A 72,089-nucleotide genomic window follows, 5' to 3' on the forward strand; every position below is an offset into this window, starting at 1 on the left:
AAACCGGTTTCATTAAAGGCACACACTCATCCAACAACACACGTAGACTTCTTAACCTTATAGACTGCTCAATATCACGACAATCCAAAACCATTATAGTCACACTAGACACAGAAAAGACATTCGATAGAATTAACTGGTCATTTCTCATTTCCACATTGTAAACATTTGGCTTTGTGGAATAATTTATTAACCAGTCAGGCTTTATGTCCAGAAGACACATGATAAACAATATCAGGCTTGTGCTGAACGTTCTTGATCCAGAAATAGTAAATGATATTGGTTTTATGTTATTTCTAGACTTTTGATACGGTGGAGCATCAATTCATTTTACAATCTTTAAAAACTTTTGTTTTGGGGATGACTTCTATTCAGCTATCGTCACTCTATAAAAACAGTAACAGCTTTATTAAATTAAAAGCTGGTAAATCCCCAAGATTCAGTCTATCTAGAGGTATTAGACAAGGCTGTCCTGCCTCTCCACATCTTTTCTGTTAGTTGTTCAACCCAATCTGGAATAAAATACCTCTTCATTTTAAAAATCTGTGGCATTGATTCCTTTTTAATGTGTAATTATCATGTTGGTAAAATCCACTCAAACTGTCGGCTTTTCATCACCAGGCCTTCTTATCATGGCCACTTATCTATAAACACAACTTTCCACCACACACACACTATATCTGGAATAACAAGGACATCTTATATAAACACAAACCACTTTATAGAAAACTGGTTTCATACCAGTATTATACTGGTAGATCAGCTGTTTAACAACGAGGGCTTCTTTTAACTTATGAAGAATTTCTGTATAAATACAACATCCCTGTAACGCCTGTGGAGGACGCCAAGGTGTTTGCAGCTATCGCCTCTGGAGTGTGTATGCTTTGTAAACACCAACAGAGGATTGATACCAGTACACACCCCTGCTGTCTCCTCTTCATCCTCCTGTAGGGAAGGTCTGTCTGTCCAGTTATTCCAGAAATAATAATAGATCAGGAAGAACATTATTTCTAAAGAATATTCTATCATTATCTTGCGCTGTTTGTCAGTGGAACATGTTTGTGGATGATGTGCCATGGAAGCAGGTTTGGCTAATTCCTAATAAATCTCTGATCACTAATAAAAGGAAAGAAATCTCCTTCAGGCTCGTCCATAGCATTTACCAGCTAAAGTCTAGATTCAGAACAGATTTACATGAAATATTCATATACTTTGCAGTTTTAGTAAAAACTCTCCTGAAACGATGGTCCATTTATTTTGGTCTTGTCCAGCTATAAAAGTGTTTTAGCAAAAGATCTGCAGTCTGATTCAGGATGAAATTGATGATGTTTTTGCTTTATGTGGAAGGATGTAGTGCTTGGTCTTGTAGCGAAGGATCTGCACAACAGTCCTAGTGTGAACTTAATTAATCTCCTTATTATTATGGCCAGATTTCATGTTCATAAGTGTAAATTTACAGGTAGGAAACCAGGCTTCATTTCTTTGTTTGATTAATTCAAACATTACATCCTCTCTATACATTATTCTAAAAACCAAAAACAATTAAAACTGTATGTGTGTGCAGGATGTTTAATATGTAGACGTAGTCTTTAACCTCCAGTATGTCTTTTTTCTTTTTCTTTCTCACTTCTCTCTGTTCTCATGTTGAACTAATGTTTCTACATTTCGATACAATAAGTTTTCTTTACTATTTACATATTTAAGTTGTTTATTTCCTGTATTCAGAAGCTTTATTTTATTATATAGACAACCGTATTTATTGTCTTTGTAAATGCTTCACGTGTAATAAAGTAGAAATAAATAAAAAGTAAGCCGGTGTCCTGCTTCTGGTTCCTCTGGTCCGGGCTCTGGCCGCCATCACAACCGACTCATACACCAAAAAACAACCTGCACAGAGCAGCAGTTTTCACTCATTATTAACCTCTTTATCTCTTTTTATTCATCTATCTACATCAACTGTACACTATTCATTCTCTGTTTAGTGAATAAATATGAATTAAATCACCCTCCAAACATGTTTAAAATGATTAAATAAATGACCGTCTCTCAATAACGCAATAGCACACTCTTATATACCGCCGGTTAGTTTTAAACATTGTTTTAGAAGCATAATGACACACATAACAATAATATATCCACAAAATGAGCAATTAGCCGTGGTCGGCAGCAGCTAACATGCTATGCTAGGCGCTAACTGTTATCACTCACCGGAGTTTTCTCTCCACAAAAACACAATACCACGGTGATGTCCGACCACTCAGAAACCTCCTCGTGGGTGTGGATACCTTCCGGAATCAATAACTCCACATGAAATTAAGTTTTAACCACTCATCATCCAGTTATTAGCATTAGCATGCTCTCTCTCGGCTGAAGCCTGTTCTCATTGGCATCAGTGCAGAAGAACTAAAAGCGCCCTCTGCTGGTGAAAATAGAAACTACAAACTAATTTAGTCTATAAATTAACATGTTAAGTGGAAAATTTAGGGATTGTGCTGTGTGTGTAACTAATGGGTGTTACATCGTTCTCTCCCAACACCTCAACTGGTGGGTCTAAGAGCATCCCAGTACACAGCTGGTCTGTAGTGGATGGTAAATGGTCTGTATTTATATAGTGCTTTTATCCAAAGCGCTTTACAGTATACACCACATTCACCCATGCACACACACATTCACGCACTGATGACAGAAGCTGTGCTCAACCACAACCCATCATGACCAATTAGGGGTTCGGTGTCTTGCTCAAGGACACCTCGACTTGAACTTATTTTGCTCGAGGATTGAACCGTCAACCCTCAGGCTACAAGACCACTCTACCACGCTGAGTCACACCGCCTCAGTTCAGCAAAGAACACAAGCTGACGTCACATTAAGGAACATCCATCACTGATCAATGCTTCCGATTTTACTCGTATCAAGTCTGACAAAAGGTTGAAATTGCAACGTGTCCGACTATTAAGTTTTACCAGTCACTCAATCACAGAATTACACATATATACACCTGGACTGTAGCTCCTCTCCATCTGTCCTGGGGTCTGTTTTGATCAAAGTAGCTCCAACACTTACTTTTGAGCCCACCTTAATCATCTTGTTATCTCGCAAAAACAAACTTTGTTTTGTTGAGATAACAAGATAAATGATCCTGTTATCATGAGAAAATGATCCTCTTCATCTTGAAATAATAATTTTAAAAAGAATTGATAATCGATTATGTCTTCTCTGGGCCTCCGTATAGATCAAATAAAAAGGCTTAATTCCTCAAATGAATGCAGTTCAAGTAAAGAAACGCCTGCTTTTAACAATGCCCAGAGATCTCAGCAATGAAATTTGCGCCAATATAAGATGAATTCAGTGACAGTGCCTTAATAAGAAACAAGGCCTCACGGCAAATTTCCACCAGGTCCGTGTGCGCCGCAGCCTCCGGAGATAATTGCGGCCGTTTTAGTCAGTGGTTTGGCCCACATGGCGGTGCGTGTCATAAGCATGCTACAAGCTATTGTCACGGCTCTTAGCAAAACGTACTTCGGGTCTATTTTGCTTCCAGATCATGTGAAGCTCAGCAGGTCAGGCTCCAATGATCTAGAAACACATAATCACAAACAGACCAATCACAAGGGAGTACCTCTGTGTAACCGCACTGCAAGCAGGGATGCACGTCGGGTCTGGAAGAGGTCCGCATCAAGCCTCCGCAGACCTACGCGGAGCATACGGCGGTGACGCCATAACTGACCTTCAGCAGACGCCGCATGAGTATAAATACAGCTTGAGAAGTCAGTCAGGCCTCCATGTTTTTTTCATGATGGATGCTGAGACATTTATCCTTGAAGTGGAGAATCAAAAGATTTTATATGACACCACAGATTCATTTTACAAGGACAACAGCAGAAAGGAGAAGGTCTGGACCGAGATATAACAGTTTTAGGAGCAGATGGTGAGTTTAACATGCTTATTAACATAAATACATTTTTTTACAGCATGCTACCCATTCAGTCAGGTGAGCTGTCTGTAATACTTGTTAAAAGACGAGTTAAAAGGTCGGTGAACCAAAAGACCAGAAAATGAACGTCAGACAGGCAGAGTGATCTTCTGTTTACATGCAGCCATCTTTATCCATGGTTGTAATGATGTATGTAGTGATCTCGCAACTCTCCTGTGACTTCATAATCTTGTAGAAGCAGATATGTGAACTGCACTCGCGAGCACTTCGTGTCTGACACGTTCCTGGTGACTTGATGCGCCACAGAAAACCAGAACGCAGCGCACACAGACCCGATGGAAATCGGTTGTGACTCTTCCGCTCTGCAGAAGCAGGTTATCATACCCTGAACTAAGTCCAGGAATAAACTGAAGATTAAATCCAGAATTACAATGACTGGGCTGGTGTTCTCTGCAGAGCTGTGGTCCCTCATCGAGGTGTGTTAACAAGCTGGAGGTTGGAAGCATTTTTTTCTTCCATTTTCACTGTGAAATTTGGGGAGAAGTCTTCAAATAAACTAGTAGCAAGAAAGCCAGAAAGCCTTTGCTTCAAGGGATTATAGTGGGGGCGACTGCTTGGAAAGATTGGTTGAGTCCTGAAGTGTGAGGGACCATTAAAAGATTAGATGACCTCAGACTGCGACAGCATGTGTACGGCTGCAGCAGTTCATATATAGAGGAGACTGACCATGTAATGCTCTGAAGGCTGAGAGCAAAGTCTTAAATTTTAACATTAAATGGTACCAGTGAAGTTTCTATAAAACATAGAAATCTCCTGTTTGGATGAGGCAGAGGTCTCATGGCAGAGTTCTGCAGCTCTTCTTTAAATCAGCATACTGTGACGTAGTCTCATCATGAAGAGATAAAAGCATCTTTTATCATCTCTGATTCATTTCTTGACCCTGTTATCTGAGTATTCTGATAATTCTCCACATCCTGCTATATATGTACTTACAGAGCTTTGCTGGAGGCTTTGACCACTGGCAGCAGCCTCAGAAGAACCTCCTCTGAAGGAAAGTATTTCTGCAGGTCAAACACCTCCAGATCTTCTTCTGATGACAGTAAGATGAAGACCAGAGCTGACCACTGAGCAGAAGACAGTTTATCTGTGGAGAGACGTCCTGATCTCAGGAACTGATGGATCTCCTCCTCTAGAGAACGATCATTCAGTTCATTCAGACAGTGAAACAGATTGATGTTTCTCTCTGCAGACACATTCTCACTGATCTTCTTCTTGATGTACTGGACTGTTTCCTGATTGGTCTGTGAGCTACTTCCTGTCTGTGTCATCAGGCCTCGTAGGAGACTCTGATTGGTCTGCAGTGAAAGACCCAGGAGGAAGCGGAGGAACAAGTCCAGGTGTCCTTTTGGACTCTGTAAGGCCTCGTCCACAGCTCTCTGATGGAGACGTATTGAATCTGGTTTCTTGAAAAATGTGAACAACCACCAGAAATATGACTGTTCTTTCATCAGGTTGATTCCAGACTTGATGAAGGTCAGACGGACATGAAGAGCAGCCAGAAACTCCTGAACACTCAGATGGACGAAGCTGAACACCTTCTCCTGGTACAGTCCTCTCTCCTCTTTAAAGATCTGTGTGAACACTCCTGAGTAAACTGAGGCTGCTGTGATATCGATGCCACACTCTGTCAGGTCTGATTCATAGAAGATCAGGTTTCCTTTCTGCAGCTGCTCAAAAGCCAGTTTTCCCAGAGACTCAATCATCTTCCTGCTCTCTGGACTCCAGTGTGGATCTGTCTCAGCTCCTCTATCATACTTGACCTTCTTGACTTTGGTCTGGACCACCAGGAAGTGGATGTACATCTCAGTCAGGGTCTTGGGCAGCTCTCCTCCCTCTCTGGTTTCCAGCACATCCTCCAGAACTGTAGCAGTGATCCAGCAGAAGACTGGGATGTGGCACATGATGTGGAGGCTTCGTGATGTCTTCATGTGGGAGATGATCCTGCTGGCCTGCTCCTCATCTCTGAACCTCTTCCTGAAGTACTCCTCCTTCTGTGGGTCAGTGAACCCTCTGACCTCTGTCACCATGCCAACACAGTCAGGAGGGATCTGATTGGCTGCTGCAGGTCGTGTGGTTATCCAGAGGGGGAGGAGAGGGGAAGCAGTTTCCCCCTGATGAGGTTAGTCAGCAGCACATCCACTGAGGTGGACTCTGTAACATCAGTCAGGGTCTCATTGTTGTGGAAGTCCAGAGGAAGTCGACTCTCATCCAGACCGTCCAAGATGAAGACAACCTGGAACTCTTCAAAGCTACAGATTCCTGCTTCTTTGGTTTCAGTAAAGAAGTGATGAACAAGGTCCACCAAGCTGAACTTTTTCTCTTTCAGCACATTCAGCTCTCTGAAAGTCAGTGGAAATATCAACTGGATGTCCTGGTTGGCTTTGTCTTCAGCCCAGTCCAGAGTGAACTTCTGTGTTAAGACAGTTTTCCCAATGCCAGCCACTCCCTTTGTCATCACTGTTCTGATTGGTTCATCTCTTCCAGGTGGGAGTTTAAAGATGTCTTCTTGTCTGATGGTTGTTTCTGGTCTGTGTGGTTTCCTGGATGCTGTTTCAATCTGTCTGACCTCATGTTCATCATTGGCCTCTGCAGTCCCTCCCTCTGTGATGTAGAGCTCTGTGTAGATCTGGTTCAGAAGGGTTGGGTTTCCTGCTTTAGCAATCCCCTCAAACACACACTGGAACTTCTTCTTCAGACCACATTTTAGTTTACGTTGACAAGCTGGAGTAAAATATTCTGAAAGAAAAGAAGAAATAAGAAGAGTCAGTAAAGAGTTGAAGCCTCTGAGGAATGAGGATGTGAACATGTGATGTTCATGTGTTGAGACATCAGTAAATGTGTCATTTATCCAGCAGCTTCAATCTTTAGAGAAATCCTCTTACTGCTCTGCAGACGCTCAGCCAGCTCCTCCTGCTTCATCCTCCTCAGGAAGTCCACTGTGATCTTCACTAACGCCTCTCTGCTGCTCTTCCTCTGCTCCTCATCCTCACCCTCCAACACTGAGCATTCTGGGTAATCTGGACTCAGAAGCTTCTGGAACTTCTTCAGCTCCTTCTTCATGAAAGTGATCATGTTGTCCTCCAGCAGCTGGAAGAGAAACGATATGAAGGACACAATCAGACTGAAATCATGGAGCCAAACATCAGATCCATGTTGGACACACTGACAATCCACTGGTCTACAAAGGTCAGCATGGAGATGATGTGGACAGAAGAGATGGAAAAGTAGTTGTTGTACATGTACAGACCATAAATATGGAGTCCAGCTGTGTTTGATGCTGCTGGGCAGACTGACCACTGGGAAGCTCTGAGCTCTGCTGGTCCACTCTGTGGAGGAATCAGGAAGAATCACATCACATTCTGTCACATGGAGAAGCTGCTTCCAGCTTTTAGGAAGCTCTCACCAACACCTTCATGAAGCTCTGTGCTGAGGTGCCCTGGAGCAAGGCAGCCACAGCCAGTGTATGCTTGGATATGACTGGTTAGACTGGGCAGCTCCCAGTATAAATGTGTTTGATGTTGGAGTTTTCCACTAAGAAAAAGTTTGGTGTGTTTGTGAGGAGCCAAACTGACTGCAGGTCACTTAGTAAATGAGGTTCAGAGAATCTCCTGAACTTCTGGAAAACGTCCAGAATCTGTTTCCTTTTTCCAGAGGAGGAAAAACTCTCGTCTGCTTCTACGTTCCACAGATGAGAAAGTTGAATTATGGAGATTCTATGTTTCCTGCACTGAGACAGAATCCTCCTGATTATTCTCAGCTCACAAGAAACATTTAATAAAACTCACATGTTTATTATTAGAGCTTCACCTGGATATTTCACCTTAAATACTGAAGATATCCTTTATTATTATTATTATTAATTATTATTGTTATTATTATTATTATTATTATTATTATTATTATTGAGTTGAAACACAAGATAAAATAAAACTAAACTGATACAACAATGTCACACAGCTCACCTCCGTGGCTCTGATTTAAAATGAAGAGGCTCAGCCATCGACCCGTCGCTCTTAAAGGACAAACAGCTGGGATCAGGTCCAGGTCCAGGTCCAGGTCCAGGTTGATTCCTGTGAATAAAGATGGTTTAATGATTTTACAGCTGAATTCTGAAATTTTTCAACATTTAGTTTGCAGAAGAATCTGGAAGACAAATCAAATCTATCACATGACAATCATGATGCTGCAGATTTGTCTCAGCAGAGACGTCCAGAAATGATGAACCTGAAACTGGTTTTCATCTGAAACCTGATCCAACCTCCACTGGACTCTGATACTCACTGCTGGTCTGATCTTAGATCAGGAGGTTTATTCATCAACCAGTCGCTCTTCATGGAGAGACAGCTGGGTCCAGGTCCAGGTCCAGGTCCAGGTCCAGGCTGGTTCCTGTGAATCCAGATGTTTGGTGATGTGAGTTGTGATCTCTGACATGGAGAAGAGTCACGGACAGTTAGAGATGGACATCTCACCTCTGAGTGGTTTTAGAGGGAGGGACTCCCTCCTCTCTGTCCTGATCCATGATGCTGGATTCACATCAGCTCACACACACTTTCTACCTTCACCTGCAGAGGAAACACACATCATTCATCTGAACATCAACTGAAATCCTCCTTTCCATCATCTGCTGCTCCTCCTCTGATTGGCTCTGAGTTTCTGCTTCATATCAGAGTCAGATGGATGCAGTCAGACAGCAGTGAGGAAGAGGAAGCTGCCTTCAGCTGCTGGACTTCTATCAGGACACCAGATGGAGGGATGGAGCTGCAGACCAGCCTCAAAAGAGGAAACATTTCTCCTCCTTTTATTACCATGAACAGAAAGTGAAACTAAATCAGATGAAGATTTAAAACAGGAAGCAGAAGCAGAAAAAAAAGTTTGACATTTTCTGTCAGAATCAGAAACTAAAGGATGAAGTTAAACAAGGAAAAATGAAGTGATTCCAGTTTGGATGGAAAGTCTGACTGAAGGAGCTGCAGAATCACACACTGTAGGTTCTGATCCGTTAACCTGCTTCCTGTCAGCCACTCCTCATCTTCATCATCTTCACCTCTACAGGTGGATTATCTGCTCCATCACAGCTGCTCACACTGAAGCTTTTTTCCACATTTAGGATCAATTTTCATTTCAGCTGTTTCACTGAAAATCTTCCTGCAGCAGTTTGACTCAAAGAAGGTGAAAGTGTTCAGATCAGAGCGGAGACCAGTTCTACAGAGAAGCTTTACTGGTAATCTCCTGGAAACTGGAATAAAGACAGAAATAAAATGAGGGTTTAGTGTCAAACAGCAGATGAATGTGGTTCAATCAGCGGTTCCAGTATTAAACTGAAGGTGTGACGAAGTTCAGCAGGAAAAAGTCAAATATTTCCATGGTTGAAATTATGGGGAGTTATGGGGAGCTCGGCTCCCCTGGAAAGCAGAAGACCTCTGAAAACCTCACCTGGGACACTGAGGGGGCTTTAACCCCTTGTTGTCTGTTGCATCAAACCTCTTCTGGTCTTTATATATTTTATTTCTTTTCATCTGATCAGTTTACGCTGGCCACACAGTTGAACGGGTTACTCTGACCAAGAGGCTACGACCTTCACCTGAGAACCGTTCAGCCATCAAGACATTTTACACAGAAAGAAGCATTTCCACCTGCCACACTGCCACCAAGGAGGCAGAATATGAAATCAAATCATTAACTAATGCTGTATTTGATTATTTTTTTTCTTTAACGTGTTTTAGCATAAAATCTAGTTGTTCCTGTCTTTCAATGCTTTAGTTATTTTATGTTCAGCACTTTGTTCAGTAGCTGCTGGTAAGTTCTTTATGAAACTGGCCGGACTTCATTCTAATGGTGTGTTTTTTGTGTGTATTGTGTGTTTTTTGTCCTCTATGAAAGCTGGACACAGTTTGGCAAGCTTACTGGTGGAAAGACTGACTTCTTTCTGAGAAGATGGGAGGCCAGCATCATCCCCAAACTCAACTCAGTGGCAGCCATGGATTCAGGTGCTTCCTCTCTTTCGAAGGGAAGACAGAAGGTATTTTCATGTGACCATAAACCCGTCATTTCACAATTAAAAGAGACTGAATGTCAGAGATAACGGTGTAGAATGGCATCTGAGGAAATAGATTAAGATATCACTTGTTGTGGGCCTGGGTAACAGTCTTTTTAGTTTATATACAAGTTTTAATCATCTTTAAAAAGTCAATTTTTCTCTAGAGGCCAAATCGGGCAGCTAACATCCAACAGCTCTGAACACAGAAACTATGGACAAAGAGTCGTCCTAAACAGACAGACCATAATTTGCACACTTCTGCATTTTGATGAATGTTTCATGTTGTTTTTTGTCATCAGATGAGATTTGTTACGCCGCCCTTGTGCCGTTGGTGCATCTGCTCCCGCCAGCTGGTGCCAGTCGGTGCAGGTGAGCTCTGCAATCACACACCTTGTTGATGTTGTACTCAGTCCAGTTTGAATTTCATGAAAGAGTTCGTCTCAGCGCTGCTCATCACTTTAAAGTCCATTTTTTTTGGTGTCCTGTCTTTAAGGTTGGAGCAAGTACTTTTTCTCTTTGCTGTAACCCTGCATTTTCATCCAGGACTCACCAACCCCGGCTGATGTGTACTGGTGATCTGAGGAGTTCATCCAAACAGTTTGTCATCATTGCCAAGAACGACAAAGTCACCGTTCCTATGGATGGTGGCCTGGCATGTGCTGTGGACAAGCTTTCCAAACTGTTTTGGGTTTTTAACTTGTCCTACCCAACTCCACTCAGCTGTCTTTACCTTGTTTGTGTACATGTATGACCTGCTTTTCTCCACACGAAGGAAAAGCAAAGTACTGGAGCTGATTCCACAACTGAAGGCAGGTAGAACGTTCACCTGTCCAAAATGTGGTCAGTCTGTGTTCACTGAGGGGAAAACCTCATTTGGCATCTTTAATTTAATTTACATTTAGCTTTTTTGATTGACCTGTATTATTTAAACATGTTGAGAATATTCAGGTTAACTGTTTTTAGGAGTATTAGGAATCTACAGCACAAAATAATGAAATAAGTAACTTATCAGAAGTGAGAAAGATAGCGCTGTGTAAAGGTGGTTATAATCTATTGTGTTTCATGTAAAATTAGTATGTCATAGAAATGTTTGCTGCAGTCTGCAGATGTGTTGATGGAGGCTTTCATATTAATGTTTTTATATCTGTCTTTTTGTTAAAGACATGAAATGTTGTTAATAAATTTACAATAATGCACATTTGTCTCTGCTTTCCTTATCTGGAAGTTTAAATACACATTTTTAAACATCTTTGTGTCAAAATAACACATTTTTGTTTTATCTCAAATGACACAAAAGATGTGTTTAAAGACCAGACACCTAAGTTGTCAAATTAGAGACAATATGTGTTGTCCCTAATCTGATGCAGCACATGTTAAAATTAAACACATGTGTTATTTTAACTCCTCTGTTCTAAGAGTGTATTACATACGTAACGGAGCATAAATGGGCTTTAATGCACGTCAGTTTTAATTTCAAACCAACACACAGCACGGTGTAAAAAGCACAAAATAAATAAACTGAAAATTACATGGAAAAGTAAATAAATAGAAATATTAATGCAAAGTTAAATTAAAACTCATTTTATAGGTTTCTTAATGGAAAAATTATTAAAATGAAAATTTCCATATAGATTTGTTTATTGAGCTCTTTTACTGTATTCATGTTTTATTTTGGCAGTTTCGGGGCTCCATATTTCCTGAGCTGCATGTAGAAAGAAAGTATAACAAACATTAAAATAAACATCATCTTTTCCACATAATCAAACATAAATATGTTGACATGACTTTCCAGGTTTCACACGTTTAGTTGCTCATTTTCGGTCACTTTGCTGCTCTTAATAAGTTTTATATTTTTTAAACTACTGCTTTGAGTCTCCTCGTTCACAGCTTCCTGGTCTCAGATTGTTCTGGTCTTTGTTCCCTCATGTCCTCCTCTGTGGTTCTGTTGGACCACTTCTCCTCCGCCCTGGTTCTGGATTGTTCTGGACCCTCAGTCTGATTAATCAAACCAAATAAAAACGGGTTCAGTTTTACCTTCAGATGGAGGATTTCACGGAGAAATTCAGCTGCGCCACAAGGACCTGAGAGACCTAAGTGAAAGAAAACCGTTAGAGATGCGTTTACTGACCCAGTTAGAAATCCGACACATGACAGTCAGCTGGAGGTTTCCACACGAAAGACAGAAACTTAATCCTGGACCTGAATCTGAAGCTCTGAAAACCTTTAGTTCTGCTTCTAGTCTCTTGGCCGGAATTCAGAAACAATTTGTTAATGATTCAGTCACAACAAGGATGAAATATTTCAACGTACGATCAGAACATAAAGTTTATGTAGCAGCTGCTTTCAATAAGAAGACACCAGCAAAGGTTTTCACTGGAAAGAAAATAATACCAGTAAAAATCTGAAAGAAGAGCTCCATTATTTCTATTTTAATAATTCTTTACTTCATCAGTTCATTAAACTGACATCCTTCTGTTCACATTTTCACCAGCAGAGGGAGACAAATCACCATCACCACTTGGACTCTTAAACTTTCCACAGTGTGTGGCTGGGCCGACTGAAGAACAGGTACACACTGGTTTTATCTTCTGGTTTGTCTGGTTCCAGTCTTAATAGAAGTGATTATTAGAATTTTACAAAGGTACTTGTCCTTTTTCTAGATTACACTTCTCAGCAAAAGTCCCAAAAGAAAGTAGTTGGGATCCCTAGGTACAGCATATGTCATAATACCAGCAGTTATTACAAAAATCCTCTCCCAGAAAGGTTTTAAATTTGTACATGATTAGAAGATTTGAGAGTGATTAGCACATGTGTGCCCACACTGTCTCCAACAATACTGCCGATGACCTTTTACCTTAGCAGTGATTTGAGGTGCAAAAAAGAACCTAATCAGGCTTTTCCAACCAAATTCCCTCCATCCTCCAGAACTAGTCGAAGTTTGTTGTGTGATGCACATTGTAAACCAATCACTCTCTAACAAGACAATACCCAGCTCTTCCTCCCACTTTGATTTAACATAAAGAGTTGTTTTCATTCAACTTCTGCATCTCTTTTGCTCGGCAGACATTTAAAAGAATCCGTAAAGATTTTTATTCGGTCAGTACCAATAAAGTCCTTTTCTTATTTCTGTGTTGAAGAAGTGTCGAACTTGTAGATACCTAAACAAATCTGTTGACACAACCCACATTTTACTTAATTTCTTTCCATCAGGCCACAAAATCAGAGGAGCACCAACACACTATATTTCTTAGATGAGCTGCATAATAATACAGTTTCAGGTTGGGCAGGGTCAAACCGCCTTGGTCTTCATCTAATTGAAGGGTTTTAAATTTAATCCTAAGTTTAGCTCCTGCCCAGATAAAACGTGATATTACCTTATGGGGAGTGACATGAAGAGATAGAGAAGTTTTGGTAGCAGATTCATCTTAATACTTTCTATTCTTGATATAAAGTGATATGCCAACATTGTCCAATGTTTCATTTCCATCTTTATAGCGTCAATCAATTTCCTGAAATTTAGATCAAACAGTTCATTCAGGCCTTGGGAAAGGACGGCTCCCGAGTATTTTTTTTTAATCTTTTTAGCCTGCCAATTAAGTTTGAAATCAGTTGGGTTTTTATATTTGGGCTGTAATTTATAGTTTTAAGGCAAGGCAGTTTATTTGTATAGCACATTTCATATACAGGACAATTAAATGTGCTTTACATAAAACAAAGGCTTTACAGATATTTAGAAATAGTAAAAGGCATCAACACATAATCACAATAAAATAATAAATTACATTAAAATTATTAAAAGCAAGATAAGTTAAAAAAGTTACCGTGCAGATTTCATGCATAGGCGCATGAGAAAAGAAATGTTTTTAACCTGGATTTAAAAATGTCTACATTTGGTGAAAGTTTAATCTCCACTGGCAGTTTGTTCCACTTGTTTGCAGCATAACAGCTAAATGCTGCTTCTCCATGTTTAGTCTGGACTCTGGTCTGGACTAGTTGACCAGAGTCTTTGGATCTAAGAGCTCTGCTAGGTTTATATTCTCTGAACATATCACAGATGTATTCTGGGCCTAAACCGTTCTGGGATTTGTAAACAAGCAGAAGGGTTTTAAAATCTATTCTGTGACTGACTGGAAGCCAGTGTAAAGATTTCAAAACTGGTGTGATGTGTTCAGATCTCTTAGTCCTGGTTAAAACTCTAGCAGCAGCGTTCTGGATGAGCTGCAGATGTTTAATGCTCTTTTTAGGAAGTCCTGTTAAAAGACCATTACAGTAATCCAGCCTACTGGAGATGAATGCATGGAGGAGTTTCTTTTGGTCTTTCTGGGAGACTAAACTTTTAATTCTGTTGATGTTTCTGAGCTGGTAAAAAGCTTCTTAGTGAAGCTTTGATGTGGCTGCTGAAAGTCAGATCTGAGTCTATCAACACTCCCAGGTTACGAACTTGGTCGGTGATTTTAAAAGCCCGAGTCTCCAGGTGTTTGCCAATGCTGATCCTCTTCTCTTTGCTACCAAACAGAATAATCTCAGTTTTGTCTTCATTTAATTGTAGAAAATTCTCCTTCATCCAGGTGTTTATTTGCTCCAGACACTGACACAATAAGTCTATTGGACTGCAGTCATCTGGTGACAGAGACACATAAAGTTGTGTATCATCAGCATAACTTTGATAATTAATGTTATGGTTCTGTAAAATTTTACCCAAAGGGAGCATATACAAGTTGAACAGAAGAGGTCCAAGGACTGACCCCTGGGGGACTCCACAAGTCATGGCCACTCGCTCGGATTCATAGCTGCCGATCGTAACAAAATAACTCCGGCCTTCTAAACAGGACCTGAACCAGTTAAGGACCGCTCCAGAAAGTCCAAACCAGGTTTCCAGCCTGTGCAACAGGATTTTGTGATCTACAGTGTCAAACGCGGCACTGAGATCCAACAGAACCAGGACTTGTGTTTTTGTAATGATTAAGATTAGATAGATAAGATAAGATAACTTTATTAATCCAGAGGGGGGAAACTACATTGCCAAGGACGCTTAACACAAAAACATACAACATCAACACTACATTAATAGACTCTGCTACCTCTGCCATTACAACATCATTGCAACACAGAACACAACCATTAAAACATACAAATACAATGAAAATCATAAAAAGTGCTCATTATAAAAGCGCACAGCAGCAGGAACAAAAGACTTCCTTAAACGTTCAGTTGAGCACCGAGACATCACCATTCGCCCACTAAAAGAGCTCTTAAGTTCACTTAGAACACTGTGGAGAGGATGGTCTGTGAAAGACGGAACAGTCCTTAGTTTGGTCCTTATCCTCTTGTCCACAATAATGTCCACAGAGTCGAAGCTCAGCCCCACCACTGAGCTGGCCTTTTTAATCAGTTTTTTCATCCGATTTTTGTCTTCCGAGGTGATGCTCCCAACAAAGTACAGCATAAACCAAGACACTGGCCACGATCCCCTGATAAAAGACAGACAGGAGCCTCCTGCTCACATCAAAAGAATGAAGCTTTCTCAGAAAGAACAGTCTGGACAGGGCCTTTTTGAAGACAGCTTCACTGTTCCTCCTCCAGTTCAATTTATGGTCCAGATGAACTCCAAGATACTTATAACTTTCAACTATTTCAATAGCCTGGCCTTTGATGACCACTGGAGAGACTGTCCCCCTTTTTTTCCTAAAATCAATAATTAACTCCTGTATTTTGTCTACATTTAGCTGTAAGAAATTGGCCTCACACCAACCAACAAAAGAGTCAATTTCTTCCCTGTAAACCAGATTATCATCCTGAGAAATCAGGCCCAACAAGGCAGTATCATCAGAGAATTTCTGTGTCTGACAGGATGCATGACTGTGTCTATAATCGGATGTATACAAAGTGATTAAAAGATAACCAGACAGGCAACCATAAATTCGGGAAGGGTTACATCTGGATTCTGTAAACAGGTAATATCGTCAGCGACGAGAGCTACTATATGTTCAGTATTTGCTTTGTAACGCCTTCTAGTTCAATTTTTTGCCTTATGGCCTGGGCCAGGGGCTCTATGAACAAAGCAAACAGGGCTGTGCATCAATAAATACTAGAAGACGCTCATTTCCAGCAACGTATCCTTGCTTCTTCTGTTGCTGGAAATGATGAAGAAATCCCAACATTACTGGCTTTGTGGATCAGATGGTTCAGTCTGGTCTGATTATATAAATAAAGTTATTAACACCTGTCTGAGCTAAACCTCTTTAGAACGATTCCACGTTGTCCAACATGCTGCTGCCAGGCTTCTGACTAAATCCTCCAAGTTTCCTCATGTGACTTCGATCTTGATGCAGCTTCACTGGCTTCCGGTTTATTCCAGAGAGCAATTCCAGGTTCTTTTCCTGACCTGGAGATCTCTTCATGGACAGACACCAGCCTCTATCAGAGGGCTTCTGAAGCCGAGTCTCCTGCAGGTCCCTGAGGTCCTGTGACCAGGGCCTGCTGATGGGCCCATACAAAGTTAAAAACTAAAGGAGGCGGAGCTTCTGTTCAGTGGCCCCCAGACTCTGGAACTCTCCTCCTTTGGACTTGAGATGGTGGCCTCTGTGGTGGCTTTTAAAAGTCAGTAAAAACATCTTTTTAAATCGGCTTTATATTCATTGTTTCTTTGTTTTTACATTGTCGGCTCTTGTGAAGCACGTTGTGATTTTCTCTCTTGAGAGCTGCTGTATAAATAAAGTTTTACTGACTCACTAAAAACACTTGAGTGATGCTTTAAAAGAAAACGTGGCCACTTGTTGGAAAATGGAAACCAGAAGTAGGTGTGGTTTGTTGGTTCAGCATAAAGAAAGAAGCAGCAAGTGAAAGCTGCTGATCTGATGTGAGACTAACAAGGACTTTTAACAGTCAGTGTTAAATGAATTACTGGCTCTTATTACACTGTTGTTTTGTTTTCCAGCTCCGACCTGAAGCCAGGAACAGATGGTGAGAACAAGATGATGGAAAAGCTCAATTCAGCTGAGCACATCAGGGTTTATCCCCACAAAGCTAACATGGAAATATCAGTGATACTGGGAAAGAACGGCTTCCTGGACTTTTCATTTAGTAAAGACGTCCTGATACCAATAATAGAATCCATGTTCAGGAATAAAAAGCAGATTTCTGGCAGACCTAGAGGTGGAAACTTCTTTCTAAACGTCTTATTTACCTGGTAAAAATATTGCTGAGTCATGCTTCCATGTGTGTAAAAATGGAATAGTGAGCGTTTCCATGTATTACAGGAAGTTTTACAGAATATACAAACATTTACATACAATAGTTCTATGGTTCATTAAAGAGGTAAAAATAGAAAAAAAGGAAAAATATCAAGAACAAATCCCTGATTTAAACAAGTTTTATATCTGAACTTGTTTTTCTAACTAATCACATGACCTTTCTTTCTAGAAACAACTTCACCAAATTCTTAAAGGTGATTAATAATTAATAGAAACATTAAATGAATGCTGCCATGTATTAAATGAGCAGTGAGGATCATTTTTAAAAGAATCTAAACTTTAACAGTGTTGTTGTAAAGAAGAAGGTTTACTTCTTCTGTGCTGGATATTGAGTCTCTATTTTTATCTATTATCTATTTAGTGATGAGCAAAGAAGTGAATGTTTGCAGCATCATCAGACATCAGAGCTGATACAGCAGATGTATATTTGTAGACATTTTACAGCTGCAGCAGCTGATTTAAGATGAAAACATCAGATGGAAACAGGAACGCTCCTGTGTTTTTACCACTTCATCCATTATTAGCTTCTGGGCTTTATTTAGCATCTACTGGCTGCAGTGGAAACTGGGAACCTTCACATTAGTGCAACACAGAAAGAAACTGTTCTCTGCAGCAAGAATTTCATTGGAACAAAGACTTTTTCCACAGAGATTTTTATGCTGTTTAGTTGTACGAGAGCGGCTTGATTCCAAATATTCCTTCTGATGCTGGTTTCTCCACATGAAGCTGCTTTTTACTAGATAAGCTCCTTTATCCTGTTGTCTGCTTCCTGACTTTGATCTATTGAGATAAAAGCCAGAATGAGAAGAAAAGTCAATCTTTTCCTCCAGATGTGGAGATGTAGCTGCTGCAGGTTGGGCCAGTCTAGGCTTCGTTATTCTGAAGACAAAGACCTTCAGAGAACAAATGAAAACACTTCTAGTTCACCCCTGAAACAGCAGCTTGTTGCTGGAAACTCATTTTAAATGGAAACAAACTTCAAACTGAAATCATGTGATAAGCAGACGTCTGATATGAGCAGAAAGGGGAGAATTTGTCTTTCCCATGTTTGCATGTTCCACATCTTTACCGGTGAAATCTGCTGGGAGCAATTCTCCCAGTGTTCATTTCTTTTCCTTTTCTTCACACAAAGATTTTTACAGCAGAAAAAAAGACTGACAGGATTTATTTTTGTCCTCCAGACAGAAAGTAAAGAAAACCTTGTGCAGCTTCGCCTCAGATTCCTTCAGTGACATGAGCAGACGAAGAGAATTGTGTGAAAAGGATCCTAAGTGGAAGGAAGGGAGCGAACAGAGTTAAAGACAAAGCTGACTAAATGGAGCAGAGTTCAGCCATATTAAACAGGCAGAGAATAAAGGTAAGGCCTTCCTGGAGTTTATGAAGAGCAGATTCACTCAGATGTCTGCAGACAGCAAGCGTGCAGAGCTGGAGAAAGAGCTGCTGAAGTGTTGAAGGACACTCTGGAAGGTCTGGAGAAGCTGGCCGCCACCTCACTGCATGTGTTCGCTGAGAAGCAGGTGTTACACCTACCTGAAAAGATCACACTCACTCTATCTGGTGTAGATTTGCTAGTTTCAGACTTCTATTTTTTTTATAGTTTCTGATGAAATATTCCTGCAATGGGACGGATTTGTACTTCTGAGGGTGTAAAAGTAACACCAGACTTTATTCTTTACCTGCTGATCCTCATCTGGCGACAGACAGCAGCTCAAATCGTAGCAGCAGCAACTTCCAGCAGCTCTTCCTGCAGCTGCCACAACCTGCTGCGAGTCTCCACAGCTTTCCAGAGCTGCTGGAGCTGCTGACAGGCATCTAACAGCGCTAACGGCTCAGACTGATACGTTCAGGACCACCTGGTTCATGTGTAGCTGAGGAGATTCAGGATTTGAATCTTGCCAATTTGCTAAGCTGCTGTCTGTCAATCATTTCTGCCGATGTATCCCGACCCGCTCACTCTCCTCTCCCTGATCACCTCCCACCCCAACCCTTGCAGTTTCAGGCATTTTTCAAATTCGACAGTGGGTGGAGTTACACAAAAGTTCGGGTGTGTAGTTACACTTTAAATTCTTGAGCACCCACTTCACAGAAGACCTCTCATGTTCTGTCAATAACAGCATGATAGGGGAAAAAAGCATTAAAAACTTTTTAAGAACACTCAGGAAGATGTAGGATATTTGGTGGAACACATTACATCTTATTAATCATTCAACTCTTGCTGAGGATGAGGAAATTAGCAAGATGTTGATGCAAAACTTCAGCCTGTTTCAATTAGATAGCCTTATGTTTGCATTTATTTTATGTTATTTTCTTTATTAGCTGAGGTTTGCTGGTGACAGCTGTAAAATCTGCTGGTCATAACACAGCCAGATGGATCGGGTTCAGATATCTAACGTGCGTCAAGATTAAACAAGTGGATGTCTTCTCTAAATTATTGGTGCTGTGCAAATGTTGGACAGGAAGGTTTATTTTTTAGAAACCATGAATGTGGTGAAGGGGAAATTATGAACATGTTCTTAAATCCAAATTGGAGCAGGACCTCCTCCAACCAGGTGGTTGACAGGTGACAGGATTTATATGCAGGGACAGGTACAGAAAAGTTTTGATGAGGGAGCCAAGAAAAGGATGGTACAAATGAGAAGGCCTAGATTTTAGTAAATAATTATCTGTTTATTAAAACTTAAGGGGTCATCAAATGTTAAATTTGAAAAAACAAACAGTCAATATTTGCCAGTGTTGAAGTAACAAACCACATCCCCCACACCTGTGAAAAGCTTGCTATACCCCCGTGTACAGGAGCATCCCGCACAAATACTGACTGGTTAAAATAATACATCCTTACATACATGTATCACTATAAACCAGCACAAGTTACAACACACTAAATGACCCAAGACACATGAAAACATTTCAATTAATTGAGATCCATTTTGAAATCACTGCTTTTGGCCTCCAGATGTCACCGTGGTAATGTGTTCCCAGCGTTCCAAAAGCTTGATTCTTTTTCCAATTCGATCTCCCAAATATTCCATTTCTGCCATCACTACAAAAATATACCAGATAGAAGGTTTTGGTCCTTTAATCCACTCAGAACTCCAGATGATCTGCTACATCTGTACATAAACATAACAGAATTTCCTACGCTTTTAAAGGAAAACAAAGCGGACAATCATCTAAAACACCTTTAACAGACAAGCTGAAAAAAACAAACAAAAAAACCCCCAAAAGAAAAAACAAAAACATGTAAAACAGCAAAACAGTACCAGAAACCACACTCAAAAGTAGTTTGTTCATACAGTGTGTCAGCATGCAAAATATGAGGAATGATCAGAGATGAGTGCGATTGTGTAAACGCCACCAAACCACCACCCAGCCCCGAGACCTGGGCGATTAGCAGCCACCCAACCACGAAGATGATCCCGGATCCACCAAGAAGGTGGCTGACCCCGCTGGGTAACGGCCATCCAGGGCGAGCGGAGTCCAGTGAAACTTCCACTGGTGCCTTGTGGGGATTTTTTACATTAATAATTATTAGACATAATTAATTTTTAGATATTAATAATTGTCAAAGACAGCTCTGAACAATGGCTAATAACTAGACTTCTTCTTTTTAAAGTAATTATGTAAATAAATTTCCATGTATATGGATAAAAGTAGCAAAATAAATTCACATTTGATCTTTGGAAAAGTGTGATTTCTCCCTTTTTAAGCAGAGCCCCAGGATTACATGTTTATTTCCCACAATATCTTCAATTTTAACCAGAGCCGGCCCTTGGCATTGGTCATATAGTGGCTGCATGCTACAGGCAGCGCTGCTATGGCCTGCCAAATAAATAATAGCAATAATTTACAGTCCTTACTGGCTCCTTTTCCTTGTACTCTTATCTTGAAAATGAAAGATGAAAAGATTAACAACTACCAAAAGAATGACTTTTTATGACCATCAGAAGTGTAGATGGAACAAAAATCTGCAACGTCAGAGTCTTGAACAGAGTTTTGCTTCACATCTGCAAATACATTTGCAAAAGCACTTTAATTTTTCTTTACCAATACTTTACATTCACCATTTACATTCTCTTTTACACTCATACGGATAATTTTTTATACATACACAAACTTGAATTTTTCAGACTTTTTTTTTTTGCTTTCCATGAGAAACTAATTTTGATTTACAAATAAAAACTCTCATCAACACTTATTTACAGCCACGAAATTGTTATGCCCGTACAGACGGCTGTGGTTTGAACACTAAGGACTAAGACAGCTGAGAGATAATCACTGTTAAATAACGGAATGTGTGGTCACAACCATGGTCAGCAGAAACACTGAAGTAGGCCTAATGTGTAGAGAAGTGTGGATTTGAACCGCCATCTGGGGTTGAGGAATGATTCGTATTGAGTGGGTGATTAGAGATGTGGCAACGGCATGAGCGTGCTAACCAAGTTAAAACATGTCTTCAAAAACCAAGAATTAGAAGTCCAGTAATTTAAACGCTAACGATCTGTCCAAGGGTAGAAGGTCGCCGGTTCGAATCTTGGCTGGGGGGGAGGTTCGAACCTTGAGGGCATGTTCTCCCTGTGTATGCGTGGGTTCTCTCCGGGTACTCCGGCTTCCTCCCACCGTCCAAAGACATGCATGTTAGGTTAATTGATGACTCTAAATTCTCCGTAGGAGTGTGTGTGAGCGTGAATGGTTCTTTGTCCTCTATGTGTTGGCCCTGCGATGGACTGGTGACCTGTCCAGGCTGTTCCCTGCCTCTCACCTGTTCATGCTGGGACAGACTCCAGCTTACCCGCGACCCATAATGTACTGTGGTTCAGAGAATGAATGGACCTGTCCAAGACCCAGATGAGCGAGAAGCTACGCTAGCCAAACTTAGTAGGGTAACTTAATTAGATTTCTTTTTATTTTGCTTCCTTAAATTAATACAGTACAAATACACAGTATGGTCTAACTGGGGTCAGGACCCCCATGGGGGGCCAGATAATTTAAAAAAATATATAGCCTCAAATAAATTTGGGATTTTTTGCCAGGGCTGTCAAAATTAAACCATTAATGAAGGGATACATCTTTGAAATTAGCACATCATTTTTAACAGAATAATGAATAAACAAAGTTAGTACACATATTAAAAATCTGAATTTGACTTCACTGTCGTGAAAGAAGCTGATTTTGGGTTTGTAGATGCCTTGTCAAAGCAGTGAACCACCAAAAACTACTTTTTCCTTCTTATTTGTGAAGATTTGGACCGATTCCAGCCTTACATTTAAAGGATGCTACAAGAGGACCCGTCTGACACATCACACAGTTCATCACTAAGTTGTCGTGTGGGTGTGGGGGTCGCGAACACCAATACATTTTATTTTGGGGGTCGTGGCTTAAAAAAGTTTGAAAACCCCTAATCTAAGGAATACCACAAAAGACCAGCATGGCATGAATTTTTTCTTAAACTGTATTTTGAAAAGCTACTTTGGAATATGCCCACATTAAAAATGACTATATTTCTGTTCCAAAAAAATGTTTCCAGGATTTGAATTTGACTCAAATGAAAGGAATGAGCAGAAGTTTCTCACATTGTTTTCCCCAGCATGTGAAGTCAGTTCTGTAAGACAATGTTCTCTAGACAGCGTTGATTTAATGTCATGTGCAGCTTCAGTCTGTGTTTGAACAGCAGCTCTTTTGAAGTTCTATCAGTCGTCAGCATGTGGGCGCCCCATGTATCCAGAACTTGTGTCCATTTCTTGCTCCTCTTCAACACACCAGTCTGTTGCAGTTTGTGAGGATGCGACTGGCGTAATATCATCTGAACTATCCAGACAGTCCACCTGTGGTGTGTCGTGGAGCGACTTCACCTCCTTTTGCCTGCCAAAGGTCAATGTGTAGAGGTTTACATCCTGGCCGGCCTCAATCGTGATTTCATGCTCTACTTCACCTTCCTGAAATTGGCCTCTAGTTAAACTGCCTATTTCAACACTTTCAGTTAAAACCTGTGCTTTGGATTGTGAGTCAAAGACGTCCGACAGCTGGTTCGAGGAGGAAGAAGACACCGACAAGGATGAAGATGAGTTGTGGAGGTAAGTGTCTATCCGTTGTTGGTAAGCTCTCTTACTGGTCTTACCAACGCTTTCTGTTGTACAGTCTTGATCACTCTCATCTGATGAAGACAATCTGCAAGGCTTCTCCTCGGCTGCGGTAGATGTTGGCCAAACATTCAGAAAGGAAGACACAGCACAGGATGTGATGACTAGGACCTCTTCTACGTGCTCGATGGTTAACTAATACACAAGGAAAGATGAGAAAAAAAAGAAACATTCAAATCTTTTACCAATCAGTCTGATTAATTCTGTCCAACTGAAAAATGACAATGTGAATTAAATGATTTGGCAATGGAAACAAAATCTGAGACGTTTTATGACAAACATTTTCTGGTTACAAATTCAAGCCGTTTCTATCCTCCATTGTGCATTTTAAACAACTGAAAAGTGAATACCTACAGGTGCCATTAGCATAATAATCAATGTGAATGTGCTGATATGATAATAAAAGAAAAAAATATAACTTCTAAAAATTGACAGAAAAGGATCCATTTTAAAAACATCTGGTTATTTAAATGTTTTACAAATAACCTTAGATGATTTACATCTTACAGCTTCCATAGAAATCCAAAGGTTAGGAACACTTCATTATCAGCAAGCATGATTATATCTACAAAAAAAATGTTTTCTGGTCTGGATCACTAAAGTATGTATTAACATAATGCCAATGAGAAACAACACCAGCAAAGACCTTAGAGAAGCAGGTTTTGCTATCCAGCAATCTGGGAAGGGTAATAAGATTGTTGTGAATTCTCCAAGTGATGGACTTGTGTTCTTATTCTGAAGGAAGAGTGTTAAATTGTACTAGTTAGAGTAGTCCCGCTTCAGGTTCTCCGCGTAGTTCATACGATGTGTTCAGCGCCTTAATGCAGTCCTTGATGATGTAAGTTATGTTCATATCCAAAGAAAGTGGGGCATGAATATGACCTGTTATGACTACTAATGTTGTTTAGTCGGGTACATGTTTACACTCGTGTATATGTGAGTTGCAGCCGACGTTATGTTGTGGATTAGCCGTTAGCTATGTACCGTAGCCGCTAACTTCCGGTTCCGCGTACTTCCTACGTTGTGTGTCGTAATGATGTTAACCAGTCAATAACCTGTTACGTGATAAGAGATTGTGACCAGTACATCCCCTTTCTGTTGTGTTCCAGAAACTGCCTAAAACAGCCTACCCTGTTTATCCAGCTTTTCTCTGCCATCCATTGCCTGTCCCTGCTGCCTGTACATGCTGTTCACCTGCATGCGTACGGCTGTAATTCTGTATCTGCCTGCTCTCAAGTAAAGTGTCAAATCTTCTTGGACGACTCGTCAGCTTTCTAACCGAAGCCCTGCATCGGTCTGTAACAGTCCTGAATCAGCAACCGGGGGTCGTAACTTCCCCACAAAGATCATTTCCAAACTATCTTAAGTCCATCGTTCTAGAGAGAATGTTTCCACAAACACATTCAACACAGTCCCACAAGCGGATGTCTCAGTGGGTTCAGACTGTGAAGAAAACCTAAGGACTACATCTCAGACTCTCCAGTCCTGTACATGGTGTTGATGGTTAAAGTGTGAGAGAATATAATACAACTTATCACATGACAGAGTTCAGCGATACTGAAAAAATGTCCTTCCTCTGTCAGCAAAGGTTACTTATAAAAATGTGCCAGGAACTAGCCAAGATATAGAAAATCAGGCAACTAGCAATGCAGTGCTACACAAGAGCTGCAACGGGAAGGCAAGAGAAAGCCAGGTCCAACACCTAACTCCTAAATTACAGGGAACTAGGTCAAATTCCTGACTCTAAAAATACAGGGAGCTAGGTCATCATCAGGGTGGAGAGGCCGTGGCATGTGCAATACTCTCCTGCAGCCACGTCTTGGTGAAACATATAATACCATACCGTTATTACCACAGTGTCAAAAGCTTCAAGCTTTTCCTTCTTATTCAGTCCAGCTGTCTCACATTTCCCTTCATCAACATCAGTAAGGCACACCGGCTACTAATGTTGATTTCTGATCACCACGTAGGATCATGTGACATCTTCACAGAACAGTTTCTCAACCAGTTTCTGTTTGACGATCTGATAAAACACCAGATATATGTTATATTAAATTAGATAATACAAAACTATTCATCAGAGTGAAAGTGGAATGGACAAGTGTTGCGTTTCTTTCAATATATTAATTATTTTTGCCATTGTTTGTGGGTTGTAGTATCAGATCATATCGATGAGGAGTTACTGAAGAAAAGAATCCCAAACATGGCCCTGGTTAACATCCTTTATGTGATATAACAATGACAATGAGACGGGTCTCACTGAGGGGTGTGATTGGGAGGAACCATAATCTCTAACTCTCACTGAAGCGAATCGCAGCCAAGTGTAAAATGGTTGGGATAAGAATCAGCACCTCCAAGTCCCAGACCATGGTCTTCACACAAAAAAGGATCATCTCCGGGTCGGGAATGAGGTCCTGCCCCAAGTGGAGGAGTTCACATATCTCGGGTCTTGTTCACGAGTGAGGGAAGGATGGAGCTGGAGAAGGACAGGCGGATCGGTGCGGCATTGGCACTGATGCAGACGCTGCATCGGTCTGTCGTGGTGAAGAACGAGCTGAGTTAAAAGGCAAAGCTCTCGATTTAGCTGTCGATATATGTTCCTTCCACCACCTATGGCCACAAGCTGTGGGTATTGACTGAAAGAACCAGATCACGAATACAAACGGTCGGAATGAGTTTCCTCTGCAGAGTGACCAGGCCCTCACTTAGAGGCTCGATCATCTGGGAGGGGCTCAAGGTAGAGTCGCTGCTCCTCCACATCAAGAGGCGCTAGATTAGGTGGCTGAGGCATCTAGTCAGGTTGCCTCCTGGTGAGGTAATCCAAGCACATCCCACTTAGAAGAGACCCCAGGGAAGATCCAGGACACACTGGAGGGATTACATTTCCCGGTTGGCCTGGGAACACATCTGGATGACAAGTTGGCAAATGTAGCCAAGGAGAGGGAAGTCTGGACTTCCTTGCTAAGGCAGTTACCCCCGTGACCCGAACCCAAATATGTGGCAAGAAAATGGGTGGTAGGATAAATGTGATTAGCCATATTTTAAAACCACAAATAACGGCTGGCTGTACTAAAAAATACAATAAAACCTGTTTTCCACCATTTCATATCAAAACAACATTAAAGTGCTTCAGTATTTATTTGTAACTTACCAGAACTGATGGCATTTGCCTCTTTTTCAGTTGGATATAACCAGTAGAGACCAACAGGACCAAAAATACTACTGCAGCTACCACCAATGAGCATGCAGCAGCAGAGATCACCGGGTCTGTAGAGACAATATATTATTCACTAATAAATCAAGACACTTCCTTTAAAATCCTGCCAAGAGAAAATTAACAATGTTAATGGATCAACCTGATAATAATAATAATAATAGTATAATGACCACCAAAGGCCAAGAAAATGTATGTCAATACATAAAACTTCAAATGTTAAAACCCTATCAATAAATTAAGTTTTCCTTTTAACCTGTTAGGGGTTTTGGAGGTGTGGTTCGCCTGAACAGACCTACCCAAATTAAATCAACAATAACGCTCTAATTATACGGTCAATATGCATAATCCTGGTCTCATTGTATAGCTAAGACCCCACTGAATATAATCCCAGTGACAGAAAAATTGCGAATGTTCATATGTCTGAGCAAATTGTGATAAACGAAAGGAAAAGATTTAATTTTTATCCTTGCCTAATTGTTTTTTTTTTATTTACACAGTGGAAAACTTCTCAACGGAAATTATTCTATGCATAAAGATGTCTATGCATGCATTCAGCAACACACTGACTACAACTGCACCAAGTTAGATGAGAAAAGCACAAAGATCATTGAACCTGGAGGCATAAAGCCTCCGACATAGCTCCTAGGATCTTCAGGACGCGCAAACTTCTCCACTACGATAAGGTGGCTCATCAGTTCAACTTTTCAAATATTAGTTTTCCATGCAAATGTCTTCTCTCAGGCTCTGTGGTCCTTCTCTAGCAGACATATGAAAACAAAACTGTTTATTTCTAATCTGCAGTAGTTGTTTTTGCTATTTAGAGACAAATTTAACTTGAGCGTATTTCATTTGTCTATACTGACCGCGAGAAAAAGAGAAAGCATTCAATTTCAATTGTCACTTAAGGATTTAAATGGAAATCAAAGTTTCTGGAGAAAAACTTGAGATCGCCTTGTTGGAGCAAAAACACTAAGATCCTCAAAAGAGTTATAATCGGACTTTTTCATTGGTTAAATGGGAATGAAAAGCTGCTGGTAGGAAAGTATAAAGATCCATCCATCCAGTTTTAGTCAACAAATCAGAAAAAACAATTGTTACATTGATCAACTTACCTAACAAATAACTGATTAATTGATAGAAACAAAAATTGTTTACATACAAGTTCATCTCAGGACAAACATCAACAGCACTTCTCTGTCACGTTACTGATTACTAGTATTACATTTTCTACACATACTGAAATTATTAATAAAATATTATTGAAAATGAGATTTTTAAACACACCACCACATCAACAGAAAGCTTTGTACTGGCTGCTTGCTGGTAATTGTTTGTTTCTTTTAGGATACAGATTAAGATGCAGGAAATTGTCCACATGCTGTCATTCTGGTCCTAGAAACATCAGCATTGCTTTCACCTACATGGTAGTTTCATTTAGCAGCTACCTGGTGTTTTGCTTACTAAAGTCCAACATCTTAGCAGCTCATCGACCCCTGATGATGTTCGGATCAGTTTTAGACACGAGGGGGGATTTATGGTAAAGAAAAGTAACATAACTGCTGACAAATAATGTTTCTTAAAGCTGAAAACAGATTGTTTAGCTTCCATGTACTTAGCTGACCTGACCTCTATATATATCACCTTTGTTGGCTGTAATATAGCTTACATTTACAACGATGAGAAACTGAAACAACTGATCTCCTCAAATTATACTCACCTGTTTTTATGTGCACTATAAATTTGTATTTAAATTTAAGAAAATAAGTGGAAATGGAGCTGGAAGTAGAAAATTTGAAAAAGAAATTTATTTATTTAAAAAAATGAGAAAAAGCTATTGAGGTAGTAAATATGCAAACCAGCTTCAGAACACCACAATAAAAGACGAGGGGAAAATGCAGCGGTAGGAGAAACATGCTTCATAAAACTGTACCTGTAGGAAACAAGCCAGAGGTGAAAGCACAAACAGGGTGGCTAAAGTTGGACATCTTGTTCTCCAGGCTGTCTGCGAATCGGATTGAGACACAGTACTGTCTACCAGGAGCCAGATCCTTTAGAGTCTCTCTTCCCTGGAATCTGACGTCCTTGAGAAACTGGACACAAAGACCCAAGAGACACCACACAAGAATTATTTTCAGTTCAAAGTTAGGAAGCTTTTTAAGAAAACTTCTGGGTGAACGAATGGCACAGGAGTAGGTTGAGAGCCAATACACATTTTAAAATACTTCCAGTCTTTATCAAGCCATAACTTTTGGCAACCATACTTAAACTGTGCTACAGCAAAAATGAGCTCCAAAGGTGGTAATTGCTCAAAAAACAAAGATTCACCTCCCAACCTCACGCTTGATGTTATTTCTCCAAGCTACTTGGAGAACACCGCAACGCGCTAGCAGCCGAGTTTAAAACTTTCTTCAGTGCCATGGAGGCTAAGTTAGACGACATCCATGATACTGTAGAGGACCATGGTCAGCGTAGGCCTGTCGCATCTTACTTTACCGTAGACTGTGTATGGCAACAGGTTTCAGTATGGAGTATCTCGACTGAACGCTCTCGTTTCTTGCGGAGTGATCTCTCTCGTGTCGTACTCAACAGCGAGAGACGGTGGTGAAGCACACATCAAGAGCAATGTCGGCTAATCGAGAGGTTTGGGAGGATTCCCAGTGGGTCACATTACTTTTGGGCCGGTGTCCCGGCGTGTGTGACAAAGCGCGGCATCGCGTCGCAGCAACATCGCGTCGCAGCAACATCGCGGTGCTGCAGCAGCGCGGCGTCGCAGCAGCGTGGTTCATTCACTGCTCATAGATCAGTCTGACATGAAGCGATGAGGGAGACATTTCAGCTTCACAAACAGCAACGATGCGCAGTATATTTTTTTCCTAGTTTTTTTAAAAAAATGGTACTAACTGGCAGTTTTACCACACATTTTCCTGTCTGAGCCCCATGTTTAATACCTTTTTATATATTTTTTGAAGGGCAATTTTGTTTACAGAACAGAGACTTTATTGTGTTTGGTTTTTATTCATTGTTAATGAGACTGAGAGTCTGTTCTAATTATTGTTATTTTAAATTTCTTCCAGTTCCAGTGTAAAAGGTTCTTTAGAAATGAAAGTTTATTGTTCTTTGAAAGGGTGTATTTGCATTATTATGGCATTGTCATTATATTAGTTGAAAATGGTCTTAAAATGAAACCACTTTGCACAATATTATCGCTTATCGCAATAATTTCTGAGAAAATTTTTCGCACAGCAAAATTTATTATCGCAACAGGCCTAAGTCAGCATCTGGCTTTTCTTGAGCTATCATCTGATGACCTGAGCCAGCACGTTGAGGAGACTGAGAAGCTTTGCTCCACTCTCCATGATAACAATGCTAAGTTATCTGCTAAAGTGGTTGACTTGGCCAAGTATAGTTATAAATAAAGCATTTTTTAGTTAATTTCATACATGTGTATATTGCAGATTTTTCTTTCTTTCTTTCTTTCTTTAAAAAAAAACTTTTAAAAAAAGCATTATGTTGTACCTGTGCTTTGTCTTTATCGGTGCTCCTGATCTGAAGTTCGTAACTCAAATTATGTCCAAGAGGAGGCTGGAGGTCAACACACAGGTCTCTGCCGCAGGGTGTGACCTTCACCCCTGGTAGGTCCAGGTGATCTGGGACATAAATCAATATGACATAAATCTGAGATAAAAGTAACATAAATCTCAAACAAATCTGAGATAAATTGGAAATAAATCTGACACAAAAGTTAAATAAATGAGCGAAACCTGAGATAAATCTGACAGAAATCTCAAATAAACCGGACAAAATTATTTTGAGAAAAATTAAACTAAAACCAAAATAAATCTAAAATAAATCTGATAAATTGTAAATAAATGAAAAATATGTGTGAAATTAAATAGAAAAAATCTGAGACCTGACATAAATCTGAGATCACAGACATTTAAAGAAAGTTTAAATGAACTAAGACTATTATGTGCAGTTAAAAGACTAACATTCAGATTCAGATTCGCTTTATTGTCATTGCAATGAGTACAACGAAAAGTAAGATGCACTTGTACATATTATAAATGCTATAAAAACTGCATAAAACACAATATAAACATATAAAAACTCATACATATAAAAAGGAAGTGGGTGCAACGACGGTAGTGTTCACAGTATATTTTGCACAGACTGGATATTGCTCAAGGTGGATATTGTACAGGTTACAATAAAGAGGTATTTATGGATCAGACAGGAGTTGAAAAGAAGCTGTTTTTCAGTCTATTTGTCCTGATTTTGACGGCCCTGTGCCATCTGCCTGATGGCAGTAGCTCAAACAGGAAGTGGCCTGGATGCCAATAACAGCCATGAAGGTCCTCCAGTGTGGGTAGAGGGCACTCAATGACATCTGCTGTTTTGGTCACCCTCTGGAGTTCTTTCCTGTTTGCCATTGTCTGTACTTATATAGCGCTTTTATCTTTACATGCACGTCACATTCACCCATCACACTGATGGTGGAAGCTGCCATGCAAGGCGCTCAACCACCATCCACCAGGAGTCGGTGTCTTAAAGTCCGCCAGACAGAGGACGTCAAAAGTCTGAAATAACTTCACGCTAAACTTACAAAAAAAATTAAATACATGTGAGATTTGTAGAGCGGACCTTGTGTACCACGGAAGTACGTCTGCAATGCTCGAACACTTAAAAAAGTGGCACCTCGGACTTACATAACAACCTCATGCAAGATTTCAAAGCTGAAACTGACATAAGATCCATTTAATAATTATGAGATACGTAATCCAATTGGTCAACTAGTCGTTTTAATAGTCGGTGACTAATCGACCACCAGAATAGTTGCAGCCCTACTTATTTTCTTAAAAAGACACAAGCAGTCTCTGGCTGATGTTGTTTTTCCTGAAGATTCTTAGGAAGTGGAGTCTTTTTTGTGCCCTTTTTACTAACTGTGTGGTGTTCTTGTTTCAGGTAATTTTCTCCTCAATGGTGACTCCCAGAAAGAGAAAATCACTGACCCTTTTCTACACAGGTCCCACATGACAATGGGCTGAATGTATCTAAAATGATGGTTCTACCTAGAGTCCTAAAGTCAACTACCTGTTTTCAAAGATACCCATAAACCATCCCCCAGCTGGTTTTAGTCACTGGACTTAACACATATAGAAATTTCTTTGGAAAAACAAGCCATCACGTATCAGTCTAAAAACTTTACAATAGAGGACATAGAGGTGAATTTGAAAAACTTTAATCAATGTTTCATAACTAACAAGCTGCAATATATGCAATATAGAAGCTGCAGTGGCTTAAACAGAGCGGTCTGGATGAACCACGGTTAGTTTAGAGCAAGCATTGTGAGGATCTAGTCATCTCTGACCTGCCCTTCATCAGCTCAGCCTTCAAACCACATAAGTGTTTTAAAAGCATTAATATCAGCTCCTCTTTAGTGGCTTAGTGGGAATTTCTAAAAATAACCAAGTCTTTACTTATTCCATGTAAGCTTCCACCCATCTGGAACAACCCTGACATCTGGCAAAAAAAAAAAAAAAGTTTAACTTCACTCAATGTAAAAATAAAGGAATAAAACAGAACATATAATAGAAAATGGAAACTCCTTGTCATTTGATATACTCACTTCACAATATGGAATAAGTACCACTAATTTTTTAGAACACCACCAGCTTAAATCCATTATATGTAAAACAAATTTATCATAACCAGTTAAACTTGCAGCTACCTATCAGGTTAGCAGAATTCTTGAATCTCAATGCCCCAAAGCTATTATAAATAATATATAGACTATTATCTAAGCCAGAAAATTCAAGATCTCTTCCAATTTCAAAATAGGAGGCTGACTTATCCAATAATTTGAATAAAAATAAATGGTCACAAATATGTTTAAACACCTTTAAAAAACAAGAATTCAAATATGCAATTAATACAATTCAAATTTTCATAGAACTTATTATACAGGATAAAGAATGTTTAGGATGGGTCTCTCACAACCAAATATCTGCTCACACTGTACTGACAACATGATCGACAACTACATCCATCCTTGTGGTCCTGCACACCTGTCTGCAGGTTCGGGCTTCAGGTGTGTGAAGACCTGTCAACATGGCTCAAATCTAATATTCCTGCAAACCCCACACTGTGCCTACTAGGTGACTTGGGTGACATTAAAGTCAGATTTATGCTCGCGCAACGTCTGAGTGCGGTCGTTTATGGCGTAGCTGACACTGTTGAGTTTGCTTTCGCATTCCAGCGTAGGGGGTACCATAGTTTTGGTGTTGTGTTGCAGTTTCTCCTCCTAACCTGAAGGTGGCAGCAGGAGTGGGATCAGTCGGTAAACTCACCAGGACGGAGTTATTTTGATGGTTCATTTCAGTTCGGTAGGTATTTTCTGTTTTAAAACAACAATGGCGTCCAGTATGGTTCAGTGTCTTCATTAGCTTGTGGAAGAAAACGAAGAAATAATTTGATCAACCGTTCATCAACTTGATCCACTGGTTACTGTTTTTAAAAACGGTGGTTACCACACAAATTCAGCGAGAAGATCCTGATATCCGGCAACAAGTGATCCCAAACGGACCAATCACAAGGGAGAACCTCCGCGTAACCGTCTGCGAAGCAGGGTGCACGTCAGCTCTGGAAGAGGTGCGCGTTAAGCCTCTGTGGAGCTATGCCAAGCCTACGGCGGTTATGCAGACACAGACGCCGTATGACCATAAATCCACCTTACCAGCATTAACAGTGGGGGCAGGAGGAAGGGTGAGTGGGTGTAGTGGGGTAGGGGTGGGTAAAGAGAGGAAGAGGGAGTGGTTGATGGTACCCTGGTACCCCGGGTGCGCGGCTGGAACATTGGGTGGGTTCTGGCCCACGCCGTCTGGTCGTCTGTTCCTCCTGGGTGTGGTGGGTGCACTCTGCTTTGGGGGAGAGCACTTCTGGGCTTTTGGGGCCCTAGGTTTAGGAGCTCCTGATGATTGTCAGCTTTGTTTTCCTGTAAAAGTCTCTGTGTTTCTGTACAGGTGTAGCAGTTGGTTGTTTTTTGTTAGTGTGGATTAAAGGGTTGTTGCCATCTGATGTATCTTTGTCTCTTCTCTACTGCACTTTCCTTTGTTATATCTCTTCACTGTCCTCCTTTATTTCTGTCCCCTCTGGTCTGGTCCAGCAAGATTAGATAAAGTCCATAATTCGAAATAAATAAAATAGGTTGAACTAAATAAACAGATAAATCAGATTATCAAGAGGAGCCTTATATCCATAAATCTCCCCTTGGCAAAGCAAATGTATTGGGCACAACACAGCAGCCAGACCATCATTCTACTGCCACCATGCTCTCCTTGCTGCTACCTGGCTGAGACTGGCTGGAGCTGTCACACCTTCACCCCCTACCTCCTGGAGAAGTGTTCCAGCTCTAGTTGAGAAGTGATTTAGCTTGAATTCAGCGAAAGAGCTCCAGCTTTAGTTCAAGAGAAGTGGACTATAAAGTTATAGTTTCTGCATCCGGAATGATTAAAGTAAAACTAAACTTGTTTTATGTCATTGCTGTCATTTGAAGGATGTTTTTAAGAAAAAAAAAAAAGAAAGACATTTGCTGTAAAAAAAGGGCAATTTTGATTTCTTCAGCCATTTCTTCCAGCTCCACTTTCACATATTTGAGCTAGCTCTGATGTGAAGTTTGACCCCTATTTCCTAACAGCTGATAATAAAGAAACAGTTATCACACTGTAGGTAAATATTCTGAGAAGACAGATGTGGGTATCACTCTATTAGTATCCTTAATACTGAAAACTTCCAGATGAGATTGTGTTTGTAAAGTTACTCATCTCTCTCTCTTCAATGGGTTAACAAGTAGGTTAACTTTGTGGATTGGTTAAAGAATCATAGCCGTAATCTATCCTTTGTATTTCAGCTTTTTCCATGTGCACCAGTGTTACTTACCGATGGGTTTGAATCCTGTGGTGGCTGCCTCTGACTGCAGAGATCCGAGGTGAGCTGTGACCTTGGTGATGTAGCGTTCCCTCCAGTCTGAGAAGGCCTCGGTCATATTGCAGATCAGTGGAGGCTGAACATGCTCGCAGCCAGACACCGGCACATCGGAAGTTCCCCTTCACACAGACAAACATAAAATATTTTGTAAGTTGAATGACACAGAAGATGTTTGTGTTCAACAAAGGTACAGATTATTGTATCTGTTTTTCAAATGTTTTTAACCACTGAATAAAAGTGTTGTTATCTCTCCTGTGTATCTCTTCTCAGAAACACACTGTGGGATAACTATTAACCCTCTTCCTTTATTTCCTCCTACTGTCTCTGTATGAGACATCCTGTCTTGAAGCTCTTCACAGGTCGTGAATCTCAACTCGTCCATTGTGAAAAAGAGTCAGACCCAGCAATAATAAAAAAAAAAATCCCCATCTTATTATGGAAAAAATTGTGTATGATCAAATACAAGAGTATTTTGAGTTGAATGGGTTAAACACAATATATCAACATGCTTATAAGATGGGTCATTCCACAACTACAGCAAACACTCAGATTACTGATCATTGGCTACAGGACACTGATGAGAAGAATCTGGTAGGATCCGTATTATTGGACTTAAGTGTAGCCTTTGATGTTTTAGATCATAGTATCTTATTAAATAAGTTCGTTTGTTATGGATTTGAACCATCTGCTGTTAAATGGACTGAAAGCGATCTTAGTAATCGCGAGTACACAGTTTATTTTAATGGTAGCTATTCTGAGGTGGAAAAGATTAGTTGTGGGGTGCCCCAGGGCAGTTGTTTAGGTCCACTTTTATTTTCTGTCCTTACAAATGATTTTCCACTTGTACTGAAACATGCAACCATGGCAATATATGCAGATGACACAACATTATGGTTATCAGCAAAAAATGTAAGTCACCTTGATACTATGTTAAACAAGGAGCTGAATTTAGTTGAACAATGGATGACTGAGAATAAATTAGTTATCAGTGTAGGTTAAACTAAATGTATGGTAGTTGGGGCAAAATATTTTCTTAAGGAGTCACCAACATTGCATTTAACCATAGGAAATAATGTGATCCAACAAGTAGAAGAAGCAAATTTATTGGGTGTAATTGTGGATAGTAAAATGTCTTGGAACAGCCAGAGAAATAATATATTGCAAAAGATGGGTTGGGGTAAAGGGAATAATCAGATATTGCAAGAAATTCCTTCCCCAGCAGCTAACCAAACGATAAGTTAATCATTAGTGTTATCTTATTTAGATTATACATCAGTTGTTTGGTCAGGTACTAATGAAAATAATTTACATAAACTGCAAGTTGCACAGAATAAAGCAGCACGAATTGTTTTGGGTTGTCCATACAGAACTAATACAACCAGTAATTTGGCAAGGTTAACTGTAAAATACAGATTTAAGTATTTTTTATTATCATTTACTCATAATATTATATTAACGAAAAGTCCTGAAGTTATTTATAAGAAACTGTCATTTTTTGCTGATCAACACAGTTATTGCATGAGACAAACCAGTGGAACGAGGTGTGCTCTGCCTCTAAGTAGAACAAATCGGTTTCAGAGAGCAGTGTTTTATCGGGCCATGGTTGCATGGAATGGACTGCCAGGATTCCTGCTACTGGAAAATAATAGAAAATGTTTTCAAAAGAAACTTAAACTTTTTTTGTTTACACAGCAGACATAATAATGAAAGAGTATAGATAATATATGTCTAGTGACTATTTTAAAAGAACTATTGTTCGGTAAATATAAATGGTGTTTTCTTTTTTTTTCTTTTTTTTTTAGCTGTTGTGTATATATATATATGTATGTGTGTGTATATATATATTATTCATATTTGTGTGTGTATGTTTATGCATATATTAGTGCTGGGCAACGATTAAAATTTTTAATTGCGATTAATCGCATGACATGCTGCGATTAATTGCATTGTTATGAGCAAAATGTCTCTTTCCTTTAAAAGAAGGCCTACGGCTATATAAAGAAAATGCAGTAAGTTTTGGTTTACTAACATCAGGGGTCTCCAACCTGCGACTCTGGAGCTGCAAGTGTCTCTCTGGACCTTCCACACGCCTCTAAATACGTGGCTAAAATATATTTTTTTTTAAATCTATCTATTCTGTAATTAGGTTGGAAACCAGGGACTTTTTTTTTTCTTTTACATCATTTTCCACAAATATCTACATCCCTTAGAAGAAAGTCTGTCTATCCTCTTTTTATAAAGGTTTTATGTTTTTCTTTATTTTAAAACCTAAGAATGGAAATAAAATTTGCTGTCCTTACCTTTGCTGTGTTGCTTAAATTAAAACCGCATTTAATGAATAAATAAATAAATAAATAGCTTGTCATTGTCTTTTAGGAGCAGTTTCCCGTCCAAAGATCACAATGTTCTGCCATCTGCATGGGTTTAGACAGACAAAGAGAAACGTTGGTTCTTCTTCTTTCTTGAGTTCCAGACAGAAAACGTCTTTTCGTTCTAATAAACCCACTCTCTCCTGATTACATCAGACGCACCGCTGCAGCAGGGAAGAGAGACATGGACGCCATGTTTCTGTCATCAAAGCCAGCGGCCAGATAAAGAAAAAAGAAAGAAACAAAAAGAAATTAATGCGCGATTAAAACAATTTACGCCGTTAATTAATTGTTGCGTTAACGCACGATTAACCCGTTAATGAGCCCAGCACCAGTATATATATATATATATATATATATATATATATATATATATATATATATATATATATATATGTTTTTGTATGTGGGTGGTTGTGCATGGTGTATAAACTTATGTAAATAACAAAATGTGTAATGTAATATAGAGGAGACCCCAGGAAGAATGATGTTTCAGTAACTAACGGGGATCTTAATAAATTAAATGAAATGAAAAAATCTTCTACCCGCCCTTATCTGATGCTCTATACGATGTTGTTTGAGTGGTGGCTTTGGAAGAGAAATGTTCCTTATTGTAATCAATAAATTGTTAACTGAAGAGAAGTAGTTTTGTCATCCATCCTCCATTGAACGGACACGCAGGAGAAGATCTTAAGAAGAGGTAAACAAAAAGTAGGTGGGAACAGTACATGTGGGAAGGAGTAGTACCTGCTTAGTTAGAATAGTGGGAAGAAGTACCTGTTTTTTTTTTTTTTACTACTACTTGTGCATTTTTCAAGGTTTTCTCCAACACATTGTTAATATACTAGAAGTTAAATAGATCCTACAACCTTTTTACGAAGAAATGGCGCTAAAAGTATAGAGAAGGAAACTTCAGTCCTAGACCATGTCTGCACATAAGACAAGTTTACAGCCATGTAACAAACACACACACGGACACACCCACACGATGGAAACACAGGCTATATCTGCTCCACAATGTAAACATTTCAATATTTCCTAAAGCTTGCTTACTAACCATGTTTTTTAACATGTTTAGTGAACTGGCGGCAGCAACATTTCCTCGGTTATTGATGCTCTGATTGACAGCTCGGTTAAGATTGAACTGTTTAATGCTGGTCCAGGATCTGATGTACATGATGGGTATTTGTCTCATTTCTATACCTGAAGACGTGAGAGTTAGATTTTTCTACCTGTTCCCTGGTTGTGTTTGTTTAGTCGCTCTTATGGTTGTGAGAGGCACAGGCTGCAGTTTCCTCCCTTCCTGGGAACTTTAAGGATGTGTGTGGCTTGCACTGAAACAGCTGTGTCTCTGGGTCCTGATGGTTTTTCATTCTGTTTATTTTGCCCACATTTGGCTCAAGTTGGGTTTTTGTAAATCTTGATATCTTTTATTTATATTGAACAAAAGTCAAATTTGAAACGGCTTTCCATTTTGGCCTCCAGGCTGCACCAGTGTTCTCACGTGTAAACCATAATGTGACACAAAGGAAATTATAGAGGATCATAGCAGTCACACTCAAATATGATGATGAAATCATTTTCTTTGTTATTAATCTGCTATTATGGCTCATTAGTAAATTAAATAGTCAATCTGGCTCTTTAGGATAACAGTCATGAACACTGAAGACAAAAGAAAATTAGCCACAACTGCTTTAACATGCATGTTGTTTTTGCTTTGGTTGATACAAATCCTCTTGACTGTGACTATATGCAACTCTATGGAAATTAGTTAACTTAAATTACTTAAACAATAATACAGCAAATGAACTATAATGCAGATAAACTATTAGATTAGATAGAAACTATTTCTCAGTTGTTGTCATTTAGGCAATAAAACTAGATAAGTGCAGCATAAAATTAACACAAAGAGGTACCTGGAGGAAATGAACCTATTACTTAATGGGTGGAGATCCATTGATATCTTATTGATACTCATTTGCAAACAAGAAGAACCTGTAACAAAAAAAAGCACTGCTGAGCATTTAGGATGATAACAGATGCATGATTAATGGAAATTTAGTTGGATTTCAAAGTCTAAATAATCCTGGGATTCCGTGCAGCGGTGGGAAAATAATACTTCCACCCAAACTCATGCAAAGCCACTAAAGTGTTTTAAAAACAAAATCTCCAAAACACCCGAACCACCCACCCTTGTAAACAAAAAGATCCTCATTCATGACTGAATGAATGGTTTACCTCGGTTACAATCAACATTACAAAACTTGAATAATGAACATTCAAAGTTTTTAGTACATGCTTGCACAAAATAAAATAAAATAAAATAAAACAAAATAAAAAATACTTACAAGCTCTGTAACAGAAAAAGGAAAAGGCTGAAGACAAGGCCTAATTTTGTCTATCCTGTACGATCCACAAAATAACCCAGAATATGTACAAAGAGAAAAAATAAAACATAAAACCTACTCTAAATTATTGTTCTTAATCATTTCACATGTGAATTATTTTCAATGTAATTCTTTATTATTTTACCTCATAATGTTTTTTGGAAACTCTACAATTTCAAATCATCACCTAGTTTGTTCTATAGTATAACTCCCAAATATGAAACATGTCTGTATTTAACATTAGTTCTCACATGACCGCGTTCAAAGACACCCAACCCTCTGAAATCATATTTTTTCTCTTAATTTAAAAATCTGTTGAATACAGGTGGGAAGACTTTTATTCCTTATTTAAAAAAGGTTTCTAATGTTTTAAAAGTATACAACATATATGAATTTTAAGGTGCAAGAATTGTTATAAATAATTTATGAGTGGTTTCATGATAGGAAACTTTATTTATTATTCCGACAGCTTTCCTGGAGTTTAATTATAGGATCAATATTTATCCCCAAACCTCAACACAATATGACATATTTGGCATTATACGTGGAAAAAAACAATGTATGCAGACATTTCTTATTAAAAGAAAAATCACTTATTTTGTAAACGATAGTTTTATAATTTCCATTTTATATTTTCTCTATGTGACTTCCAACTGAATTTATGATCTAAAATTATTCCTAGAAGTTTTGTTTCACACACTTTTTCAATTTCCACCACATTTTGGACTAACTGAATTTCACAATTCAACCTAACACCACCATTAACCATTAATTTAGTTTTATTTTCATTTAATAACTTGGTGATATTAAACCTTTTTTTTAACCCGATCAACTCCTTTTCTACTGTTGTCAAAAATTCTTTAATATTTGGTCCTAAACAAAGAACATTTGTGTCATCTGCAAATGTAATAAATTTCAACGTATTAAATACTGTATAAATACCATTCAAAGAAAGTATAAATAACTTAGGTCTGAGTACCGAACCTTGTGGAACACCACAAGTTACTTTTCTAAAATGTGACACTATTATTAAATCTAACATACTGAAATCTATTTTTAAATAACTTCTTCCATCACTGCTAAGGATGTTGATCCTAAACTCATATTGATGGTCACTCAATAACTCTGTAAATAGATTGGATGATTTTATAAACACTTTCAAGTAGTTTTGAAAAACTGAGGTAGCAAAGACACGTCTGTAATTTGTTAAATATGTTTGTCACCACTTTTTGTATATTGGGACCAGCTTGGCCATTTTCATCATATAAAAGTATAAAAATACCTGTTTGAAGGGATTTATTACATATACAAGTAAATGGTTTGAGGACAAAGCCCATTACTTCCTTTATAAGTGAAATATCAATAGTATTAGCATCTGTACTTTTTTTACTCCTAAACGTTTGAACCACTTCTAATTCATCGCTCTCACAAACCCCAGCAAGGACCATTGAATTGTTACAGTTGAATGCAAAATCATAATTATGGTCTACATCACTAATTTTCCTTCCTAATTTTAATCCTACATTCACAAAATAAACCGTTCAACTAATTAGCAATTTCCTCAGTATGTTCAAAAAACTGAATTGTTATTATTTACAAAAATGATTTTTACTACAATTTTTTGTCATACCATTCAGCCCCTCCAGGTACCCTCAATGTTGTTTTTGTGTGTTAGCAGCAGCTGATCATAATAGTTTGGGTTTTTGTGTGTGTACTCACAATAGTTGTCAATTTGTTGTTATATTTTTTGTACTTTCCCCCCTTTATCCTTTGTTCTGTGTGTGATCAATTTCCTATAGAGCCGATTTTTCTTTTTACAGGCTTTTTCTAACCGTAAACAATGGTTTTCCCTTCCTTCCCTTGTGGTGCTTGGTTTACTTTTAAGGCCCATTTATGCTCCCTAACGTGCGGAAATAGCGACGTCCGTTTCAAACCTTGTCCTGGGTCGCCGTCCTCATACTGTACGTTTCTAACCTACAGAAACTAACATACGATGCAATAAAAAAAAAAGTTTTTTTTCCTAGAATACTGTGAATGAGATGAGTGGAAGCTAGTGTGTTTAGAAATGCTAATATTTGTTCTGGCTTACATTCCATGTATGAATTACACATTTTCTAACAAGCTTAATTAGACTGTGTGTGTCCTTGGAGTTGATGCATGTGTGCAAGACAACCAAACAGATTTGTGTAGCAATGTGTTACAGTCTGAAAATACACCAACTGATGTGGGAGTGTGTTAGGTGTTTCCAGATGTTTTGCTAAGTTGACACACAGTTTAGACCAATGTTTCTCAGTCTAGGTCCTCGGGACGCATTCCTACTCCAACACACCTGATTCAAACTAATGAACTTCCTGATCTAGTTCTTTGCAGCCATTCATTTACTTCAGCTATGTCAAAGCAGGGTTACTTCTAAACCATGCAGGGCAGGGGGTCCTGAGGACCTGGATTAAGAAACACTGATTTAGACTATGGGTGTGTCCCAAACCGCGCACTTCTATACTTCGGACACTACATTTAAGTGCTTAGTGCGCTGACACAGAAATTTCAGTAAAAACTCAGTGCACTGAAAGTACCCGGATGCTGCCCTAAACTCGGCCAAAAATCTAGTGCGAAACGATGGACACTACACGCACTAAACGGACGCCATCTTGCTGACGTAGCGGAAGGGGAGGGACTTTCAACCAGTTTTTCAGAGCTGGCAGCCACCGACTCAGCGGTACCGATGCAGGCGGAGGGTATTTTCAACTGTTGTAAGTATGAAGATATTTGATCAAAATTCTATTATAAACTGCAGCATGCTTCTTATCTCTTCTATCCCTGATGACAGTTATGGATCTGATCATTTGTTGGAGGCTGCAGTAGAGTTAGCCACGTAAATTTTAGCAGTTTTATAGCCGATTTCGCGGATGTAGATGGGCTATAAGTGTTAAAATGATTAATGCTATAGGTTCCGTATGTTTATTCATGATTGTTGAACCTCCAGATAAAACACTGCGGGGTCTCTGGCGTAAATGAAATGGTCCTTAATCTGAAAACTGATTAGGAAACACCGCTGGTTTAGAGAACCGGCCCGTTTCGTTGGTACCGCTGACGAAGCCGTAGCTGATTGTACATCACTTTAGATAAGCGTCTGCAAAGTACCCATAAAGTACATAATAATGTTTGCTTTTATATAAACTGCCATTCTGTGTTCACCGTAGGTCACTTTGGCATCAAACTACCGAGCCAGCAGTGGCACTGAGGCATTTACCATCTGCGGGCTAGGACGCTGCTGTGGAGAAGAGGAGGCGGCAAGAGAGAAATGTTTTAATAAAAAGTTTAAATAAAATGTTTTCAGCATCCCTGTTTTAGCGTCTTCATTACTGCATATTATATTTTAAATGATGGTTTCTAGTATAATCGGTTTCCTGTTGCAGACGTGAAGGTATCAGTGTAAACACCAATGAAAACACATGTATAATGTAACGTACTTTAATTCAGTTAAGATATCTTTGCTTATTTAAAAGCTGTTTATTAGTGTTTTAAATTGCACTTTATACTAACAAGTATGGGGGAGACATGCAAAGACACATGAACGTGTGCTGATGGTTTCTATTGTTATCTACTGAGATAGATTAATACAGTGGAGGCCACGGTTCTTTGTTACACTAATGAGGCCTTTTAAAAGGCATTTAATATCGTATAAGATAGCTGTCAAAAAGACGTATGCATGATTCTAAGATTTGTAGTCGTATTTTTGTGTTAATAAAAGTTTTGTGCACAAATCAAGGCTGTCATATATGTGCGTCTGGTCAATTTTGTGGATTAGGAGTTGTTTTATGTGAGTATGAATCTTAAAGCTGTGAGTGCAAAATCTTGTGAATACAACTCCAATTTCTACGAAGACAAAGTCTCCTATTCTGTGTGGACACGAATTCACGTTTTTGGGTACGAGTAGAAAAGTATTCAGATGACGTCACAAGGGAGGAGTAATCGATCTGCCGATTGTACAAAACACAACAAGCTCCAATTTCAAAGATGGCTGAAGAAATTGCAGCGGGAGGAGCTACCGGCTCAAGTGAAGCATCACAGGTAAGATGTTCAAGCGGTCTTTATTTATATATTAAAGAAAAACATACTATTTTCAATAATATTCTTTGATTTAAAGACGTACTGCTATAGTTTGCCATGTCGGGTAGTGCTAGCATTAGAAGCTGGCTTGTGCTATTAGCATTGATGTAGCGTGGAAACTATAAAATGTTTATTCTTAGACAATGTCGATTGAAATGCGACTTTTATGGATTTATTAATTACGCTATTTAGTCGATCAGTCTGTCCTCGCCAATCCTCTTTTCCATTTACCCCACTCCCTTCGCCCGCCTTTTTTTTTTATTCCACTCCTGCGTTGTTCAGAAGCTGAGGATAAATCAATCCATGTACCGGTGAATAACCGTATTTATTATATATGTCATGATATGCATATTTATGTAATCTTCTCTGCCATAAACACGATATTGCGGGGGTTGCGGGGGCGTTTGAGTGACGTGACCTGGGACGCCGATGGAGTGAAGAGACTTAATTCCTCCCAGTAGAAAGTTGCAATGGATTTCTTTAACCATCACTATTACTCTGAAGTTGGTTAAGTACCGCGTAAAACCTCATAGGGCAAATATCTGGCATATTTCCTCCCTGAGCATCATCTTTGTCATCTGATCAACCAGCGGAGCACCGTTGCTAGGGGCATTGGCGTCCCTAGCAACGGTGCTCCGCAAGTCGTGTTATACTGTTTACAAAAATGACAATCCATTGCAACTTTCTACTGGGAGGAATTAAGTCTCTTCACTCCATCGGCGTCCCAGGTCACGTCACTCAAACGCCCCCGCAACCCCCGCAATATCGTGTTTATGGCAGAGAAGATTACATAAATATGCATATCATGACATATATAATAAATACGGTTATTCACCGGTACATGGATTGATTTATCCTCAGCTTCTGAACAACGCAGGAGTGGAATAAAAAAAAAAGGTGGACGAAGGGAGTGGGGTAAATGGAAAAGAGGATTGGCGAGGACAGACTGATCGACTAAATAGCGTAATTAATAAATCCATAAAAGTCGCATTTCAATCGACATTGTCTAAGAATAAACATTTTATAGTTTCCACGCTACATCAATGCTAATAGCACAAGCCAGCTTCTAATGCTAGCACTACCCGACATGGCAAACTATAGCAGTACGTCTTTAAATCAAAGAATATTATTGAAAATAGTATGTTTTTCTTTAATATATAAATAAAGACCGCTTGAACATCTTACCTGTGATGCTTCACTTGAGCCGGTAGCTCCTCCCGCTGCAATTTCTTCAGCCATCTTTGAAATTGGAGCTTGTTGTGTTTTGTACAATCGGCAGATCGATTACTCCTCCCTTGTGACGTCATCTGAATACTTTTCTACTCGTACCCAAAAACGTGAATTCGTGTCCACACAGAATAGGAGACTTTGTCTTCGTAGAAATTGGAGTTGTATTCACAAGATTTTGCACTCACAGCTTTAAGATTCATACTCACATAAAACAACTCCTAATCCACAAAATTGACCAGACGCACATATATGACAGCCTTGATTTGTGCACAAAACTTTTATTAACACAAAAATACGACTACAAATCTTAGAATCATGCATACGTCTTTTTGACAGCTATCTTATACGATAATTTAATAGCATAAAAGTATGATGACATGCAAACACGTATGTTAACGTGATTTTGGAAGGAAAAAAAAGTATATTAACGCGGCATTGGTAAGCTGGTACGTCACTACCGGAAAGTGCAAAACGTTAGTGCTCAATTTGGATCAGGACTTACCCACGATAGTGTGCACTACAGAAGGCAGTGCTTAGTGCGCACCACGCACTACCTTCCAGTGCACTCATGTAAGTGCGCGGTTTGAGACACACTCTATGTGTCAAAGGGTAGGATGTTATCTGATTTGATCTACGTTGACCCTTAAACAGAAATGTACAGGTAAACGTGCACGTTTCTATCCTACATCAGAGTCAACACATGACATCCAAACAGGTGATTGAGCATTGATCTAAAGTTCGGAGCTGGGAGTTTAATGGCTCTCAGACGTAAAAACACACAAACATCAGCAACATCTAGTTGGAAGCAGATGGAATGCCGCACCCCGAAGCATCAGGGGGAGACCCGAGGCCCCAAAGGCCCAGCAGGTCCACAGAGCACCAAGCCCAGGACAGCCAAAGCAGAGAGAGCAGCCCGGAGCAGAGGGGCCCCCAGACAGGAGCCCTCGGCACGACGGGGCAGGGGCACCGAGCAGGCCCAGCGGGCGGCGCGGTGCAGGCCACACGGAGGGCAGGAACCCCAAAGATCCAAGGGAGGCAGAGCCCCGCCCAGGAACCTGACCGCCCCAGGCAAAACCGCCGCGGGCCACGCCAATTCAACACCAAGGCTATCCCAAGGACAAGGACATGTCCACAGGTCCCCCCTCTCCAGACCAACCCTCCCAACCACCATGATAACTCCCACTACTGTTTATATAGTCAGATGGACACCTTCACTGACTTCCATTAAAACCACATTTATAATCTCACTGATGGCAGTGTACAGTTTAAAACCACACATGTTGTAATGTTACTGTTTCAATATGAGAAGTTTTTTTATTTTACTATATTCCACCATATTCAGCTACATATATGTATGTAAATTTCTACATCAAGACTTAGGGGGACGTCGTCCCGACACAAACGCTTAGAAGCACTGCCAGGACGACAGCCCTCTGTACTGATACAGAGACAAGGTATCCTATAATAATTAGTATGTTTTCACTTGGTTTTATGTGGATTATTGGTTTAACATGGATTACTGTTTTATTTTTATTATTGGTTTTACATTGCCTTTTGTTTATGGATTATTAGTTATATGGATCACTGGTGTAAACATAAAAAAGCATGAAAACCCACCTCTCTGTTCCAACGCTGACATGGTAGTAAGTTCCTGTGGGTGTACCTGGTCCAGGTTCCCATTTCAGAATATAGCTGAGCTGGTTGGAGTTCAGGGTAACATTGGTGGGCACTGGGAGCTGACTCAAAGCTGGAATACAAAAAGAAAATTAAAACAATCAGAACATTAAACTTAACAAAAGTTATAAAGTGTTCATAAATCCCTCCGTAAGCTGGTCCACCACATCACACCTAATACGCAGCAGCGTCACTGGCTTCCAGTTAAACATCGGTTCAACTTCACAACCCTTCTGTGTGCATTCAAGGCCATCCACCACCTGTCCCCTCCTTATCTATCCAGCTTGGTTCAGATCAACACTCCATCCTGTTCTCTTAGATCCTCCTCTTCTCTTTATCTTCCTGTGAGAGGGCTCTCACTTCCTCGCCGCTATGGGAAGCAGGACTTTCAGCTGCTCTGGAGTTATTTACCTCCAGTTGTCAGAAATATGACCTCGCTTCCTCTTTTCAAATCCAGACTCAAAAGTTACCTGTTCAAAACGGCCTATCCCACATAGCTCCATTTACGCTGCAGTTTTGCTTTTTTCTCATTTATCTTGTGTTTTTATCCTTGAATTTTATGCGTGATTCTTGTTCTTTTTAACTGTTCTTGTGTGCTTGAAAGCTGCTTTTCAAATAAAATGTATTATTATTATTAGGGCTGTCAAAAATAGCACATTAACAGCGGTAACTAATTTATTAATCGTGTTGATATTTTTAACGCATGCACAGCATGACAAGCCCAATACATCCATCATGTCCGTTATGACGACGGGACATGGAGGCGAAAATGGGGGCACAAATGAGACCTTTGTGTTTTTATCCAGATCGTCAGATTTATCAGTTTCTTCATCAAAATCAGTTTAAAACATGGTAGTGATGATGCAGAACAATATATAGAAGTACATTAAATGCTGGTTAGTTGAATGTAGATTCATTTATTTATTTTTCTATACTGCTTCGTCCAGTTTAGGGTCAGAGGGAAGCTGGAGACTGTCCCAGCATTAACAGGCGAGGGGCAGGGTACGACCTGGACAGGTTACCAGTCCATCGCAGGGCAACACAGAGAGACAAACACACTCACACATTTCTAGGTAGAATTTAGAGTAACCATTTTCTCAGTTCCTCTCTGAACAAAATGAACTCTTTCCTTAGGGAAGGTTTGATCCCATACTGACGGCTGAAATCAGGGACATGAAAGGAGGTTCTGGATGGACTTTTCTTCTGTCAGAGGAATCAATAGTTGATGGGACAGAACAGAGAAATCTGGTTCGTTACCAGACACAGAGGGTTGGTCCTTTTTCACTGATCATGACATATTTGGTAACAATGGATTCCTTGTAATTTCTGGATTATGAAGATGCTCCTGACATTGTGTTACCTGATAAACTGAATGCACCACACCCTTAAGTCTGTAATGTTGAAAACGAAAGATCTACTATCATTTTTTAAATTAACAAAATAAAACAAGTTATTATATTTCCTACTGTTGGTGCTTTTTAATCAGATTTAATACCTTATAAAATATATAACCTGGAAAACGGTGAAGGGGCAGTTTTATAATTATTACTTCATTCAGTGCATTAAAAATAAGAGGGTGACATGACTCAGAAAGTAGCCCTATGATGGACTGGCCACCTGTCCAGGTGTACCTGCCTCTCGCCTGCTAGTTGCTGGGATTGGCTCCAGCTTCCCCTCAACCCTGAACTGGACTAAGTGGTATAAAAAATGGATGGATGGATCAGAAAGCTGTCCAGCCTGCATCTCCTAAGATACAGAGTAGAATAAGTTCGCAGTAAGACAGGAGGTACAATACTAAACCTGACTAATGAGTTTGTTGGTGTATCCTAGCAACTGGCTTATTGCGAATCAATCATACTGAACCTTAAAGCACCACTTTAACATTGTAACACCGGTACTGGCAAAGATTAACAGCGTGAACCAGATGATCCGGAGTCTCAGACCCAGCAGCAGGTCCATCACCTTCCACATGCTGTAATCATTTTCGTACTGTCTCACCACATCCATCATCTGTTAATTTAGGCCTCAAAAAAGGCCAAAAGCCAGTTTGACAAGGCACATGGATGTAGAGAAATGATTCTTCTTCTGTCTTGTCTCAGTGTCCCTTCCTTTGTGTAGTTGAGTTGGTTCCCGTTTCATTTTAAACTTTCTGTTGGTACTCTGAAGAATGTTGGTACTTTTTTTTAGATTTTGTTACCCCTGAGTGCTATATTTTATTATTAAACCTGCACAAAATGAGTCAAAATGAGTCTTATGTCTTGCTGCCATGTTTTCGTCAAAATTTTGGCTGGTTGCTCCAAATCTCACTCCAAGGATTACTGAAAAGTTCTGCAGCTCTGTCACTGGGTTTCACAAGTCAGAAACCGTGTTTTAATGAGTCGGTGCACTGTGTAGAGTATTTCAGTCAGGATGTTAATGGTCTAAGTATTGTAGTTTTTGATCGGGAGCAGGTCTAGTGTGGTCTAGTTTCCCATACATTCCGTAGAGATGTCCTTTGATTTGGGAGCTGTGATTCGGAAGCTAGCTTCAGCGTCGTTGTGATTAAAACCCTGTACTCACCAGGTAGAACCAGAGGAAGCCACGTAAGAATCCAGAACCACGCTGTCATGTCGGAGAAGCCCACTCCGTGGGCCTCCATCACCCCACCTTCAAGCTGTGACCAAACTTTATTTCACTTTCGTTAAGTAACCTGCAGTCTGGCTGGTGGTCACGTTCATTTCAGTATTCTTGACAAACCTAATAAATAAATAAACATCAGTCAAACCTAATCTGAAGATGAATAGTCATTATTTGACTTATTTACTTCTTTCTTTTGTTTTGGTTTTCATATACTCACCGGAAGTGTCGGAGTAGCATCGATCTGTAAACTGTTATTATGGAGGGTCCTTGTCAATCAGAGGGTACAAAATGATGCCAACACGTACTTGTATGTTGACATAGTGAATTACTGTCCACAGAAACCTGCCTGTGTTCGGCCATAGTCTTTAAGAATAGAAGTTCCTGAAATAGTCCATCTGCTGGGTGGTGATAGCGTATGAACGGTACCCCTGCTGCCTTCACGGACCTTCAGTTTATTTCCCACATTCATAGCAGGATGAGAATATTCTTCCTGTGATTTCTGGGAGTTTGTGGACACTGAAGAAATAATTTAATAAAAACACTTGTATTTTCAACCACGTTTTTTTTTTAGATTGATGTTACAATTAATGTATGAATGACTGATGTTTTATCTGAACGATGACTAACTGAAACACGACTTTTATGCACACAATAACAATAAAACACACAAGGAGGTGACTGATAAACTTTATGAAAAATGGAGCCATAAAAGAGATAATACACTTATAAACACACACTCAGTACTTTGTATTTTTAACTTTTTATACTATTTTATGATAGTTCGTAGAAAAAAAAAATTGTCCTTGAAGGCAGCACCACACAGAGTCGTTGATGGGAAGTCACGTGACTTATCTAACAGTGGAACTGCCAAAGACGTTGAAACCGCAAACAATTCCGCTACATTGATTGCTGCTACTGACAAGTCGTAGTGCCGTCATTCTACTCAATCACATGTTTGTCTGTGATTTTATTGACAGCACGCAGTCCATCTTTCTTTTGAACATCATTGAGATGATTGATGGATCTCCAATTTATCTGTCCAGTAGTTGTTGCAATTGGACTGTATGCCTGTAGAATGAGTCAGTCACTGCTCAAAAAAGTACAAATAGCAAAATGAGATCATCACACCAGCCATAAATGATCAGACAATATCTAGATGTGCCTTTTAGCAACAGAATTATAAATTGAACAACAGGTGTGCAACAATTATCATTTACCTGCAACGTTACTGCCAACTTGAGCATGTGGCAAGCATCCATCATCACAAACACTTTCTCACCATTCACTGGGTGCAGGAAACTGGTTTGAAGCGGTTTTTGTGGGTGCATGTCCATTCATAGTGACACAAACAGCCGGGATGCCCGGCTTATCATCCACTGAACGCAGCCACCTGTAAAAAAATAAAGACTGATAACTAACTTTTTAACATGTTTGGATTAGTAATATTCAAATATTCATTTGGGCAACATTAAACTACCCCTGTAATGTATGTGGATGATAAGTGAAATGCTGAGTCTCTCTGAGGTAGTTGTAAGCCTTTGGACCATGTAAATGGAGCGTGAGCACAAACTCCCTGTAGTCCTTTGTATACTCATGGCCCTGCTTTGCCATGAAGTCAAGCTGAAGGTCTGAAATTATATGAACAAAAATGAACAAATCCCCTTTAGATAATAACTAAAGAGTTTAACTAAGACTGTGAAGAAAAACAAGCATGCTTGAATTTTAAAGAGCTAATTGTGTTTAACTGAGTGAAATTCAAGCCTCTCTTTAAGCTCTTCATTAATGAGGTTCTTTTCCCTCAATTCCCCCAAAAGAGACTTTACTGCCCTCTTTGCCCTCTTTTCTCTGGCCATGGCGTTCCTCTTATCTCTCTCTAGGCTTTCCACCCTTGCTTGAGTTTCATCAAGTCTTCTCTTAAGAGCAGTGGGAGAAGCAGGCAGAGCATAGCTGTGGTCCTACAGAGATGGATGAACACGGTTTGAGTGATATTTAACTCCACGGACATCACGTTGACACCACAAGTGTAAGGCCCACGTTATTTCTTATAGTCATCACCTGTGAAAGTCACTGCTAGTACTGTGTGTGTGTCAGGAATGCATGTTTAAACTGTCTTTAATTGTGCATGAATGGGTTTATTTGTGATTGGCAGCAGGACTATGTCCAGGACCATGATGATATGATATGCTGCAGTTAATCTCCAGGGCCATGATGATATGATATGCTGCAGTTAATCTCCAGGGCCATGATGATATGATGTCAACAGTAAAAATACTCACATCACCAGGCTGAGGTTGTGGTTGAGAGGTTTCAGTTGTTGGCTCATCCTGAGAGGCCTCAAACATATTCTCTTCAGTTCTTCTGGACGTATTTGTTGTCCTAACATTTTCCAGCTAAAGGGAAGAAGCATAATAGTTGAAAAGAAAATCTCACCCTGCCGAGTGATTGGGTGGAGGATATTTACATTTATGAATCTGTTATGATGAAACACCTACTTTCTGAAGGTGAACTGGGAAGCAGAAGATGGATGGAATAACAGACAATCTGGCCTGTCCTATCAAAATCTCCCTGCTCACTAAAATGCTCACTACAAAGCGATGGAAACACTGGCAGTGAATCCTTCCCTCCTCAAAGCCACTTCTTCCTCAAATCTTTGTCTTTTAGGAAACCTAAAAAATAAAAAAAAGGGAAACTTGGGAGACTACACAATCATATTTCACAAATATGGTCAAGCTTATTTGTTTCCATCAAACTTCTTACAACTACTCTTTAACAAAACTACCTTTTGTGATGGAAAACTGTTTATAATGAACCAAGTCTGTTAAAATTGCAATTAAGCTTATTTGGAAATTTTTCAGATGTTTAGTTGTCTACACTTTAAAGTAAATGGGGTGGGAATGAGTGATGAGAAGCAGCTTATTGGTGGAATATATGTGGATAACAGGCTGTGACACCAGTGCTGGTCAGTGTGATATACTAGTAATACTGGTTATATTTCTACAATAGCATTTTTGGGTCAGTTGTAATCTAAGGCATTGCTCTGATTTATGAGGTCTCAGTTATTGCCGGGTAACTTAGGCTATGCCTATGAAGCTAGCTACAATTTCGCTGATGGGCATAAATACAGCACAGTAATATTCAATTCACACAGTATGACCAATAGTAATATTCAAACTTACTTGTGAAAAGTAATCCCACGTGCCCTGTGTTTGACCGTCTGCAAATTTCAACAGGAATATGCTGCACAATACTTGGCATCTTGTTGTTTGGCTGCATACTATCTGATTAGCTACCAGTCCAATATGGCGGCATTTCTTGCACTCCAATAGCTAATGCGGCGTCTATTCTTTATTATGTCTATGGTAGGAACGACGTAGCTTGCTGCACTAGGTCGCCGGAGTAGGCAATGCAAATTACATTCTACCTTCTGACTTACATCATTACCTTTATTATGTATATCTATGCCTATAAAGATAATGTGTTTTAGCCCGTATTAACTAGACTGAATATATGTGATTTGAATTGTTTTTGTTTCCCCCTAAGGACCAGGGGCAGCTGCAGACTCTCACAGGTTGTCTTCATGTGGAGAAAACTGGGGGAATTTTAAGCTTTATTTCTAGTTGTATGTATTTGTTGTTGCACCAGTTTTGTTGTAGACCAACGTTTTTGCCTACTTTTCTATTGGACCACAAGGTGATTCATGAGTGCAAGACAGAAGCACAGTGTTTCAGGGAAAACACTATTTTTTCCAGCAAGGTTGAGTTAGGAATGGTGAAACCGAGGCCTCATGAAACATCAAGTCAACTTTGACACGAATTCATGATATTGTCTGACTGTGTTGAAACATTTGACACGGTCATAGAGCTCCATCTGCTGGCTGTGGGCATCTGGTGCATCAGCTTGAAGGCTTTGACATGGCTTCCTCATGGCACCACGTCTGTCATTCCTGTCTCATTTTTGACTAAGTGTTCAATAAAGGATATATTTTCTACCATGAGTAAATATCTTTTTCTTTCATTCATATAAAGGATAAAAGGTGGTTGTTAGGCAACAGAATTATGGTGTAATTTAAACTATACCAGTCTGTAGTGACAGTGGTAGTCTACTCACACCTGGGAATGGGAACGTATGAGGGAAGGGGTGCTTGTGCAACGGGGATAGTGATTGTTTTACTGATTTTATACAGTTGTATTATGAGAAAAATGCTTGTGCAACTTTATAATGTGTCAGAATTTTTATTTAAAAAATTATTTTCTCAATATTGTTATACTTCAGTCTGCTCCTCTTCTGGCACGCTACCTTTCCAGCTTTAGAGAAGACAAGGCACAGATGTGGCTGACGTGTGCAAATACTGTAAAGCCAGCCTGAAGAGGTTGGGGTACACAGTTCTGTGTGTCCTCCAGTATTTGAGTGGGTCGTCTCCTCAGGACAGGGTTCGGCTTGATACTGCTGCACCTCCACTGTGACATCTGCACTCTCAGTGCTCTGGGTTGCACCTAAACAAACAGCAATTAGTTGACAATAAGTCTATTTCAGGAGGAAATAATGCAGATGTAATTAGAGGTTAATACAAACTAACTCAAATATCCAGAAGATCCAACAAGTTTTCCTGGTCCTCCGCTGCTGCAGATCCAGACGCTTGTTCTGGCTGAAAGTAGAAACAGTATAATTACAGTATACTGTATGCTTGTTACATAGCTAAGCATACAGGGAAATCTAGTATACCTGTGATATTGACTTTGCCACGCCCTCCATTCTCATGCTTCCAGCACATTAAGCAGTTACCCTGGCAACAGCGTTTTTCACACCACACTATGATACATAACATACTGGGATATTTGACACCAGGCTAATTAAAATTGATTAGTTTTGAATGGTTTTCACTTCTTTTTGGTGCAACGTATTTAAAATGGAATCTGAACTAATCTGAACTAAAATTAAACATTTCATATAATGAGCAGAACTATGGAAACTGAAACTAGACAACATAAAACAAAAATAAAAAAGTAAAAAAATACAAAACAAGTGGTGTGTTGTTGTGTCGTGTTGTTTTTAGTAAAAATAGATGAGATGCAGCTAAAGATCTTAAGGCTTACAATTCGAGTACACATACTGGGCCTATCATACACAGTTATCAATATTTTCCATACTAAAATCAGCTAATTGTGCCAAAACAATCAAAGGGGCATTATTAATTGAAAAGTATGTTGTTTTTATGAGAAGGACAGGAAACTGTATGCTTGTTTGATCAGTATGTTATTTATGATGTGATCCAGACAGCAAGACGGGGTTTTAACACAGTCGGCCGATTTGGTGCATCTTATTCTGAAAAATTTTCAATGCAGTTCCAGAATAAAATTTATTTTGAAAATGATTTGTTTCTTCCTGCCCTGGTAGTGTATATATATATATATATATATATATATATATATATATATATATACATATATATATATATATATATATATATGGAGGCTTGGGTTGTTGGATGTGTGATGTTTTTTCCAGGTATCTGTTGGATCCAATGCTCCAGTGTGGGGGACACAGCCCCCCTGTGCTCCAATGACCACTGTTGCCTTCACCTTCCAGGCTTTCTCCAGCTCTTCCTTGAATCCTTGGTATTTCTCCAGTTTTTCATGTACCTTTGTCCTAGGGCTGCTCGATTATGGCAAAAAATGATAATCACGATTATTTTGATTGAAATTGATATCACGATTAATTAACACAATCATTAATTATACATTTTATTAACATGAATTTATTGAACAATAGTTGAACAGTGGCTTTTAAACAATGTTGTTTGTAAGATTTCCAACATTTGAGAAAACAAACACATTTCTCCCGTAATAGACCATTAAAGTTAAGCTTTGTATTGACAAATAAAGTGCAAATGATGATAAATAACAAAAGATAGATATAAAGTTTAAATTTATACAGTATAAAAAATGAATAGAAAAATATAAACAACTATGTTCCAGTGAACTTCCACAGCCTACTGCAGTTATTCTAGTATTATATTAAATAATCAAACATCAAGGCCAGTTGTATAGCTACACAATAGTCTAAACAATAATAGAACATTACTACAGCTATCAAACTTACATTAACAATAGCACCGCACTTTAACAATTTGAAATACTAAGACAAAGAATTCCCATGGGAGACGAATAAAGGGAATCTTTGCCTTTACAAACAAAGTGCAAAGACTGATACAAAAGAAAAAAAGAAATATACAGTTAAAAAATATAAAGTAAAAAATTAATAAAAAAATATAAACAACTATGTTTTAGTGAAAGTTCACACCCTGATGCAACTATTATTCTACATACATTGTTTAATAATCAAACATAAAGGCCAGTTGTATAGCTTAACTATGCAGTAATCTATCAAACTGATTCTGAGGTATGTAAATTTAGGTTCCGAGCTCCCTTGAAAAAAATCCAATAAAACACCAAAAGCTTTTCAAAGAAATAAATAAAAACTAGTAGGCCCAACTCCTACACTATCACACCCTGGCTTAAAACAATATGGCTCTTGCAATCTCTTAAAGGTTTTTAGCCAGAAACACCAGCCTGTTAACATGCTCTGGTTTTAGAGATGCACGCAGGCAGGTGACAACATTTCCACCTGTGCAGAAGACCCTTTCTGATGCGGCACTTGTGGCTGGGATGCAAAGATATTTCTTTGCCAGGATGGAAAGTCGTGGGAAGAGTTTCTTTGAAAGCTTCCACCACTCCATTGGGTCTTCCTCGGTGTCCAGTGGTCCTGCCTGGAGGTAAGCCTAAAGCTCAAGAGCTATGGCCTGGTCTGGCAGCAGGGCATGTCCTGCCCCGGGAGCTGTGCTGCCAGGGACCTTGAAGAAGCTGCTTAGGCCCTTCTTCCTCTTCTTTGGGTTTGATGCACAACCAGCAGCAACAGCAGTGTCACCAGGCATCTCCACTACGGTCTCCTTTAAGGGGCAAAACATAAAATGTAGGCAACACAGAAAGAGGAACTCATTTTATCTGTCTCTGATTTGGGTTTTTAACACTAAGCTAAAATTACATTACAAATTAAGCTAAGCTAAAATTACAAAATTATGACAGTTTTACTACACAATAATTTACCTAATTGTATACTGACAAATGTGTAAGCTTAATTTTCTATAATCATTAGTATGAATTAGATTTTTATGATGCTTATATTTACCATAATGGTCTTCATTTCTGTTGTCAGTCTGACTTTAATTGACTCTTGGCTCCTCTCACTGGCATATCTGAGTTTAAACCTTGGATCCAGGGCAGTGGCCACGTCAAGCAGCTCTTGTGTTGGTGGGTCGTTATATTTTTCATTTAGATACTCTAGTATCTTCCTCTTTCTGCATCTCGAGAGGTCTGTGTCATCTTCTTGCTCTGCCAAGATTGAGTTGTTAAAGAGGTGGAGTGTTGGTTTTACAAAAGACACACTCACATACTCCTCTCCAGAAAGTGCATCAGTAAATTCAACTAGAGGGCCCAGGGTCTTGTTGATGGCCTCCAGGACATCAATGTCCTGCCATGAGGGAATGAGGGGCCTGGTTCCTTGATCTTGGGAGAGAACCTGGGCGATGGCTTTCTGCTGCTCGAGGACTCTGGAAACCATGGCCAGCCTAGATCCCCATCTGGTTGGACATTCAGTCTTTAACGAGTGGTCAGGCAGCTTCAGGTTCTTCTGTGCCTCTCTCAGCTCTTTCTTTTTTCTCCAACTGTAAGAAAAGGTGCTGACCACTTTCTTGCAGACCCCTATCGCACGCTCAATCCTGTGATCTTTCATGGCCCTCTCTATGAAAACATGAAAATTATCAGGATGATTATGATTTGGTTGTGCGTGTCTATGAGAGCAAATGCGTGAAAGAGAATAACTCAGATTAAATATTTTTGTATTTAATTTCTATAATGAATATTAAAATATTTCTATTCATATAAACATCATGTTGCATGGACAGATAGATTTTATTTTATTGTATACATATATATATATATATAATATAACAGGAGAAAGTTGGCCTACTCACCTATGGCCAAATGGAGTCTATGCCCAAAGCACTGGAGTCTCATCCAGCCATTTAGCTGGGCAGCCAGTGTGATGTTTGCAGGGCTGTCTGTGGTAATGCAGACAAGTTTTTTTTTCATCCAGGTCCCATGTAGCCAGTGTTTGTCTCAGACCAGTGGCAATGTTCTGCCCAGTGTGATCTTCTGGGAAAAATGATGTCTGAAGACATTTAGTTTTCATTTTGAAATCCTTGTCAATAAAATGTAGGGTGAGGCTTATGTACGGCTCCATGGTGCGGCTTGACCACAGGTAGTTATTCAGTGTTGATTGAGCACTGGTCTTTGGCGAGAAAAAAAGTTATGGTGTTTGTTATATCTTTGTGTCTCTGGGAGCTGGTGGAGTATTTGGTAGCAGCCTGAATGGATGTCTGTGAAGTTGAAGCATGAGTTAAGGGGGTTTTCTCTCTCTGCTCCTTCACTGCTTGATCGTAAACCACTTTGTGAGCCGACTTATAATGATTAAACAAATTCGTAGTGTTGCCATGAGGTGCAGGTATGACAGTATGGCAAAGTTTACACACTATCACTACTTGATCCACATCTGATTCTGCATATCAATAGTGTTTCCACACCACTGAAGTAGTTTTACCTCTCTTTTCTACCAACGGCTCTCTTTCTTCAGCCATTATTCTCGTCTTTAACTTTGCTCAACTCTTCTTCAGTCTAACGAGGTGCTAGCAACTCACGTTGAATAAAACTAAAGCGGTCAGGGCAGTGGGAGGAGTCTGCACCAGAGCGCTGCAATGCCAGCGGCGCTCGATTTGCAACTGAAAACAACACAAGAAGAAACTGCGAAGGACAAAAAATAATCGGACCATTTCATTTTTATGATCGTTGAAAACCCAGATCGTAATTGCGTTTAAAATTCGATTAATCGCCCAGCCCTACTTTGTCCTGATATTTCCATCATTGGGGATGGCTACATCCATCACTACAGCTTTCCTTTGCTGCTTATCCATGATCACAATGTCTGGTTGGTTGGCCACTATCATTTTGAAAGTCTGTATCTGGAAGTCCCACAGGATCTTAGCCCCCTCATTTTCCACCACCTTGTGAGGTGTTTCCTATTGTGACCTAGGGGTCTCCAGTCCATGTTCTGCACAGATGTTTCTATACACTTGTGTGACAGGAGGGTTAATACCTCCTCGCCACTAGATGGCACTGTGCTGCCAGCACCACCACTTATTAAATTGGTGGTGCTGGGGGAGTATAAAAGCACAGGGGATAGGAAGCTTAGGAATTCGCTTCCTCTTTGCCTGGTGGCTGCAGTGGCAGGTTGGCGTGGCTGGGTGCAGGAGGACATTCCGAAAGGGTAAGCCGCAACTAATATCCATCTTAGCAGAAGTATAGGCTAACTTGCTAACTAGGCCTCCCACACTCGCAGCTGTGGGCAAGCGCGGTTGTGGACAGGAGTGATCGCGCTGCGGCTGGTACCTGGATGTGGTGAGTCTGCCCTGTCATAAGTTTTGCACCAGTGAAGATTGTTTTAATCACTCCTGTGTGTGTGTGTGTGTGTGTGAGCAGGAGTATAGCCGCAGGGATTGCACCATTGGCTGCCCCTCCTCCTCTACCCCGGATAACACGGCGCGTTGCCGGCACGGATACAGGTGGCGACTCGGCGGAAGTGATCATCGGCAGCCCTGCTGTTCTGGCGTGCCTGAACTGATTACACTGGACGGATTATTCTGGACTTGTGGCGCTGAAGTTTACCTTTTATTTGTTGTCCTGCTTGATGACATATTTCTATTAGATTTTAGTTTAACTGTCTGTGGCGTACTTTTAATTCTGTGTTTTGTGTACAGGTGCTGTGGGCTCCGAGCAACATTCCCCTCCCTGGTGGTGGTCGTTTGAGCACGGTTGATGTGTCTACACTGGTGGTTTGGTTTGAGTTTGTCTTGTTTTTCCCTATTTGGTTAATGTTGGGAATGGTTGCCCTCCCCACAACCTGTGTCTTTAGTTTTATTGTTAAATACCCGCCGACAGTTTATTTTATTTTGATTGTTTAAATAAAGATTATTGTGAATTGGAACGGACTCTGCTCATGATATAAACCTAGCTATTACTTTTAAGAGCTAGAAGGTTCCCGGGGGTGAAATTCCCCTGGGTGGCGTTGTCACACATTCTTCTCAACGAAGCTGCTTATTAAGGCCCTACCCTCGTCATGCCACATTCGGTTATGGTGTTCCATGTATTCTTTGCCTGCCAGTATCTTGCACCCTGCTGTGAGGTGCTGGACTGTTTCAGGGCCTCTTTGCACAGCTTGCACCTGGGGTCCTGCCTGGTTTGGTAGATCTGGGCCTCAACTGCCCTGGTACTCAAGGCTTACTCCTGTGCTGCCATGATTAGCGCTTATGTGCTATCCTTCAGTCCAGCCCTCTCTAGCCATTGGTAGGACTTGTCCATATCCGCTACTTAAGCTATCTGTCGGTGGTCCATCCCATGCAGGGGCTTGTCCTCCCATGATGGTTCTTCAGTTTTATTCTCCACCAAGTTTTATTGACTGACATTCACTTTGTTTAATCCCTTGGGACCATCTTCATGACGTATTCATGGAGCTTGGATATTTCATCTTGCATAGTGGCCCTGATGCTCACTAGTCCTCGGCCTCATCGTCCTAGCCTCCAGACACTGGATTTCGGGTGGCTTCCATGTTTTAACATCTGCCGTCTGGACTTCCTCCTTGGGCAGCTTTTTATCCCAGCACGGTATCTAATCACTGGCAGGGCATAGCTGTTAATTGCCTGAATCTTGTTCTTGCCACTGAACTGACTTCTCAGGACTTGCCTTACTCGTTACAGATGTTTGGCTGTGGCAGCTTTTCTTGTGGGGTCTTTGTGGTTCCCATTTGCTGGTAGTATACCAAGGTACTTGTAGCTCTCCTCAACGTCTGTTGTTCTTTCCTCTGGGAGTGCAAAGCCCTCTGTATGGGCTTGCGTCCCTCTCTTTGTTACCATTCGGCCACATTTCTCAGGTCCGAATGACATTCGGATGTCCCTGCTGTAGATCCTGGTGGTGCCAATCAGAAAGTCAATATCTCGCTCACTCTTATTGTACAGCTGTATGTCATCCATATAGAATAGGTGACTGATGGTGGCCCCAGTGCTGAGTTGGTAGCCATAGCCAGTCTTGTTGATTAACTGGCTGAGGGGATTCAGACCTTTGCAGAACAACAGTGGGGACAGAGCATCTCCTTGGTATATACCACATTTGATGGAGACTTGTGCAATTGGCTCGAAGTTGACCTCAAGGGTGATCTGCCACAGCCTCATTGAGTTTGCAATGAAGGCTACAGTGCTGTTGATCTTGTACAGCTTCAGGCATTTCAGTATCCATGTATGTGGCACTGAGTCAGTGTATCTTTTTACACTGTATGTAAACATCTGGTTTCAAATGTTGGTGCGTTCCAAGCTCCGACTCCAATCGAAAGTACCATAAGTCTATGGTCCTGGCAAGTTTTTATGTTTTTTTGTTTGTTTTTTTTCCCCCTCAGATCTGGGTGGTATTTCAGAAAAGAGGTTTAACAAATCCTGCTATAAAGCCTGTGATCAAGGTTGCTAAATCCTGACATCTGATGTCTTAGCCTGCATTTTCAGTTCCAATGAAGTAGCTATCACAACCATGTGTTGGCTTAGCCAAATCTATAAAAGGCATCACCCAATGAACCCCGAAATCTACGATGAAAATGATCAAAAAAGGAAAACAGCTGCATCCGCCCCCACCCGCTGTGACACTTGGCAGAGAATTTCCAGCAAAATCAATGCATAAGTGGATGTTAAACGTGTCTGAGCCTACAGTTGGTATGTTATCTAATGACTAAGTTTAATAAGCTTATTACCCAAAGCGCTTTACATTGTATCCATTTGTAAGGTTTAGCCCCAGCCAAAACCTTTAAAAATGCAGAATGGCGACGTCCACAGAGTTGCACATCCAAAAATAGACCACATGGGACTCCAGAGTTGGCAGAGCTCTGTTTCTTTTTAATCCTTTCTTTGGTGCATTTACATAGTGCATAAATTCATCTTCTCCTCGACTCACATTTCTCACAAGGTATATAAAGACTATGGCCACCATCAAGACTCAACAAGCAGAGGTGTATTTACATGGGTGGCCCATTAAAAACATTCAATACAAAACTAATGCTAAACACCATCCAAAAAAGGCTAAATTACATTACACCATAACCATTACTTAAATTAACCTAATAACTAAAACTAGTAAAGTAAAGAAAAACTAACTACTCCTTCCCCAACTCCCCCCTCCTCTCCTCAGGCCACTTGGAGTGTGCCAATCAAGCACACCAGGTTCTTGTCAGCTACACTCATGGGCGCGCCTCCATGACTGTGCTGAACTCCAAAATCACCTCAGAGAGATAGAGAGAGGTTAGAAATAAATCAAAACATACTGAAAATAAGCCCATATCAATGCATCAATACACCAAATAGGATCCATCTTTAGTGAACTGAGACATCAACAAAAACAACAAATAAATGGTATCAAGGTGTAAGTATTACCATAAAGCACCTGCTTAGTGAGGGAGTGTCCGGACCTCCCTCACACCATTATTCATTCATTCCTCACTCATACCTGGTGATGCTAAGCTACATGTGTAGCCACAGCTGCTCTGGGCAAGACGGAAACGTGGCAGCCAATCCACACCTATGGCCTCTCCGGCCACCAACGAACATTCATATTCACGTTCATACACTGGAGGCAAGGAGGTGAAGTGTGCTCAAGGCCACAATGACAGATGACTAGGGGAGTGGGAATAGAACCACCAACCTTCCAATTATTGGATGACTTAATCTACCACCTGAGCCACTGCCACCCCTATAAATTAAATTATATTTTATTATGGGCTGTTAACAATAACGCTAACGGCGGTAACTAATTTATGTAATATGTAATGCATGGCATGAGAAACCCCATACATCCATCATTTCTCTGTTATGAAGGCGGGACGAGGAGAAACACGATGGAAACGATCAGCTGGCTGGCTTTGTGGATGGATTTGAGAATAAACTCAACATTAATGGAGCAACCCATGGATGTCACCCCAGTGGAGAATGAGTTTCAAAACACACTCTTTTCCTGGTGAGAGGGTTCCACACCTGCACTTTTCTTGTTTTTTTTTTGTTTTTTTTTTAACTTATCCTGCATTTTGAACCAACATGGCTGCTCTAGAGGATCTCTGGTCGTCTCTGTTTGTGCGGCAGCTGCTTCGGCTGTTGGTGATCAGCTGATCAGCTTTTCTCTCTTATTGTGTTTGTTTATTGTTCAGCTGAGAAAGAAGAAACTAGGTTAATAATATTAATGTTAATAATATTAATAATTAGGTTATTATTATTATTTTTTTTATCCATTGTAATTATACCTATCTCTACATCTTTGTATGATTTAAGATAACATAACATTTATGCAACTGAAAAAGAAGTGTTCTGTTTCCATGTCGGAATTAGAAAGATAGCCGTCATCAAAATTTTAAATATTTTGTTTTATTCATTATAAGGATAAATTCCATTAATGCATTTGAAATGTATTTCGTCATTTCGGAGGAAGCAGAAATTTTAAGAATTCGATCCTCCTCGTGTCAATATAAATTCCGTAATCTCTTAGTGTCTAGGATTAGGTTTTTCCAGGATATAGGTTGTTTGTAATTTGGTTCCTCAAGATTTCATTACATTTTATGTCCCAGAAATTAACACCCTCTATGGTGAGGTTTTTCAGAGCTGAGAAAATTCTGTACATAGTTTTAGTACATTTGTACAAGTTCTAATGGAACAAGATGGGTTGCTTATTGTAGGTATTTGAGTTACAGTTCATGTTATATTTTCCATTAAAATCTTTCAGGTCAATTATCTTACCATTTCCACCTGTTAAATGTCTTATAGACGTATGTTTTTTTCATTCAGTTTTTCATACATACAGATTTTCTTTTGCTTAGAAAAACTCAGTTATTCCAGAATAGGATGTTATGGGGGATACAGTTATGTTTATAAACTGCTGTACAACAAGGTCTGTTGGTGAAAGGCCGAGAGTTTCACAGGGACTTTAGGTATGTCAAATTCGATTTAATTAAATTCAGCTTTAATTACAATCTCATTGTAGGATACTTTACAGACAAATTCAAGCCAGTTCACTGTGAGCCAGTCAGTATTAATGCAAGGCCATTCATAATAAAAAAAATTAGCCTAGCTAAGGAAATCAACAGATTGCATCAAATCTGAACTTCAATTTAATGCCCCACCCTGAGCTGCATGTGGAAAAACTTCCAGCAGAACTCCGCTCAGTGAGAGTGGCCATCTGCTTCCACTGGTTTGGGTGGAGAGGACAGTAAAGAGACAACAGGCACCACAACTTTTAGCCAGAGAGACCTGCTGAGAGAGAAGAGGAAAAATACGTTAATGAAGACAATTCTGTGATATGTTTGTACATGGAAAATAAAGAGAAGAAAAGGGAAAGAAATGCTCAGTGAAACATGGGACGTCCCTCAGCTGTCTAAGCCTATGGTAACATAACTAAAGGTTGGCTAAACACCCCTGACTATAACATTTATCAAAAAGAAAAGTTTAGGCCTGATCTTAAAAGGTAGAGAACCCAAAATCTCATTTTAGTTGAAACTCAATTCCTTCTACACGGCTAAATACAAGTGAAGATATCACAATCTTGTTCCATTTATTCAGACTTCTTTAATATATTTGGCAGATATTAATAATGAGGATGTGGGGGAAATTAGTTATGCAATGGTTCCTATTTTTGAAATGTTCTGCCAAATGTGGTTAAATCTCTGATTAGCCATGCTGAAAAGAAATTACTCTGCTTCTGAGCAGGGCTGGTTTATTGAACATTTTATGTGGCGTGCACATTCGGACTGAGCTCTACCAGTTTATTTTATATGATGGGAGGAATGGATGGCTTGGTGGATGATTTTGTCTGAAGTAATAGGATGAATACAATAAAAGTAAAGAGAACCATCAAATGAATTGTCTGTATTACCAAATGAAAATGAAAATGATAGAGAAAACCTACATCGCTATCCACTCAGCTGGGTTTCATATTCTCCTCAGGGAAGAAAACGTGGGAGAGGTTTCCTCTGTTTGGACGGTTTAGGAAGGAAAACGGGCTGTACAGGCCTGAAGCGTTGGGTTTTATAACTTCCTTGGTTCCTTGAAGTCACAGGTGCTGGGTGTGGTAACGCAAGGTGAGATGGTGGAAGACCTGTGATTTACCGCAAGTTCATTTCTTAATATTTTTGTTTTACTTAATTATTATTTAAGTGTTTAGGTTCTTTGTAATCCAAATTCAGTCTTCACATGTACGCTAGCTATACAATCAGGAGAGATCATGCAGCGACTGGAAGTCAGGAAAAATGAGTAAAATGGAAACTGTAGTCTATGAGGAAAACAACAATGAAAGGGCTGCCTCACATTCCCAGAGGACCTTAAATGAGATTATCGATGGGAAAAGTTGAATAATATTTAGAAAGATTCTCTCAGGTCATTGCTACTGTGGTATTAGGAGTTTTATTGGCTTTTGGCGTGTTCCAGTTATCTCGGATTCTCGGAGTGGTTGAGAGCTGGTGACGTCATTACCAGGTAGTTGGCGTTCCAGCTGCACCAACTCTAGAAAAATGTACACCTCCAAAACCAGCCGATCTGTTAGCACCCACAATGCCGTATACAATCTAGAAAATCACAAACCCATTGTAAAAATGTCACCATGAGAACAGTTTTAGTGATAATGATTAATAAACCACACATTTAATGACGTGATTTATAACAAACAAATCCACCATAACAATGTGATGAACCTTGAAAAACCTACATTTGTGTATGTAATATTTTCCAATAATTAAAATATTATTGCACAAAAATTAAGTGTTTTTGTTTGGATGAATAATCCCAAACAGAACATCCTTATAAGCAAATGCAGGTATCAGAAACTTAACAGAAAGTTGATCCCAAAGGGATTTAACTGCAGTGTAACTGTAGAATAGATGTTCCTGAGTTTCTATGTCATTCTGACAAAAGTTACATACGTTGCTGTTCCCATTAAACCTTATCCTTAAAAATTCTTCAGGTGGGTAAATATCATTTAATGTTTTAAAATGTGCTTTTTTCATCGTTGGTAGTAAAGAGAAAAATCTGGTTCTTACTTTAGTTATATCCATCTCTGGGAAAGTTATAAATGAAGTGCATTTTTTAACAGACAGAGGGAAAACAAAAGTTGTTGTTACATTTATAATCCAAAAAGTTATATTCATCAATATATAGAGCAGGGGGAACTGGTGTTATATTAGAGTAGAGTAACATTCCTTTAACCAAATTTAACATTGCCACAGGAATTGCTTTGATTACTGACAAGTATTGTTTGTGTGGACATTGAACTTTAAATTTATTTTTGAAGCTTAAGTAATCTAAAATGTCAGCATTCATATCCAATAAATGAGTAAAACTCCAGACTCCCTTTTCCTCCCAGTCTCTATAGTATAAGGTTTTCTTCTTGTGTAGAATGATTTTTATTTCCAAATGATCATATTATGTGGGGTGAAGTTGTGTTTGTATAACATTTTCCAATATAATAATACTTGCACATGATATTCTGAAAGTTTAAACAGTAGTTTCAGGGGATCGAAATCACATTTCAAAAGAAATTTAATTCCTCCAACTTTTTTAAACAAACGTGCTTGGAAACTAAACCACAACCTCATTTTTAATGAACAGCTGCAGCCATTTTAATTTTATCGTTGCATTGGTTGATCCTTTTTATAGTTTTATTTGATATATGTAAGGTAGATGCTGGATAGCTTAATCTTAAAAATTCCTTCCATTTTAGTTAACAAGATCCTACCAAAAACTGAAATATTTCTTTGAAGCCAACTATTGAAGATTCTTTGATTTTCTTCTATCACCGGTTGAATATGTGTTCTCCATCGGTCTCTAAACTCTTTAAATAATATAAGTATTTTACTTCGTTTTTTACAGGTATATTATAAATCAAGGGAGAAATACTTCCATGTATGGCTAAGATCTCACATTTTGTCATATTCAGTTTTAATCCTGATGCTCCAGAAAAAAAGGAAATAGCTTTTAATGCTTCAGGAATCTGATCAGCATTCTTTAAGAACAGCTGTATCGTCCGCTAGCTGTGTGATGATCAGGGGGGTGCCGAGGACGTTCAGTGGCCTTACTTTATTATTGTTCTTTATATAGAGAGATAACATCTCTGTTCCTAAAATGAAGAGAAGAGGGCTGATCTCCTTGTCGAATTCCTCTTTTAATATCAAATCTTCTTGTAGTCCCTGACTGAAGTAATATAGCACTTGTTATATCCTTGTACAACATTGAGATAATATTGGTAAATCTATCACCAAAACCAAAAAGTTGCAGTGACTGTCAGATAAAATGATGTTCTATCATGTCAAAAGCTTTAAAAATCTAGGAACAGGATAATACCATCATCTTCTATTAGGTGACTATAGTAACACATCTAAAGCAATGCAGATGTTATGAATTGATCTATTTAGTAAGAAACCAGACTGAGGTTCATTTATCATTGTATGTATTCCACTTTTTAATCTTGTAGCCAAGGCATGTGTGAAAATTTTATAATCTAAATTTAGTAAAGTGATTGGTCTTAAATGTTCAGTAATTGTTTTATCTTTATTTGGTTTTGGTATTAAGATGATCAAACCTTGTTTCATTGTTGTTGTTAACGTTTTATTCCGTAAACATTCTAGCAGTACATTGTAGAGTAATTCCCTTATATCTGACCAGAGGAATTGATAAAATTTGCTGTCAGTCCGTCTTGTCCCGGTGATTTTCCTAGCGCCATTTTCTTTGCTGCTGTATCCAGCTCCTCTATTTTAAGCTCAGCATCACAAGTCGTTTTCAAATCAAATTTGTCTAATAAATGGTTTGACCAAATTAAAAAAAATTTCAGAATTAGTTTTGGAAAACTCGGCGTACAACTTATGATAATATGTAAATAGTTGATTAGAAATGTCTTTGGGGTTGGTAACCGTTTTGTTTCCTGATTTTAGAACAGTAATTGCATTTCTTTCTTGTCTTATTTTTTTCTAAACGACTGAAATATGAACTATTTTCTCTCCTTCTTCAATCCATTTAGCTTTGGAACGAATAAATGCACCCCGTGCTTTTTTCTGATAAATTTAATCTAATTTAGACTGTAGTTCTATAAGTTTACTCTTATCAGCTTCTGTTGATCGAATATTTTTACAGTGTATATTGATGTCATGAATTAATTGTCTTTCTTGTTCCTTAAGTTCTCTACATTTCTCTCTGCCATAAAAGAATACTCTCTTACCTTATATTTAAAAAATCCCATTTATTTCCATAGCTGGCTATTTCCTTATTTTCTTTAATATTAATGTAGGAGCCATTTTAAGCACTTGTATTTGTTTGGGCACTAGGTGGCAGCATTGGGTGATCTATGGCGTTGCTTATTTAAGTGGGAACCCTTCTGCAGGTGACAGGTGTTGCTGGTGGGAAGGTGAACACAGTGTTTGACCGTTCACTGTTCATTGATTGTTCACTCAATTCTTACACCTAATGTTGGACAGAAAATGAAATGCGTTGCTGTATGGATAAGCCACACTCGTGCACTGGGAAAGAGCGGTGAGCCCCGCAATTTGTGGACTTACTGAGCACTTTTAGTAATAAAAGAACAAAACAAACAAAAGATGGCTTGGACTTGGATTTTGTGCGTGGTTACAACAGCGACGACGACGCGTCAGGAAAATTCCTATTAGCAATACTTACGGCGCTTTAAGCAATAGGCTTAGCACCTTTACAATTAGGTAAGATTTTTCTAATCATTTGACCATATTGTTCATCTTTTAGATAGTTTACATTAAATTTCCAGCATTTTTGCTTTACACTTTTATATGTTTCCTTGTTTTAAAATGATACTTACAACACAGTGATCAGTAGCTGGGCTGCAGAGATATTAGCTTGTGAGATATGTGAGAAGATTTCTTGGGTCACTAGCCAAAAATCAATTCTTCATTTACAACTTCCATTCAGCCTAATCCATGAGAACTGTCTTTCTGTAGGGTTAGCCTGCCTCCAAACATCAAAGAGGTATTTTTACACAAATCTGCAATATTTTGATTATATTGATGATTGAAATACTTTGTAGGGAATCTGTCAGACCATTCATCAGGGACACAATTGAAATCTCCTCCACATAATGAATTTTGATCTTAGCTCTCTTATAAGATCCGAAATTTTTGCCAATAATATTTTGTTCTTATAATCCCCATTGTAACCATAAATATTTATAATAATAATAATAATAATAATAAACACTGCAGCAATCCAGTGACCTTCTGAATCCCGTATAACTTCTATTATATTTCCTGGGCAGTTATTTAAACAAATGGCCACACCAGCTGACTTATTTGTACCATGACTGAATAAAATGGTATCCCCCCCCCCCCCCCCTCAATGATTCCTCCAGAAATGTGTATCTTCTTCACTAGGATGAGTTTCTTGTAGAAATACACATTGTGCTCTTTGCCCCACAAAACAAAAAAAATTGCTTTTCTCTTGATACTGTCCGTAACCCTTAAAGAAATAAAAGAAAGCGAATGCTTGAATTGATTCATACAAATAAATCTTACAGGTGAATAACAGAAAATTAACAAGAACCTGCTTAATAACTAATTATACCCTTTCTCAAATAGAGAAAAAAAAGATATATATATGTATTTGTATTGGCCCCACTAACCAAACCTTTAGTGTCTCATTGATGCTTTAATCTGATGTAGATCTCTTGAGACTCTCTAAGCCTCCTTTTCGTATTAGCCGTTTTGTCCGGCGTAGATGGTGGCGCACCACGTCTGTTCATGCTGAATTCCTTGTTTCTTGCTAGCGTGTAGTTGTGATCCCGCTCGTCCATAAGTGAAGGAAAAATAACTTTTTTGTACCCGTCTCAGTAGGTTAACTTGCTTCAGAGTTATATTTCTTTACTAAAATTGACACTTACATACAGTCTTATATAACTTTGTGGGGACCAAACGAAGAGCTCCGTACAGAGCTGTTCAGATCGCCATCTTGCCACCGGGTCCTCTGAAACTTATGACATGGCTGCTCCGAAAACGAGATCACTTTGTCATTTCTGGGAAAAAGGAATCATCCGAATTCTAGAAAACTAGAATGCATGTCATGAATATTTCCAAGAATATATGGCAGAGGATATTTAATATCCTTAGATATTATATGACACGGGTGGAGAGCGAGCAAGGTGAACAGAGGAAAACATTTTAATTCTTTTAACCCAATAAAATGATAAGATCAATAATTAAATTTACATTAAAAGAATGTGAGCCTACGCATAACAAAAGGAAAAACAAATAAAATCATGGAGGCTAAAGTCTTTGTAAAAAAATGAACAAAAGGCACAGAGGTCCAAACGAAGCAGCGCTGTCTGTGCAGGTCGTCGCTCCCACCGTGGATTTCTGAAAAAGAAGGGAGAGTTCTGCCAGTACTCTGTGCCAGTACACTCAACCACAACAGGCTTCTCTTGACAGGTGTTACTAAAGATCCGATCAACTCTGCTCTGCCTCTGCGTGTCTTTCACGTAGCAACACCTTTCTTCTGCCGTGTAACTGCTTCTCCGCTGAACTGCGGGCCCTCGTCCACACCTGGGTCCCCTGTGCACTGCCTCCAACCTCTTTAACCTACTGTTATATGTCCTCGCTTTTCCTGTCAGTTTTAGTTCCAGAGGGTTAGGGGTTATTTTATCTGGACAAGACCTCACACGTGAAGATAAAAAAAAATCAGTTTTGATCGTATTGTGTGTGGTGTGTTCTGAAAATGTAATCACAGAACAACACACACGACGATGCTGTCCAGCAACTCATCTACAATCTAGTCCTCCGAGCCGGACAAATGTTGAAACGTAGAAGAAGAACAATAGCAACAATCATCAAAAAACGAAGAAGAAGAAACATAGTAACAACCGGAAAACACAACACACAGCATGGAAGAGGATTTATAGGTCGAGGGAATGATGGCAGTCTTGGGACTATTGTTTACAGACCAACTGAAAAAGATAACAGACTGGAGACGGCGTGAACATGGGCTGTGTCTGAATGTCCACCCTTTTCTCTAACCCCTCCGCTGCACTACAGAGGACGTGCTGTAATCAGAAACGATATCCAGGCATGTTGCTGCTTCACTGTTTAGGTTTCATGCGTTTGTCTCATGCTTGTTTATTGAAAGTATGTAAAGTCTAGTAAGTATATGATATTTGTGTTGATTTACAAAGTTTAATTTCCACCGATGTTCATGACTTATTCTATTTATTGGAGTACATTTCTTGTTAATTAAATGCAGAATCTACATTAAAGTGGTCTGATATCAATCAAGAGTTATACTGTGCACTTTACTGGCCAAGTAGTACCTTACACCCACCTCTTATTCTTTTAAAGTGGATTTTGGTCTCAGAATAATCGTTTTAACATATCAATAGCTGATCATGGGCCCTGTAATTGTCAATAAAACAAAAAATGTTGCTTGAAATGGCTCCAGTTTGTTCAGGTGAGACATATTTTACAGATGAATGGTCATCTACTTCCTTGCATCCACTCCAAAACCCTTTAAGACAGTGTTTCCCAATCCAGGTTCTTGGGACGACTCTAACAGGAAGCGCGCGCTCCCGAGGCCGTATAATCGATTTTTGGCAGACATTCTGTTAAGATGTGAGATTTATCTGTGTACTCAAGTTGTGAATGTAACATGTAATTTTGTTAAGAGAAAGTGAAATGTAATATAATTCTTCACCAGGGTGTGGCGCAAGTTTATCAGGTCAGACGCTTGCTATGTCATCGCGTTCATGTCCTAGAGTGCGCGCCCAAGGGACGCTCTCGTTTTCCCTCCTTTTTTGTATTGTTAATGATTCCTTCCTGATGAGATGTTACCAGGAGAGGGACGTTGCTCGTTTGTCTTCTTCATGACAAATAAATATGCCGGATAGGCTAAAGAGGATCACTGCCTCCGTCACACTTCTTCCTCGAGTGGACCGCTAATGAAGCTGCAAAGCTCAACACATTCACTTTAGGGCACAACACCTGGCAAACGACTTGTATGTTGGAGAGTACGAACTGCTGCCGGGGTCTCCTTCGTGGCGTCATAGAACTTTTTGCCACTAGTTGCATATACCAGCTTCTTCCAGCACAACACAGAAACAAGTAGGCCTACCTGGCTCTTAGTTTCTGGCACCAGCTCCCAAAAAGCTTGCCGTCTCCACCCCTTCTTCTATCCATGCCCAGCGCCATTTGGTTCTAAGGCCGTTGTCAATTAGGTCGTCTTTCCCTGGCTTCATGAATTTATTCTCCATTTTTAAAAATCTGATTTCTGTGGAACTAGAGTGCCTCTAGAGAGAGAGTGGCGCCATCTCCGTTCACTGCAATGGTTCAGTTTTTTCACAGCAATGGCGGCGTATGGAGCCCCTCAAAAGTTCCCGGAAGTTAGCAAAAGCTAAGCGACGGTCAATATATTTCAATGGAGCAGATTGTCGGAGTTACACTTCTTCAAGGTAAGATGTTTTAATAGTCATATTCTGTTCATCAATATAAATTGATCCAACGCCGTTGATAGCGAGGTTAATGTGTAGGGAGAGCGATTGTAGTTACATTTTTATTTAATTTTAATGTATTTATAAGGCTGTGGAATTATGGACAAAGATATGAAGATGATTCTGTATGTGGGTCATAATGTGTGACCACCGCATTTCACACATTTAACACTATAGGCCAGGCCAATAATTACACCGTTCATTTTACATAATAACTAGAAAGTGAGCTGTTTTGTGGAATAGTGCAGCCCATACAATTATACAATATTAGGGCTGTCATTTGATATTGCAAGGTGAAAAGTTCAGTCATATATATTCACTATATATTATACTATTATATATTAATTATGTTGTATTATCAGTTCTGGGGTTGCCTGACGTTAACTGGGATACTGTTCTTCTTCACCTTCCTGGT

General features: G+C 39.5%; 1 protein-coding gene and 1 long non-coding RNA gene across 2 annotated transcripts; one reads left to right on the plus strand and one right to left on the minus strand.

Moving 5' to 3' along the window:
* Positions 1–22,310: 22,310 nt before the first annotated feature.
* Positions 22,311–49,440, minus strand: crfb2 (cytokine receptor family member b2). Its single transcript, XM_042001170.1, has 8 exons — positions 49,228–49,440; positions 48,951–49,127; positions 46,335–46,464; positions 34,574–34,740; positions 30,155–30,285; positions 28,569–28,728; positions 26,573–26,688; positions 22,311–23,556 (listed from the first exon to the last, which is right to left on the minus strand). The coding sequence occupies exons 2-8, from the start codon at positions 49,027–49,029 to the stop codon at positions 22,972–22,974; spliced, it is 1,368 nt and encodes a 455-aa protein (XP_041857104.1). The 5' UTR covers positions 49,030–49,127; positions 49,228–49,440; the 3' UTR covers positions 22,311–22,971.
* Positions 49,441–58,227: 8,787 nt separating this feature from the next.
* LOC121649993 lies at positions 58,228–58,825 on the plus strand. The gene is made up of 3 exons (XR_006012194.1): positions 58,228–58,388; positions 58,461–58,519; positions 58,601–58,825. It is a non-coding gene; the product is annotated as an uncharacterized LOC121649993 (long non-coding RNA).
* Positions 58,826–72,089: the final 13,264 nt, after the last annotated feature.

The sequence above is a fragment of the Melanotaenia boesemani genome, chromosome 12, assembly GCF_017639745.1.
Source record: "Melanotaenia boesemani isolate fMelBoe1 chromosome 12, fMelBoe1.pri, whole genome shotgun sequence".
Classification (NCBI taxonomy): Eukaryota; Metazoa; Chordata; class Actinopteri; order Atheriniformes; family Melanotaeniidae; genus Melanotaenia; species Melanotaenia boesemani.

What these genes read in the sequence shown, in the direction of transcription:
- crfb2 (XM_042001170.1), bottom strand. Translation starts at nt 49,029, where the DNA reads ATGGAGGCCCACGGAGTGGGCTTCTCCGACATGACAGCGTGGTTCTGG. An exon ending in CACAGGATTCAAACCCATCG is followed by an intron (nt 30,286 to 34,573) that starts GTAAGTAACACT and finishes TTTATGTCCCAG; the next exon opens with ATCACCTGGACCTACCAGGG. An exon ending in CCGATAAAGACAAAGCACAG is followed by an intron (nt 28,729 to 30,154) that starts GTACAACATAAT and finishes CTTTGTGTCCAG; the next exon opens with TTTCTCAAGGACGTCAGATT.